This window comes from Hibiscus syriacus, unplaced genomic scaffold (genome assembly GCF_006381635.1).
Source record: "Hibiscus syriacus cultivar Baekdansim isolate YM2019G1 unplaced genomic scaffold, ASM638163v2 tig00003041_pilon, whole genome shotgun sequence".
Classification (NCBI taxonomy): domain Eukaryota; kingdom Viridiplantae; phylum Streptophyta; class Magnoliopsida; order Malvales; family Malvaceae; genus Hibiscus; species Hibiscus syriacus.
Genome location: NW_024061960.1, coordinates 5,216,583 through 5,277,530, shown reverse-complemented (window position 1 = coordinate 5,277,530; position 60,948 = coordinate 5,216,583). Strand labels below are relative to the sequence as shown.

Genomic DNA, 60,948 nt, shown 5'->3' with positions numbered 1-60,948 from the left:
ATAAGGGTATTTTCATAATTTTACCCTATCAGAATATTCTCATAATTTCCCATCCAAATACCTTTGATGAAATAAATTATATGATACAGATCTAAACTGATTCCTTTATCACTAAACTCAAAACTTGTAACTTTAATTCTAACAATCTCTCAATTTCATATAAAAGTCATCTGAACCATAATCATTTACTGAATTTTTATCGTATTCGGATCGAGTGTAGAAATTAATTAACTACACATATGAGACTAATAATATCTTATTCATGCATTTACCAATATTCTCATATTCTATAAAACATAAAGAAGTAGTAAAGTATTATCTCGATTTTCGTACCATACTGATCGACCATATAAATTCCTTTCGAACGCCCTCGATCTTGAAATCATCTTCCAATAATTCCTCAGATGCATATCAACAGAAATTACATAAAAACGGAGCTTAATTCCGAAAAACGGATTGAATCGGGTGATAAATCAAAAACAGCTTACCGAGTTTGAATTTGACAAAACAATCTTCGGATTCAGATTCAAAACGTCGAAAAACATAAAATATGACTTTTCGAAAATTTTAACTTTTTGGTCAAAGTTAAAGTCAACGGGTTTGACTGGCAATTTCGAGGCTTTTGGGTATGAATTTCAAAAAATGGACTGCGGAATCGAACTCAGGACATCGAAAAATGTCAGGATGGGTGTACCCGGAAAAAGTCAACGGTCGTTCAACGCCCGATCAACGTCGGTCAAAGTTCTGGTCAACTATGGTCAACGCAACTTAACGATCAACAGTCAACAGTCAATAATTTTACACAAATACCACCATAACAGAAATTAATTACAAATTTAGCCACCTTCTAAAAATATTTACAAAACTAACACCTGAGTTTTACACAAATATCACCATAACAGAAAATAATTACAAAATTAGCACCCTTACTTGCAGTTGCGACACGTGCGGTGCGTGAACAATGATATGGTGTCGGAAAAATTCCTAAAAATTATTTTAAGGCATTTTGTGACACTTACCAAGCTCGGTTCACAATTTTAAACGGCGGAGAGCTCGATTCTGAAACATCGAAAACTTTGACTTTCTCACCCTTCCACGCGCCGGTGACAACAGAGAAACGGAGGACACCGATGGACGCGGAACGATGCAAGGAACACGATGGTGCGAGAGGTGTCGAAAACAGGTAGCCGGATCGACGTGAATCAACGGAAAACCAACGAAAATTGAGTTAAAACCGACGATATTTCCGAATGAAATTAACAACGAACGACGACGATTCATGTAACATCCGCAATACCGGGTTAGTGACCAAATTGTAAAGTTTCAGAATTTGGTGACTAAAGTAGAAGAATGAAAGAATTCAATGATTATTTGAATATATATTGAAGGTTATTTGGTAATTATTAAAGGAAATTAAGGGTATTATGGTCAATTGATCAGAAAGATTTTTTATAATTTTTTTAGGTAATATAAACGTGGGGAATTTGAGAAATATCCAGAGTTCTCTGCTCCTTTCTTCTTCTTCATACGTGGGAGAGCAAGGCAAAGGTAAGTCTAATTTTAGTTGGTTAATTCTGGAGTTTTAAGCTTAGTTTTGATTCTTTGGGTATTAAATAAGCTTAAGGAAAGCTTATATGGGATTTAAACAATAAGATAAAGGAATTATGAAGGAATTTGCAATATGAGTTTTAAGATGAAATTTTGATATGGTATGGTTGTTGAAGTTTTATGGATGAATTTGACTTGTCATCAATCTAATTAAGAAGTATGAAGTGTTAGAATTGGAATTAGAACACATTGAAAATTGGGTATGATTTTTGAATCTCATATGGAAGATAGGATTTTAAGGTTTAAGATGAAATAAATGAATATAGATTGGTTTAAGTATGTGTACTAGAGTTAAGAATGAAAAGGGGATGATATATGAGGTGTTTGAGTGGAAATGAAGTAATTTTCGGGTTGAAAATATGATTTCTGGGCAAGGGGAATCGGTACCCATTCAAGGGGAACCGATACCCCTTCAAACGAACAACATTTCCAGAATGTCATTAGGGAATTGATACCCCCTTAGTAGGGAACCGATTCCCCCTAAAGGAAAAATGTGCATATTGGTTTAATAAGTTCGTTTAAGTTGCTAGTATCCAATTACAAGGTGTAGGTATCTAATGATTGTCTTAAAATGTATAATTATATAGATTCAGAGCCTAACCAAGTTCCGGAATCATTGACAAGTAAGATCGATCAAGGGGAAAGATAAGAGATTGGAATTGACTAGTGAGGCCAGGTGAGTGCATATTCAATAGTATATGATGTGTGATGGAAATAAGACTTGCGATGAGTCTAATTCCTGAAGTGTTACACATGAATTCATGATTAAAGGCATGAGTTGAATATGCATGTATGTATGCTTGATTATATGAATTGATCTGTCTTTTATGTGCTTGTGGTATGTGACAGAAAAGAAGGAATATGTGATTATGAGATCAATGATTACACGTACATGTGATACGTGACTGAAAAGAAAAGATATGTGTTTATAAGAGAAAGCATATGAATAAGTAATGTGACTGTTATAATGATAATGCCCATGTTATATGATATGAGAGCTAGGGGTATAGTTGGCATGCCAAGGGTCGAGGGTTTACCTATGTTGTTCGGGACATATGGACTGTTTACCTATGTTTTCGGGACATATGGACTGTTTACCTATGTTCTTCGGGACATATGGACTGTTTACCTATGTCCTTCGGGACATGGACTGATTACCTAGGTTCTTCAGAATCTATGGACTGGTCCTTCGGGACATTGATCGAGCTGTGGTGATAGCATATGTGCACAACCTCAATGTACTCACATACCTTAAGTTCTCACTAGTGTACATGGGCTAATAAAGTGATTAAACAAGCATACTGAATGTGATATGTATACGATGGGTTTATAAGTGGTTTGAAATGTGTTACTGAACCATATGATGTTGTGTGTACAGTGTTTGATTGAAAAGGTTAACAATAAAAGTATGTGATTACATGATAAACTGTTAATGATGAATTATGTGTATGTATGTATTTACTGTAATTAATCTGATATGATTTTATATGATACGAAGAATGCATGGAATTGGTATAACATGATAGAACAGAACATGCATGTATTGATATATGTTATGAAGTGCATTATAAGTCGTTATGCCTCACTAAGTCTTCGACTTAGCGTGTGATTGTTTCATACGTAGGTTTCGAGAAGAGTAAAGAGTCATGCGGAGCAAGACATGTCAGTTTTCCTTACCAAATGTCAGATCAGAAAATATATGTACTGTATATAGAGTGTAGTTGGCATGTAGTCTAAAGACATAAATTGTATGAACTCTGATATATATTTTGTAAACGTTTTGAATAAGTTAAATGTTATCAAAGTTTTTAAATTACTCACTATTTTATACGAATAAATGTTTGAAAAGTCAATGTGACACTTCGGACTCGTATCCAGATCGGATACGGGTTGGGGGTGTTATAATTCACAATGAAAGGTTTGTGGAGTTTTGTTCATCGGTTGACAATGTACACGATGGTGGTTTTGGTTCGTCAAACGGACGCCAAACGGTGATTAGATCGGAGTTAAAAGGAGGGTTGAAGGGGAAGAACAATGGGAAACAATCTGGAAACCGCACAAGGGGAATGGGGTTTATATTTTCTCCTATAGAAAATTAGCTAAACTATGAGTTTAGCCACTGAATTTCCTGCACTTCTTAAAATGGTCTGCTAACTTTGAAATTTTACAATTTAATCCACCGTTTCTTTCAAAATACCAATTAAATCCAATACTTTATAATTTCTAAAATTTAGCCCCTAAATTGGGGTATTACAATTCTCCCCTCCTTAAAAGAATTTCGTCCTCGAAATTCATTCATGTCACATAATTACAGAAATGAAACTTCCATTAGTTCTTTCATATCTTTCATGTACATCTTATAGAAATATGAATCCTCCACTAATCCTTAACCAGTTGAGAATACATTCTTATCAGAACTCTCACTTATTTCAATAAAAGAACCCGAACGAAAATTTCCTTGAGTAGTCAGTTCAGTCTTGGTCATGAGAATAGGCTCATAGAGCAGTAGCATATCCCAATTTCATTTCCGGAGTCGAGTCAGAACTCATAGAGCAGTAGCATATCCCAATTTCATTTCCGGAGTCGAGTCAGAATTTCTCAGATGAATAACTCTCACATGGTTCGTGAGGTACTTTATAGTGTTTAGACAGATGTTATTGGTTTTCCTTTTTGTACAAGTATAGCCTTAACGGATATAAACTTTGGTTTACTCGTTACAGATAGGGACTCAGCCTTGGAGTTCCGGCTCAGAGAGGTACGATTGTAGTCTAGGGGCATGTACTGATCAGATATCTTTTGAAATTCGACAGGCTGGTCTATCATGAAAATTTTAACTTGAACCATAGCTCTAATACAACTAAATGTAATCCCCTCACACCGATGCGGATAACCCGATCCGATTTGGAGTGTCACATTAGGGCCAACGGAGCGACCCACTATAAAAATAGCGGAAAATTTAAAACTTTTCTTAAAACATGTAAAATCATAAAATGACTTATCAATGTTTAGAAATAAAACAAGTTTTCAGACTCATGTATAAAACAAAATACAATTACATGCCCCCTAATCACATGTACCATACTCTGATAACAACGTCGGAAGAACTCCCTTACAGAAGTTGATAACTGCACTGGTACAATTCTTTTAACCTGCAATGGTGAGTAACAGAGTGAGCTTTGGAAAGCTCAGTAATACAGAACTACCAAATGATGCTGAAGAAAGTGCAGATACAAATAAACATATATTTTCTTATTGGTTTCGATCATCTATGGATTTTTATGCAGAGCGGAGATCCTACTGATATTTCAGATAGTAATAGACAATAAGCTTTTAGTTCAGATGAAAATATTTCGGATGTCTAGGTTCAGGAGATCAGAATAGGTTATCTAGTGTGTTCTCGTAAAACCCAGTAAAAAGATACAATTTAAAAAAAAAACATATATATATATACACCCCTATCCTTTCACAATTTGTTTGTGTAGGTTCCCTGGAACCATACACCCCGCACAACCAGTGAGGCTCTGAGCACACAGCAGAGAAGCTTGCAGATATACTTCCTCCAACAATAAACCCCCATATAAAACATTTCTTCGTTATTAAACAGAGATATCAGAAATCAAAACATAATTCAGATAAGATATCAGAACAGAATCCAGACCAGAAATCAGAACAAAATTCAGGTAATATATTAGAACAGAATTTAAGTCGGAAATAAGATAAAATATTTATGTGATTAGGGAACACGCTAGAGTTTTCAGATGTTATTCAGAGATACTGGATAATCTTATCAGGAAGAGAAACACGAATCTTCAGTATGCCGATAGAATACCAGAAGGTAGAATCACTATTGGAAGAGATCAATAACTGATGGAATCATCAGTTATTCAGAATGAAACTTAAGCTAATAAGGAATAAATGAAGGTTCAGGACCTTTACAATCTATGTCGATTAATCGAATTATCGAACAACTCCAGATGAATAGCTCCCAGAACTAATACTTATCAATTTGTCAATTCATTAACCTTCCAGGGTATTTACTCTTTAATACCAAATATTCTTATCCATAGATAATCTTCTGAGTCATCACTGAACAGATCATAAGGAGACGAACATATATTTTAATGGTCTTTATTTCATTTCCATGTTTCAACTATACTAGGAAATGTCGACGTACTTGATTTATGGTTCATAATCCGTAGGGATGATACATCACGTAAGTTTATCCGAATATCCAGGCTTATCCCAATCATTTACTTAATCCATTATTCATTGAGGTTACTTAGATCATTTAGCAATCAAATCCATTCCAGTTACTTCGGAGTCTCCCAGAGTAATTCGAACGTTTCCGAATTTCATATACATATTATACTTCTTTTTAGTTCAGTTCGGTCTTCGTGGTTGACTTGTCGAACAAATATCCAATTCTAAGTACTAATTTGATCTAGAATTGAGCTGAGCTGAATAGTTCCAAAATTATCATCGAACCAAACTTGAGAAGACGAACCCATTCATATGACACATATGCCATTCAGGCACTGATATATCATTAGCGTTGGTCAACTCACTTAAACTGAATTCCATAATTTTAATGGTAGTTCAACACCCATGTTTATTTGGATTCCTTAATTAATCCAAAACATTTACTTAGTCTAGGCCATAAGGGTATTTTGGTCATTTTGGTGTTTAATTTTATTCCATTCATTACAAAGCTCAAGGATATCCCATCATTCCTGAGCTTGGTGATATTCTTGGGTCATTTCCATTACAAAGGTATTTTGGTCATTTTACAGATCTGGTGTATTTCAATCCTTTCCTTCCATATGATCTTATTATTTAATTCAAACGTGTCATCTTTTCCAGACCTTTCGAACAATTCTGACAGAATAGCACCCTCGATAATTTATTCTTAACTCATAGATTTTTAGGTCAATTTTTCTTCTCAGAAGTTACCAACAGGTTATCAGGAATTTTCTGTAGAAAGATTGAATATTGATAATTAAATCCGTAATTTATCGAGTTAAGTACGAATCCTCAAAGTACTTTCTCATTCAGGGTCAACTCGGACTATTTTTACCTCTCAAGGGAATTTTCGTAATTTCTTAACCAGATAACTTCGGTATTAACTCTTAACGAAAATAATATAATTTAGAGATCTTATGGTTAATTTCTTTCTCGAACATTCTCTGATCTTGAAATGATTCCCTTAAAAGTCTTCTAGCATATTGCACAAACCCCTTTGGGTTTAAAAACCAGTTATCCAAATTTTCTAAGCAAAACTATCATTTCTTATGCACATATGTAATTATATCGGATTAATATGTCTTTTCAGAGTTATTAACCAACTTCCAGGGATAATTCTTGTCATCCTACAACATAAGGGTATTTTCATAATTTTACCCTATCAGAATATTCTCATAATTTCTTATCCAAATACCTTTGATGAAATAAATTATATGATACAGATCTAAATTGATTCCTTTATCACTAAACACAGAACTTGTAACTTTAATTATAACAATCCCTCAATTTCTTATAAAAGTCATATGAACCATAATCATTTACCAAATTTTTATCATATTCGGATCGAGTATAGAAATTAATTAACTAAACATATGAGACTAATAATATCTTATTCATGCATTTTCCAATATTCACATGTTCCATAAAGCATAAAGGGGTTGTAAAGTATTACCTCGATTTCCATGCCATACTGATCAACCATATAAATTCCTTTCGAATGCCCTCGATCTTGAAAATCATCTTCCAATAATTCCTCAGATGCATATCAACAGATATTACATAAAAAACGGAGTTTAATTCCGAAAAATAGATCGAATCGGGTGATAAATCAGTCAAAAATAGCTTACCAGGTTTGAATTTGACGAAACGGTCTTCAGATTCAGAACGTCGAAAAACATAAAATATGACTTTTCAAAAATTTTGTTTTTTCGGTCAAAGTTAACGAGTTTGACTGGAAATTTCAGGGGTTTCGAGTCTGAATTTCAAAAAACGGACTGCGAAATCGAACTCAGGACGTCGAAAAACGTCAAGATAAATGTACCTGGAAAAAGTCAACGGTCGTTTAACACCCGGTTAACGCCAGTCAAAGTTCTGGTCAACTGTGGTCAACCCAGGTCTACGGTCAACAGTCAACAGTTTTACACAAATATCACCCTAACAGAAATTAATTATAAATTTGGCCATATTCTAAAAATATTTACAAAACCATCACTCGAGTTTTACATAAATATCACTCTAACAGAAATTAATTATAAAATTATCACCCCTACACGCAGTTGTGGTGCGTGAATAGTGATACGGTGTTGGAAAAATTCCCGAAAAATTGCTAAAAATTATTTTAAGGCATTTTGAGACAATTACCAAGCTCAGTTCACAATGTTGAATGGCGTAGGGTTCGATTTTGAAATATCAAAAACTTTAACTTTCTCACCCTTCCACGCGCCGGTGACAACGAAGAAACGGAGGACACCGATAGACGGGGAACGATGCAAGGAACACGATGGTGCGAGAGGTGTCGAAAATGGGTAGCCGGATCGACGTGAATCAATGGAAAACCAATGAAAATTGAGTTAAAACCGACGATACTTCCGAATGAAATTAACAACGAACGACGACGATTCACAATGAAAGGTTTGAGTGGTTTTGTTCATCGGTTGACAACGTACACGATGGTGGTTTCGGTTCGTCAAACGGACACCAGACGGTGAGTAGATCGGAGTTGAAAGGAGGGTTGAAGGGGAGGAAAAATGGGAAACAATCTGGAAACTGCGCAAGGGGAAGGGGGTTTATATTTTCTCCTATATAAAATTGGCTAAACTATGAGTTTAGCCACTGAATTTCTTGTACTTCTTAAAATAGTCTGCCAACTTTGAAATTTTACAATTTAATCCACCGTTTTTTTCAAAATACCAATTAAATCTAATAATTTATAATTTCTAAAATTTAGCCCCTAAATTGGGGTGTTACAATTCCCCCCTCCTTAAAAGAACTTCGTCCTCGAAATTCATTCATGTCACATAATTGCAGAAATGAAACTTCCATCAGTTCTTTCATATCTTTCATGTAACTCTTATAGAAATATGGATCCTCCACTAATCCTTAACCAGTTGAGTATACATTCTTATCAGAACTCTCTCTCATTTCAATAAAAGAATCCGAACGAAAATTTTCTTGAGTAGTCAATTCAGTCTTGGTCATGATAATAGGCTCATAGAGTAGTATCATATCCCAATTTCATTTCCGGAGTCGAGTTAGAATTTCTCAGATGAATAACTCTCACATGGCTCGTGGGGTACTTTACAGTGTTTAGACAAATGTTACTAGTATTCCTTTTTGTACAGGTATTGCCTTAACGAATAGAAACTTTGGTTTACTCGTTACAGATAGGGACTCATCCCTGGAGTTCCGGATCAGAGATGTACGATTGTAGTCTAGGGGCATGTACTGATCAGACATCTTTTGAAATTTGACAGGCCTGTCTATCATGAAAATTTTGACTCAAACCATAGCTCTAATACCACTAAATGTAACCCCCTCAGACCGATACGGATAACCCGATCCGATCTGGAGTGTCACATTAGGGCCAACGGAGCGACCCACTGTAAAAGTAGCGGAAAATTTAAAACTTTTCTTAAAACATGTAAAATCATAAAATGACTTATCAATGTTTAGAAATAAAACAAGTTTTCAGACTCATATATAAATAAAACAAGTTTTCAGACTCATATATAAAATAAAATACAATTACATGCCTCTTAATCACATGTACCATACTCTGATAACAACGCCGGAAGAACTCCCTTACAGAAGTTGATAACTGCACTGGTACAATTCTTTTAACCTGCAATGGTGAGTAACAGAGTGAGCTCTGGAAAGCTCAGTAATACATAACTACCAAATGATGTTAAAGAACGTGCAGATACAGATAAACATATATTTTCTTATTGGTTCCGAACATCTATGGATTTTTATGCAGAGCGGAGATCCTACTGATATTTCAGATAGTAACGAACAATAAGCTTTCAATTCAGATGGAAATATTTCGTATGTCTAGATTCAGGAGATCAGAATAGGTTATCTAGTTTGTTCCCGTAAAACCAGTAAAAAGATACAATATTTTTAAAAAAAACATATATATATATATATATATAATATATATATATATATATATATCTATATCTATATACACCTCTATCCTTTCACAATCTGTTTTTGTAGGTTCTCTGGAACCATACACCCCACACAACCAGTGAGGCACTGAGCATACAGCAGAGAAGCCTGCAGATATACTTCCTCCAGCAATAAACCCCCATATAAAACATTTCTCCGTTATCAAATGGAGATATCAGAAATCAAAACAGAATTCAGATCAGATATCAGAACAGAATACAGATAAGAAATCATAACAAAATTTAGGTAATGTATCAAAACTGAGTTCAATTCGGAATCAGATAAAATATTTATGTGATTAGGGAACACACTAGAGTTTTCAGATGTTATTCATAGATACTAGATAAATTATCAGGCAGAGAAACACGGATCTTCAGTATGCCAATAGAATACCAGATGGTAGAATCACTATTGGAAGAGATCAATAACTGATGGAATCATCAGTTATTCAGAATGAGACTTAAGCTAATAAGGAATAAATGAAGGTTCATGACCTTTACAATCTATGTCGATTAATCGGATTATCGAACAACTCCAGATGAATAGCTCCCATAACTAATACTTATCAGCTTGTCAATTCATTAACCTTCCAGGGTATTTACTCTTTAATACTAAATATTTTTATCTATAGATCATCTTCTTAGTCATCATTGAACAGATCTTAAAGAGACGAACATATATTCTAATGGTCTTTATTTTATTTCCATGTTTCAACTATACTAGGAAATGTCGACGTACTTGATTTATGGTTCATAATCCGTAGGGATGATACATCACGTAAGTTTATCCGAATTTTCAGGCTTATCCCAATCATTTACTTAATCCCTTATTCATTGAGGTTACTTAGTTCATTTAGCAATCAAATCCATTCCAGTTACTTCGGAGTCTCCCAGAGTAATTAACGTTTTCGAATTTCATATACATATTATACTTTTTTTCAGTTCAGTTCCGTATTCGTGGTTGACTTGTCGAACAAATATCCAATTCTTAGTACTGAATGTGGTTTAAAATTGAGATGAGCTGAATACTTCCAAAATTATCATCGAACCAAACTTGAGAAGACGAATATCCATTCAAATGATACATATGTCGTTCAGGTACTGATATATCATTAGCGTTGGTCAACTCACTTAAACTGAATTCCATAACTTTTAAGGGTAGTTCAACACCCATGTTTATTTGGATTCCTTAATTAATCCAAAACATTTACTTAGTCTAGGCCATAGGGGTATTTTGGTCATTTTGGTGTTCAGATTTATTCCATTCATTACAGAGCTCAATGATATCCCATCATTCCTGAGCTTGATGATATTCTTGGGTCATTTCCATTATAGATGTATTTTGGTCATTTTACAGATCTGGTGTATTTCAATCATTTCCTTCTATATGATCTTATTATTTAATTCAAACGTATCATCTTTTCCAGACCTTTCGAACAATTCTGACAGAATAACACCCTCGATAATTTATTCTTAACTCGTAGATTTTTAGGTCAATTGTCTTCTAAGAAGTTACCAACAGGTTATCAGGAATTTTCTGTACAAAGATTGAATCTTGATAATTAAATCCGTAATTTATCGAGTTAAGTACGGATCCTCAAAGTACTTTTTCATTTAGGGTCAACTCGGACTATTTTTACCTCTCAAGGGCCTTTTCGTAATTTCTTAACCAGATAACTTTGATATTAACTCTTAACGAAAATAATATAATTTAGAGATCTTATGGTTAATTTCTTTCCCGAACATTCTCTGATCTTGAAATGATTCCCTTAACAGTCTTCTAGCATCTTGCACAAACCCGTTTGGGTTTAAAAACCAGTTATCCAAATTTTCTATGCAAAACTATTATTTCTTATGCACATCTGTAATTATATCAGGATATTCTCATAATTTTCGTAATTTTACCATATCAGAATATTCTCATAATTTCCCATCCAAATACCTTTGATGAAATAAATTATATGATACAGATCTAAATTGATTCCTTTATCACTAAACACAGAAATTGTAAATTTAATTATAACAATCCCTCAATTTCTTATAAAAAGTCATATGAACCATAATCATTTACCAAATTTTTATCGTATTCGGATCGAGTGTAGAAATTAATTAACTACACATATGAGACTAATAATATCTTATTAATGCATTTTCCAATATTCACATGTTCCATAAAGCATAAATAGGTTGTAAAGTATTACCTCGATTTCCATGCCATACTGATCGACCATATAAATTCCTTTCGAACGCCCTCGATCTTGAAATCATCTTCCAATAATTCCTCAGATGCATATCAACAGAAATTACATAAAAAACAGAGCTTAATTCTGAAAAACGGATCGAATCGGGTGATAAATCAATCAAAAACAGCTTACATGGTTTGAATTTGACGAAACGGTCTTCAAATTCGGATTCAGAACGTCGAAAAACATAAAATATGACTTTTCAAAAATTTTGATTTTTTAGTCAAAGTCAACGGGTTTGACTGGCAATTTCGAGGCTTTCGAGTCTGAATTTTGAAAAACGGACTGCGAAATCAAACTCAGGACATCGAAAAACATCATGATAGATGTACCTGGAAAAAGTCAACGGCCGTTCAACGCCAGTCAAAGTTCTGGTCAACTGTGGTCAACCCAGGTCTACGGTCAACAGTCAATAGTTTTACACAAATATCACCCTAACAGAAATTAATTACAAATTTGGTCATATTTTAAAAATATTTACAAAACCATCACCCGAGTTTTACACAAATATCACTCTAACAAAAATTAATTACAAAATTATCACCCCTACGCGCAGTTGCGACGCGTGAACAGTGATACGGTGTTGGAAAAATTCCTAAAAATTATTTTAAGGCATTTTGAGACACTTACCAAGCTCGGTTCACAATTTTGAATGGTGGATAGCTCGATTCCGAAACATCGAAAACTTTAACTTTCTCACCCCTCCACGAGCTGCCGCCGACGGAGAAACGGAGGGCACTGGTGCGGGAGGTGTCAAAAACGGGTGGCCGGATCGGCGTGAATCGACGGAAAACCAACGAAAATTGAGTTAAAATCGACGATACTTCCGACTGAAATTAAGGACGAACGACGACGATTCACGACGAAAGGTTTGAGGGGTTTTGTTCATCGGTTGACAACGTACACGATGGTGGTTTCGATTCGTCAAACGGACGCCAGACGGTGAATAGATCGGAGTTGAAAGGAGGGTTGAAAGGGAAGAAAAATAGGAAACAATCTAGAAACTACGCACGGGGAAGGGTTTATATTTTCTCCTATAGAAAATTGGCTAAACTATGAGTTTAGCCACTGAATTTCCTGCACTTCTTAAAATGATCTGTCAACTTTGAAATTTTACAATTTAATCCATCGTTTCTTTCAAATTACTAATTAAATCCAATACTTTGTAATTTCTAAAATTTAACACCTAAATTGGGGTGTTACATCTTGACTATTAGAAGTTAAAAAGTGGTCACCCAACTATTCATATGTTCCAAAATCACCATTTCCGTTAAAAACCTGATTCTCTTCTGAGTTGAACGCTAACTTATTGATTGAGATATGATAAAATTATATTTTAATGGTGTATACTGACACCGTCGTTAGTTTCAAACACTGACTCGGTAGCATAATGTTTTAAACACTAGTTTGATGGCATAATATAAACATATATTTGATTCATAAAATACAACTAGATTATAGGATCATATTTTATCATATCTAAATTAACAAGTTAACGTCCATCTCATACGGCCATCAATATTTTAACGGAAAATGATGAATTTGGAATATATGAATAATCGAGTGACAATTTTATAACTTTTAATAGTCGAATGACTGAACAAAACAACTTCCTATAGTTGGATGATTATTTTGTAATTTTTAATAGTTAAGAAATTCAACAAAACAACGTCGTACAATCAGAATCATTTGTAAACTTTATTTAAATATATATATATATATATCATAAAAGATATTTTATTTAAGTGTTTATAATTTTTAAAAATAATTTAAAATTATCCATATTAATAACAGAGATTCAGATTTCCTAATAAAGATTTTGTTGTACCATAATTTCCTCGTAAAGATAAACCCAAATCAGTACAAACGACAAATAAGGAGGATCTATCAAAATAAACAAATTAACCTTCCAACAAAATGTCTAATTACAATATCATCCATCAACATTTTCCACATTTCCATTTCAGGACTGAACAGCGAACGGATGATCCCTCCTATATAAACAAAAATTTAAGCTTAAACTTTTCGTAAAGCAGAATCATTTTCCCAGAATCTAACACCTTGTTTTCTCTTCTTCTCTCTTCAGAAGGAAAATGGCGGCTAATTTTATAACTCAAGCATCTCTGGTTCAACCAAACCCTTCCCTTCATGCTAAAACCCTTCAAAACCCATCTCTGTCTCGCCTCTCCAAGCTCTCTCCTTCATCAAGTTTAATTTTCTCTCTCCATTTTTTGGGGTTTTTTTTTTTTTTTATCACCAAGCTCTCTGCTTTATCTGTTTTATTCTGGTTTGCAGGTTTTTGTTTTTTGCCGAAAAACAGAACTTTGGCTGTTGGAAAACTGTTATTGGCATCGGCTGTATCCGACTCAAAATCTTCAGTTTTGGAAGATAAGAAAAACAACAAGAACCCCATTATCGTCATTGACAATTATGATAGTTTCACCTACAATCTTTGCCAGGTTTGATTGATTGCATATTCGAATTTTTTGTATTTTTTTCTTTTGATTTCTCTTTGTTGTCCTTACTTGGTTCTGAATTGCTGCAGCATAAAAATCTTTAGGAAAATATGTTTGATTGTTAGGGAAGACTTTTTTTTAACCGAAGATTTGATCATTTAAGAAACCAATTAAACGATTGATAGGAAGAAAATTGTACTGTATGTATATGGTATTAAAAGGGTTTTCTTGTACTATTGATAATTTGTTGTTCTTGGTATATATAATTCATGTCGCTTTTCCAAGGATTTTGCATTTGAAATGAGGTGCTTCAATCATAACTATATTAAAATGCTGTAACTTCATTATGGCTAATTGTTAACTTAAAGCTAATATGTTTTGAAAGTGATTCCTGCTAAATGTTCCTATGTTGTGGTGATTTCAATTTGGGATCCTCAATAGCAAGTCGTGTTCATCCCGTTCCTGTCTTTCTAATTTTGTAGTACATGGGAGAGCTTGGATGTCACTTTGAGGTTTATCGAAATGATGAGTTGACTGTAGAAGATTTGAAAAGGTAAGAACTAAGCTTTTCACTTCATGTAACATGACAGTTACTTGGATGGTAAATGTTTGTTGGTTTACTTGTAGTCTTGAAATGTTCGATTTTGATCCGATAAATTTCTTGTTAATTTTGTAGGAAAAACCCTAGGGGTGTGCTAATCTCCCCTGGTCCAGGTAAGAGTTTAGTAATTACTACTATATTTTTAAAACTATAAATAAACAGAACATAAGAATCTGTTACATTTAAGCATGATGTATATATTTTTATTCTATCCTGAATATAGGAACACCCCAAGATTCTGGAATATCCTTGCAAACAGTTTTGGAACTTGGACCTCTTGTACCTTTATTTGGTGTTTGTATGGGTTTGCAGTGCATTGGTGAGGCTTTCGGAGGTGAGTGTTCTAGGTTACCTTTATGCTGAGAAAGCTAAATTTTTTTTATAGGAACTGAGAAAGCTAAATCGAGACTATTTATGTTTATCATGGAAGATTAGGTGATTGCTTGTGGGATTTTGACATGATTTTTTTACTGCATTGTAAAATGCAGGAAAGATAGTCCGTTCTCCCTACGGTGTCATGCATGGCAAAAGTTCTCCCGTGTATTATGATGAGAAGGGCGAAGATGGGTTATTCGCTGGATTATCAAAGTACGCATCGATACTTCTAATGTGATTCCCAGTTTAAAATTCTCGCACTCTGCTTCAATTATGTGTTATCGATAGTCAAGCTATCAACTTATTTATAATTGTTCCTTAAGCCGTGTTTTCACCTTTCAAGTGTAGATTCCTTGACATCATTTCTCTGAACAAGTTTCAATTTTAGGAACATTTATTTACTTTCATTTTCCTTTATGCTACTACCCTCATGCAAATTGCTAGACATGTGTGAAGTATCTGTTATAATGCATGTTCAAGTGAAAGATTCCGATTTATTTGCATTTACGCCTCAAATTATCAGCAATTCTTAGTATTATTGTGCTTTTTCCAGCCCTTTCAATGCCGGAAGATATCATAGTCTTGTGATTGAAAAGGATAGTTTCCCCGACGAAGCACTCGAGGTTACTGCTTGGACAGAGGATGGACTGATTATGGCTGCTCGCCACAAAGTCTATAAGCATGTTCAGGTAAAATGATTAACTCCATGATACATATCCTTCATTACGAATCACAAAAAAGAGTGATGCTTGTTTGTGCCTTGTGTTTCTCGAAACCATGAAAAATCTGCGTTTAGTTCTTCCGTAAATATGTCTTTCATGAGCACATTGATCAAAAACTGTAGGGCGTACAATTCCATCCAGAGAGCATCATAACATCCGAAGGCAAAACAATTGTTCGCAACTTCATCAAACTGGTAGAGCGAAAAGAGGCCGCTGAATCCCTCACTTAGAGGTCATGTACTGGACAGAATTCCTTGAGGCGTATATGTCAAGCATCAGTAAGTTGCTGATTCATCCTTTTCTTTGATGATCATGTATGTGTTCTCGTAGGACGGTAAATTCTTCCTTGGCTCATGTCGGAATATGTATCGGATTATGATACCGGACACATATACCTTAAGAAAAATGAAAAGTTTGATACTTAGATAAAACCCCTTTTGAATTCCTTTTCAGGGTGTTAGCAAATGCAGAAAAGTGAAGCAAGAGCAGTGGAATGTAGCTTTCCATCAACTTTGCACATGATTTTATGTTGGATAACTATGAATTATGTTTTCTATTTTTCTCTTTGACTTTACAATTCCAGTTCATAACTGGAAATATTTATTCAAAAGAAAGACAATGTTGTATTTATCTTTTTCATAAGTAAAAATAAATTGGATAAATTATGGCCATGACCCTTAATTATGAAAAATTCTTATCCAAGTATCCATCTTTTAATTTTTTTAATTCAGTCTATTTAAATGATTTCAATCAAGTTTCTTAGAAATTGATGTGATAGTTAACAAAATTGATATATTTACACATCTGATTCTAATTATTTATATATTATATTTATTTAGTCTTAATTTTAATTTAATTTAATGTTTTTTCTAATCAGATAATAATATGTATTATTACTTGATTGATTTTTTTTTTGAAGAAATACGGTATTAAAGAGAAGAATTATTTCTTTAATATTAAGGGAAATAATTGTTATAATATAATGTATATATTTATAGCTTTTCATCAACTTTGCATATGATTTTATTTGGGGTTGTCTTTGGATAATTATGAATTATATTTTCTATTTTTCTCTTTTTAGTCTACAATTTCATTTATAATTGGACAAATTTAATCAGAAGACAATGTTGTAGATTTTTTTTTCGAAAGTAAAAATAAATTGGATAAACTATATCCATATCTATAACCATTTAATTAAGGAATATTTTAATCTGAACACTAATCTTTTAATTTTGTTAATCAACTACTTAATTATTTTAATGATGTCAATAAAGTCATTTACTGTTAACATTTGACTGAAGAATTAATGTAACAATTAATAAAATTAATATAATTATACATTTAGTTCTTATTATTTATACATTTTATCATTCGGTTTTAATTTTAATTTAGTTCAATAAATTCTCTTCAATCAAATGAAGATACATGTTGTCAATATCTAGTTGAAAGAAAAATAGGTTAAAGACGATTGAAATTAGGGAAAAGAATTAAACATAGAATCTGAAAAAAAGAATTGAGTTAACCACCGAATTAAATTATACCTTTATAATATGAATTATAACATATATATATATATATATATATATATATATATATATATCTTATATTGTAATTATGAAGAAAAAAATAGCGACAAAAATGTGAAGAAATAGAAGTGAAATGTAGCTTCGCATCGACTTATAAAATTAAAGAAGAAGAATATATATCTTATTTAATACCTAATTGATAACTCTCTAAAATGTTATCAATTTAGTATTTGTTACATAGGTTTAGTTTGAAATTGAGTGTGTTTAAAAGCATTTTAGGATTCGTTTAATCTTAATTACATGTATTTTTGCATTATTAGGAGTTTGGTTAACTTGGGTTAATTTTTTATTTTTCCTACTGAAAAAAGTGTAAAATGCTACAGTGCTGGAATGGATGCTACAACAATTGATGACTCAATGTACTGGGCAAAACATTCTGCAACGGGACAACTGTAATCCACTCTTATAAGCTCCTACAACGTGTAAAACTCTTATAGGAGAGGATTTGACCTCCCTTACCTATAAATAGGGTCATCCTTAGCTCATTTATTCTCCATGAGAATTTCATCATTTATTCTCCATACAATCTTTTCGTCCTTTTTTCATGGCTGTTTTGGCCGTTTAGATGGGAAGTGCTGCAGCATTTGAGGAACAACCTTCGCTAAGTAGCATCAGCAGTCAACAAGAGATCTCTTCAGCCTACTTATACTTCACCTGAGATAGAGAAGTTTTAGTTAGTTGAATTTATATTATTGTGGATGTTAATTGTTCTGAACTTAGTCGTTTGGATGGATACTTTGTTATTATGAATGTCTTTGATTTGCTACATTGTCTTGCACTTATGAATTATGAAAGAGATTTCATTGTTTAAGTATGTTGTTTATTTTGTTTAGAGATAAACTTAATGATATGCATACTAATTTTGTGACCTTGGTGCTATGAGAAGCAAATGTATGTTGAGATATATGCTGCCGTGTTTAGCAAAATTACTAAGTTGATTGATTGTGTTAGTTATCGCTAATTCTTTATTATCAGTTACTTGTAATCAATTCTAAATACAATGTAGTAAGTTTAAATACATGAATTTGGCAAAAAGATCTCTTTTATCATCTTACTCCAATCGATAGCTGACTTTGTTCTATATTTTGTGTTGTAGCATGACCCCGCCTTTCTCTCATTTCTTTCTATCAATTAATGTTTGTTTTGATCACATGCTATTTCATCAATAAATTATTTTACTAACTAATTTGTAAACAATTTTGCTCTCTATGGGTTCGACATCCGAAGTCTTAAAAAGACTTTCACTTTATTACTTGTACGAAACATATGCTTGCTGTTATGGTATAACATTATTATCAACATCACTAATCCATTAAGATAATCGGATTATAACTATATAAATTAATTTTAAGTCAATTAGGTTAATAATTATCCTGAATATTTTAGTTTATAACTATCTTGCACACATAAAATTAATTATCCCGTCAAACTTGGACTCACATTATTGTACTATTTTAACTTAGATCATTCATATTTATTGTACTATTTGAATTTGACCCAAATCATTAATATTCATTGTACCAATTGAATTTGACCAAGTCATTACAATTTATTGTACTACTTTTATCGGTGGATATTGAACCATTAACCTCATGATTAAGAGATATGACGAGTCACATTATATTTTTTAATTATATTATATAGCTATTTTATTTAAATTTATAGTACAAAAATATGAAATTAAAATAATAAATGAGCTAATCAATAGGGATTGGTTCAAGTGGTAAGCACTTTAATATCATTTAAATAAGACCTTAAATTTGAGTTCGGATTAGTCAAGGTGAAACTTTAAAATCGAGAGGGCAACAAAAATAAATAAATGAGCTCCAACTATTCTAGCATTCTTACTGAAATATCACCCTCGGAACCATTTATTACCTTTCTAGCACTCTCTCTCCTAATATTACCAATCTAGCACCTTTTGTGACAAAGCGTGAATCACCATCCGCATCATCGCAATGTTCTGTCCGAGCTGGTGTCACGTAAAGGAATGTGCATATCGTCATCTGCGCCTTTGTTGAACCTTGACATATATGGAAAACGCGGATCATGAAGCGCGTCTTCCATGAGAAATGTTGACATGACACCATGTGAGAAGGCACGTTTCAAGAGGCATGCCTTCCAAAGTCCGTATCATCCTTCAAAGTATTTTAAAAAAATATTCTTTTAAAAAAATAAAACTATAGGGACTAACATTATAATTTAATACATATTAGTTTCATGAATTGAAGAGCTTAATGAAGTTATCTTATATAGATATATTGGAGTGTTTAGGTTATGTTTCAAGCTAAGAGGTGCATTCCTTAACTTTTTATCTCTATATCTAATGAATCTACTTATACAATATTTTTAAAAAGTTAAAGTAGATTCATTAGATATAGAGATAAAAAAAATAACAAAATACACTACACTATTGTTAAAAAAGTTAAAATAGATTCATTAGATATAGAGATAAAAAAGTTAAGAAATACACTTTTTAACTTTTATCTCACATTGTGAAGAAACATAACCTAAACACTCCAATATGCCTATATAAGCCAACCTCATTAAGTTCAATTTATGAAACTAATATGTATTAAATTACGATGTTAGTCCCTATAGTTTTATTTTTTTTTAATTTTTTAAAGCATATTTTTTAAAAATACTTTAAGGGATGATATAGACTTTGGAAGGCTTGCACCTTGAAACGTGTCTTCCCTTACGTAGCGCTATATCAACATTTCCCATGGAAGGCGCACGTCATGATCCGCGCCTTCCTTATATGTCAGAGGTTCAGTGAAGGCGTGGATTACAATATGCGTCTTTCCTTACGTGACGCCAGCTCGGACAGAATCCTGCAAAAGCGTGTATCGTCATCCGCGCTATTTTATCAGAAAGGGTGTTAGATCGGTAATATTAGGAGAGAGAGTGTCTAACATGTAATTAATGAGTCCGATGGTGATATTTCGATAAAAATGCCAACTATTCTAGCCTATATGAAGTTAAAGATATGTTCTTCAACTCACCCCTGCAATGGTTGGTTATCACTCACCAATATTCTTTATTTTTTTTCTTTTAAGTTCTAATAATTTTGTTTTTATGGAACATATTTTTTCATGGCATATTTCCTTTTATCTTTTGATACGTTTTCGATCTTTTATATCGGTCGTTTGGTCATTTTTCTGTTTAATTTTCTCATTGTTAGATTTGATATCGCCTCGACTGATCAAGATGACGTTAATATGTTATTTTGTTGACATTCTCTACTTTGGACCCTCAGATTGTATTTAGATACACTAATAGTTTCATCCCTTATTGTGGTTCATTTAATACTTTATTGTTGGTCACCATCTGTCGATATTCCTTGTTTTTCATCTATTTTCTTATATAACATCTTTATTTTTCTTTTGTTTTTAATTTCTAATAACTTTGCTTTCATAATACAATTTATGGCACGTTTTTATGCCTTTTTGACACGTTTTCGATCTTTTCTATCAATCTTTTGGTCATTCCTTTTTGTTTAATTTTTTAGGGTTAGATTTGATATTGCATCGGCTTATCAATATGATGCTTATTTGTTATTATGTTGATATATCCTGCTTTGGACCTTTGGATGAATTTGGATATATGATTTGTGTTTGAATATAGTTTTGTTACGACACTCGACTCTGTCGCGATTGTCAATAGTCTTTCAATAGCTTAATCCTCTATTTTGGTTCATTTGTCGATGCAGTCAGATCTATTCACATCTTTATTTTATTCGAGCTTTTTTAGATGTGTTTTTAACATTTTTCTTGTATGACCTTAAGTGACTAGTTTCGCATCAATAATAATAGGAGATATCTTAATTATGAATTTAATTTACTCTTATAGTTGTAAAGGGTCATTACAATTTTTTATTTTTATTTTTTAAATAATTAGTAATTTGTATTTGTATAAAAAATTACTAAAAACTTTACTGAAATTTATTCTTCATTTAAACTCATCGAATATTTTTAGTAATAAAAGAAATATTTTTAGTAATAAAAGAGAAAATATTCGAGTTGAAACAAGTTTGAACATCCCTTCATTTTGCATTTCTTCACTCAACGCCTTAAAAGTACAAACGTGGGGCCATTTTCAAGACTTGAGGGCTCCCCCAAGCCCACTTGCCCAATCTAAAGTCACCTTGGATTCCAACTACCCTTTTGACAACATGTCTGGATATCCTATTGTCGAATGCATATATTCATACATACTACCAGACATAAGCATAATCCCAAACTTTGTCCATCCAAATACAACAATGTCTGATGTTGGAGATGAAAAGTATACTTCAGAAATGGAACCCATGAGGTGTGTTTGGGAACAAGAACATAAAATCAACATCAATGATAAAAATGGAGCCTATACACAAAACTGGTGGAAAACAATGCCCCAACATGTAACCAAATAAATCTACCAATGGTGTATTTTTATTTTATTTCAGATGGTATCTGCCTCGGGCTTGCTAGCTCGGCTGGGATGGTGTCGTTTCCCATGGTGACGCCTGCCTCTTCCAAACGTGACCGGGTCGAATTTCTTGAGTCTTTCGGCTTCTTTAGGATTGATCACACACTCCATAGGTGGAACTTTGTATCTGGTTTGGTCATAGCAGTAGGAGTATGTCATGTGCTTCCTCCTAAAGCTATCCATTTTGCTTCTCTGTGATGGGGAGATGGTACCAGACAGTTCCAAACTTTGATAGGTCGTGACGCACCTCTTCGACAACAATTCAATGGGATCAACAGCGCAACCATGGAGGATCAGGTCGGAGAATTCGGCAACGTAAGGAGCATATTTGTAATTGACTCTATATTTGCCACCATTAGTAGCCCAATCAGACCCATCCCATATTGTGGTATACAAAGACATTGGCTTAAAAGGAAAGTCTCCACCCATTGAAGCTGTTCTCTTAAACTCTCTTATAGGGATATTGTCTATATAAAATCTGCAAATCAAATAATAACCATAAAAAATAGAAACTTGGGGATAACCTTACTATCTGCAAACTGACAACGTTAAACTTGGTGGAACAAGTTTAGTTCGTCGGCCGTAATCACCGGTTCTCCGTCACAATCAGAAGGGTGCACCAATCACGGCCAACGAGCCAAACTCGTTCCCATCAACAACACTCGTCACCATATTTTTTTATGCTCACATGATTTGAGAATCAGTCCAGAGGATACTGTATTGATGGAAATCATCAGCAGGGTCGAACCAAAGATTGTGTCTTTCCTCTCTGCCAACACTGGTGCTTCCATTTCCATAAACATTGGTCTGAATCCTCCAATCTTTTCCTCTGATGTTACCCAAGAACTCGAAATCTATTTCGTCGTGGTTCTTCTCGAATATATCACCATTTGACATCTGTAAACAAGAAGATTAATGAGGATATTCTTGTATTAAATGGTAAAATCATTTGGTGTTTATGGTAACCATCTGGATTTTGATCAGATTCCTAAACAAAAATATGAAAAAGTAAAAAAAAAAGCTATAAAACACAATCAAAACTCCAGAGACGAACTCACATAGAAAGCAACCACAACTCCAGCAGTATAATCAGCAGGCAACTTTATTGAAGCACTGAAGTAACCATGCAAGTAAAGGTCTTGAGATACAAATCCAGATCCTGTTTTTTACACAATGAACAGAGAAAAAAAGTTTTTTTCTTTTACTAAAACAATGAACAGAGAAACCCCAAAAATATCATAACCAGGGACTAACAAAAAGGAATAATGAAAAAAACAAACAAACAAACAAACCTGTTCTTTCATTCAAAGACAAGTGAACAGCTTTACCATCTCTATGGAGAACTAGATTATCATCTCCAAACAACTGACTATACCCTTCATCAAATGAAAGAATCGGGAGCCTTTTGCCAAACCCAGAAACAAAAGCAGAAATCAGAGTGAAAACCAATGACAAAGAAGAACCCACAGAAGGTAACTTCATCATCATCGTATTATCCCCTTATCTTTTGTTACTTTATGTTGTGTTTTTGTTGCTCTATCACCTTGAGATATTATAAGACACAGGAGATTTGTATTTTTTTTACCTTCAAAAATTTTAAATTTTATTAAATTAAATTAATCATCGTAAAAATAACAAAAGTGTTATATTAATCCTAATTATTTTATTTTTATCAATATCAATGTCAACTGTTTTATATTTTTGAGTAAAAAGTTCAATAAAATATTTAAAATAATATTATATTTAAACATTATAAAAATAAAAAAAATTGATATTGACTTAACAAATATATTAATTTTATCGTAAGATAATTTAATTTAATAAAAAACAAAGTAAATGTTTTTAAAAAAAATTAAATATCAATCCATAAATCATCTTCTAAAAATGTAAATAAAATTCTATTGATTAGGAAAATAAATTAATTTTAACTTTATTTTACTAATAAAATACTAAAAAAACTTTTTTTGAAAAACCAATTACAACTCAGGCGAGATGAGGTTACTACTGAGTCTCAAACCTTATTCTTAACAAAATTCTAATAATTACCCAATCAATATTAACAAGTGTTCAACTTTTTTAACTCCACGAACATAATTAAACAAAATACCATGTGTTTCATTTATTTATTTATTTTAAATATTAAATAAATACACATTAATTTTTATTTCCCTTTATGTAATTAAGAAACTCTACGCGTCAAATAATCATTTTTAATTTATTCAAAAAATAATAATCATTTTTAATATATTTTTTATTTAAAATATTTATCATCAATATGTCAAACAATTATGTTTAATTTGTTGCTTATTAAAGAATATTTTAATTAAAGAAGTGGAAATTGATTCAACATGTTTTTAATTTTTGCTTTAATTAGAATATTAGTAAGTATCAACTTCTTAAACTCCTTTGCTAAGGCTTCTAAATATAGGTTATTCGATAAGTTTGAAAAATAAAAGGAATGAAAGTTTGAAGCCTTCGAGGAGGGATAAAGTGCCATAAATAAAAAATAAAGAAGATAAAAAAAGGTGGACCGGAAAAGACAATAGTGGGAAATGTTAAAGAAAAAGTGTGTAAATCATTAGGGTGTAAATAATGATTATTAAGACTTTCGGGGACCGAAAAGATTTTATCCTTTTAGTATTTAAATACATATATGTAAACGGGGCTCCTTGCCACCCCCATTACACCGCCCCGTTTCAAATGGCCCACATTTTGTCTTGAACAGTTAACAGATGATACAAGTAACGAAGCGAAACGGTGGCGTTGCGCCTCGTGCCAATCAATTGCAGAAACGTGAATCGCGTGGGGCCCATAGAGTTTCGGCTCGGCATTGGATTGAAGGATGCGGCTTAAAATCGGCCCGAGATGCGCATATTCCCGATCAAATCCAACGGTTCACAAATTGTTATCGGCGGTGTTAAAAAGAAAACAAAGATGAAAACATTTATTGTGCAGATGGCACCCCACCATTCCACTAATCAAAGTGCTTAGCTGATTCTTATGTGTGCTAATTAAATCCGTGCCTGCAAATATTAAAGGAAAAATATTATGCTTTATTTAAAACAAATCAATAATTAGAACAAAAATTAAAAAAAAGGGAAAAACTTTGAATTTGAATAAAATTTAAAAGCGTGGGGTTGTTGGGTTTTTTAAAGTCTATAGAAGTAATATTTTTTTAAAAATAATAAATTTAACTATTTATACATTTTATAAGTAAATTTAAGGGTATGGTATAGAAATGACACACTGATTATAGGGAACTACTTTGTTAAGTCTAATGATTATTAAAAGTTATAAAATGATTAATTAAACATTCTTACATTTTAAATTTTTCGTTAAAAAATAGATGACCGATTGAGCTGGACATTATCTTGATTATTAGGATATGATAAATTCTTATCCAAAATCATTTGAACTGTATTTTGTGAATCAAGTCTCCGTTTATATTATGTTGACGAGTCGTACTTGAAGCAATATGTAATCGGACAAGTGCTTGAAAGCAATGAATGTGCTTGTAAACATCATTAAAGTATGATTTTATGATATCTTAGTTATCAGGCTAAAATCCATCTCAGATGACCGTCAATTTTTAATAAAAAATAATGAGTTTAAAACATAACAACAATCAAATGACAATTTTATAAAATTGAAAAATCATTAGTATACAATACTTTACCCTATATTCAACTACATAACCTTTTTTTAGTAGCATCACAACCAACGTATCAAACAAAAGAACTTCACGGTCGATCTAATTGATCGGCCATCGTGAAAGTCACATCAAACAATTACATTTATTATAAAAATTAAAACACCTAAAAGAATTTTAAAATATTAAAAATTTATTTAAAAAAAGTTAAAAACGATACTAAAAATTAGAGGTGTTTAAATTAAACTGTAATGTTACGTTTTTCAGGTTGATTAATCAAACCGTTAAAGTCAAACAGTTAGAATTAATCGAATCATTAAAAGTGTTTGTTAATGGTTATGATTACAATTATAAGTTTTGATAAATGATTAACAAGTTAGTCGGTAATAAATTATAAATAATTATATTATTTTTAGAGAGAATATAATTAGAAATAAAATCAAAATGGTTCATTCTTATTTTTTAATTATCATGTTTATCTTATATTAGAGCACGTTAAATTAAACATAGATGTAACAAATATCTGATTTTAAATTGCAAAATATAAATATGTATGTGAAATTTTAAACTACAAAAAAATATACCTCCTAATATATATATTTCTATAAAAATAAAATACATCTAAAAATAAATAAGATTTGTAACACCTCGACCTGTACCCGACCCGGATACGAATCTGAGATATCACATTGACTTTTTAACACTTCAAAACTTTGAAGATCTGACTAAAATTTGACTTTTTTACTTTTATTTAACAAAGAAAAACGAATACTTAATAACATATCAGAACATATACAATTTAAAACCTTATTAGTACATGCCAACAACATTTCAAATAACAAAAATATATACAATTCAAATCTCTCTCTAATCTAATAATTTTCACTAGTATGATGTCATGCCCTTGCTTACTTGGCTTATTCCTTGAATCTCTTTGAACCTACGCGTGAAAACACTCACACGTTAAGTCATTGACTTAGTGAAGCATAAATGAGTTTAATAAAACATTTAAAAATACTTAATACGAAAATCAATTTACGTTTCATATCATTAACATGTATACTTTTAAACACTATACAATTTAGGGTCTGTTTGTTTGTCGTAAAATGAATTACGGAATAAGTTTTTCCTGAAATCCCGTGTTTGTTTCACGTAATTCGTTTTCCGAATTTTTTTTCTAGTGTTTGGTTAGAGGAAAAATGGTTGGTCAACGTAAAACATTTTCCTGATTAACAAAATTTTCTTTGTGTTTTCTGGAAAATAACTTATAGTTTGATTTTCCGTAAGTCATTTTCTTAACTTTTCATTTCAAAGAATAAATACTCAAAATAATTTTATTTTATGAATTTAATATTAATAAAATATTTTAATATTGTTTTAATCAAAAATATTAATTATTAAAAATATTTAAAATATATTTATTAATATTTCTAATAATATAATATAATATTTTTAATATTATAATAAAATAATCAATTATATTATAATAATATATTATATTATATTTTTATTTTAATAATATATAATAAATTATTAATAAAATTTATATTATTTATTAATTTCATAGAAATAATATGATTATATTATTAATAATGAATAATATTATTTATATATTTAATATTAATATAATAATCTAATAATATTTTAATAAAGATATTTAAAATATAATAATTAATATTTTTAAAATATAATATAACACTATTACTTTAATAAATAATTAATATAATTTATAATATTTTTATTTCAATAAAATATATCAATATTAATATTTTTATTAATAAAATTATAAAAATAATATTTAATAATAAATAAATTATTTTAATATTTTACAAATAATAATATTAAGTTTTATGAAAAATAATATTATTTATTGTATTTAATATTTATAATAAATAATTTTTAAAAAACTCATCAACTAGTGGAAAAAAGGTTTAAACAACATTTTCCATTTTCCAAACATCGTAAAACGTTTTTCCAGATGTTTTTCAGAAAAATGTAATTCATTTTCCAGAAATGTAATTCATTTTCCAGAAATGTAATTCATTTTCCAGAATTCAAATTTCAGTAATTTATTTTCCAGAAAACCAATTACATCCAAATAAACAGACCCTATAATCAATTTACATTTTATATAACTACATATGCACTCATACACTTTTCAATCCATATCAATTAGTTTAATTTATATTCATTTATTTAATTAGCCCAACGTATATCGTTTAGAACTAAAGGTATGTGAGTACATTGAGGTTGTGCACTAATACAGTCACCACTGCTCATATAATTTGCACCGAAGTGCCACGTAGATTTGTCCTGAAGGACCGTGTAGAGCTCTCGACTCTTAACATGCCAACTATACCCCTAATTCTCATAAAATATACTTTGGACTTATTCCATATAATTATTTCACATTTATTATTCAAGAGTCTTTTATTCACATAGACTTCAATCACTTAACACATATTCACATAGATATTTTCACGTATAACACATTTACATATATCATATTCACGTATAAAATATCCACATATTTCATATATTGGATTAATTTAAAATCATTTATTGTTCTCCATAGAAATCATTCATATAATTAATTTAAGTAATAAACCAATATCAGACAGTTCATACTCACAATATTCACATGCGATATAAAGAACTTATCATAATAAATAGTTTGGGTAATTCATACCCAAAATCATTCAAAGAAATCATTTAACAAGACATGATAAAATATATATTATAAAACAATTTGAAAATAATTTCTTTCTAAATCAGTCGAGGTTGACTCATCGCAAGTCTCCCTCATTACATACTTTGAAAGCATAAATATAATGCACTTACCTTTGCCTCACTTAAGCCTTAAACAACTCCTCTATTTCACTCTATGTTTATACGTCACTTCGTTCAACACTTGCTTTCGATCGAATCTACACATTAACAAGATCAACATGAATCTCGGAGCTCAGTTAACATCAAACCAATTAACCTTTACTTAAGCGAAATGAAACACCTAATTAACATTTCCGACTTAATAATATCGGTACTCTACCCACAGTACTGATACTTTTCTTCTATGGTACCAATACCATTTTGGCATTCTAGAAATCAAATTTCAATTACAGTATCGATACCTTACTCTTGGTATCGATACCTCCACATCAGTATCGATACTACTTTAATCAATATCGATATTGTTCCTTCGATTCATACATTTTTCCTTCAATTTATCCTTATAGTATCAATATTGTTCTTCCAGTACCGATACCCTTACCCAGATTTCACTTATTTCATTTCAAATTTTTCCCATAATTCACCTAAATCTCTTACCATTAACTCTATGTATGCCTTTAAACTCCTTATCACTTACCCCAACTAACTTATATCCAATAATATCCTATTATTATCCAATTTTCCCCATATAACTCTTGAGACTAAAAATCATATCAATTTTCAAACATGTTATCAATCATTTCTAAGACTTTAATTTCCTTATTTACACCTTGGACAAGTCAAATATGCTTTTAGGATTCAACTACTAACCAAAATTCCATCCATTCACTTAAAAACTCATTTTACTAATTCATCATGTATTCACCAAACTCTTAGTTCTATTCATCTTTAAGCTTTCCTTAAGCTTCTATACCACTCAAGGCTTCAAAATCAACCAAAAACTAAAAGGAATAACCAACTTTAATTTACTTACCTTAACCATGGTGTATACAGTGGAAGGACAAAGAGAAGAGAAGATGGAGAGTATCCAGAATTCTCCTTTCCTTTTTCCTCATTTCCCACATGCTTAAATACATTTAAAATGATTTTTTTAATTCATTTCATGACAAAAAGACCACTTTGCCCTTCCAACCTTCAATCTTTGATAATAGGTCCTAGACACAAATTTTCCAAATCAGTCCTTGAACTTTTCAATTTATCAACTTAAACCGCTAAATTTTAATTCCTTACACATTAGTCATTGACCCGATGTTTGGGGTATTACAAGATTCCTACAAATATATATATATATATATCGTCATTGATGGTCATCGAGTATTCATATGTTCTAAACTCATCCATTATCGTTAAAAAATTAACGACAGTCTGAATTTGACATTAACATGCTGATTGAGATATGATAAAATTTGATCCCAAAATTTCAAACGACTATAATATATCAGTCAACGTTCAGCTCAGACGATCGCAATATTTTAACCAAAAAATGATGAGTTTGGAATATATTAATAGTCAAGTGACTAATTTGTAACTTTTAATAGTCGAGGGACTCAATAAAATAATACTCTATAGTCGAATGATCATTTTGTAACTTTTCATAGTCAAGGGACTCAACAAAGTAGTACTTTATAGTCAGGGGATCATTTGTGTATTTTACTCAATTTATATTTATATTAAGCTATATAATATTACTAAATTTTATATATATTTAAAAAAAACAAGATAAGAAATCTGGTGAACGAACAAAACAAATTTTGAATCAAATTGAGTACTACTCAACTTGCTCGATCAGCACCCTATTTCCATGCGCATGAGTGAATTCATTTTTTATAGTAAAGTTGGTAAATTTTGTTTTCTTAAATGAAAATAAGGGTATATTATACTCAATATTATTTAATTATGATTTTAGTAATAAATATATTATTTTTATATAGTTATAAATATATCTTTAATTACTGCAAATAAATCATTTATCAATTTAGTCATTAAAATTTATATAATTTGTCAAATTAGTTTTAATCTAAGATAATTCAATACATTTAATATTTTATGTTTACAAATTATATCAATCTAATATATGTTATTCTCTTAAATTATTGTTTCTTCTCCTAGAAATATTATATTACTTTTTTGGTATAAAAACAATCTAATAGTAGCTTGTTGATGCTCTATGGTAGAGTATAGTCATTCAATATTGTTGTTATCTATTAAACTCGCTTGGTTTGCTAGTATCATAAAAAAATAATTGATGAAATGTTTAAATATGAAAAGTTAAATTTATTAAATTATTTTGAATTAAGATAAAATTGATAAAATATTTCAGTTTTAAGGACCAAAATGTTATTATAGCATTCCACATTAGATGTTCATTTCAATTTTAATAACGAAGTGACTTGTTTGTGACAATATTTTAATTGAGCGACTTATTTGTAACTTTTAAAAAATGACATTTTTTTTATCAAACTCATAACAGAGTGACCTTGGGTGTAGTTTACCCTAAAAACAAACATGGAAAAAATATATGGGTAAACTCCACGGGTGGCCACTTAACTATTGTCAGATTTCATTTTGACTATCGATGTTTTGATTTAATCAATAAAACCACCCAACTATTTAAATGTTTCAATCAAGCCATGGTCGTTAATTTTTAACAAAGATGGTGATGTGTCAGTTAATGAAATTGACATAATTATATATTTGGTCCTCCGTACTTACATATTCTATCAATTTAATATTAATTTTAATTTGAAAATTAACCGTCCAATACTGATGTGTCATGTGTCAACAAATTATTGTGAAACATTTCCAAATGACACGTGTCACTACATGATTTGAGATTTATTTTTAATTTATTTTAATATTTTAATTGAATAAAATTATAAAAAAAGAACTACTTTGGGGATTTAAACCATATACCACTAGTGTATTAGGCTACACCTCAAACACTAAGGTAAATGCTCCATTTGTTAATAGATTGCAAACTCTTTTATCTATTTAGTTTCAGATTATTTCACACATACACATATATATTAAATTATTGAAACAAATATAATAAATAAATTAAATTTCAGACACACATATATTAAGTTATAGTCAATGCAATATTAAAAATAAAAAATGAGTTTACTAATTTTATATTTTTAAATTAAATTACTTTTTTCGTAATTTTTCAAATAATTATATATGAATTGTATTAAAAAAATCATTAGAGAATCAAAAGTCACAAAATCAATTTAAATCATAAAATAAATTTATAATCTTAATCTTAATTTTTGTCTTCAATTTTTTAAATTATTTCTCGTTTAATTTATATACATAATCATATAGACATAATTGTGAAAAAGGAAAATATTTTAATTTTAAAAAATAAAATATTAAACTCATTTTTATTCTGAAATTTTATATTAACTATAATTATATATATGTGTGAGAGAGAAATATAATTTATTTATTAGATTTGTTTCAATAATTTAATATATATGTATGTGAAATAATCTAAAACAAAATATATAAAAAAAAAATTCAGCCTAATAACTATTGGAGCATTTATCCAGTAGTTGAGGTGTGCCCAAGGACACCCATGGTCCTTGGTTCGAATCTCTTAGACAATAGTTTCAATCATATGTCATCACTTGATTGATGAGTAATTTTATTCAATTAAAATATTAAAATTAATTAAAAAGAACTCTCCAATCATGTGGTGGCATATGTCACTTGGAAATGTGTCACAATAATTTGTTAATACGTGGCAACTTCGGATTGGAGGGTTAATTTTTTAAATTAAATTAAAATTAAGATTAAATTGATAGAATATATAAATATTGAGGACCAATTGAATAATTATACCAATTTTATGAAACGTCACCATCTATGTTAACGGTCAGTGACTTGATTGAAACATTTAAATAATTAGATGATTTGACTGATTAAATCAAAATTTTGATGGTCAAAATGAAATTGAGTAATAGTTAAGTGGTTACCCTTGTAGTTTACTAAAACTATATTAACATTTCTTCTTCTTTTTTCTCTCTTGGATAACGTGCACCTGCATGAGAATTGGAAAGGACTTAACGGTCATTTGCAACTAAACTTACTGGCGCGTGTTAGATGTTGAGACTGTTGTTTTGCTAATCTCCACCGTCCATGACTCCTTATGAATATTTGCATGGGGACTTTTAGTATTTAACTTTGCGATAGTCTAAATGTACCAAATGTTTTACTAAACATACCAATTCTTTTAATAAAATAATAAAAAAGGAGACGGAGGGCATCATATTCGCTTTTTCTACTCTTAGTTGCCATCCCCATGTGAGCATTCAAGGAATGCTTTGTCAGCATTTGGACAGCAACCCACCTTTTTCTATGTTTCACGTGCGCTGAACTCAACGTACCTAACCGCCTCCCATTTATTCCAACCGGATCTTGCATAATATATATTTTCATAAATTAAATATTATAAAAAATTATTACAGATAATTTTTAGCTCTATTTGTTTATTCATTATATCAGATTTCAATCTTTAATTCCAATTAAAGAAATCAATATTATTTATAACATTGATAATTTAAATTAGGATAAGTCTACAACGTACGTTGTATACCGCTATATATTATTAAAACGACATATTAAAATATATTATTAACTAAAATGTTCTTATTAAGTAAATATTAAATAATAAATTATATGTGTAGTATTTACGCTATTATTTAATTATACAAACATGTATAAAAAAATATTAAAACATTCATTGATAAATAAACTAGAATTACAATAAATTAAACGTTACATAATTACTTCGATAGGTCAAAAGTTTCAGGAATACGAAAATAATATTCACGAAACTCTTCCTAATGACTAACATATGGGTCTTCCCATGCAGATGCAATGGCACTTTTATATGTGATCCAAAGTGGATGAGTCATCGGCTAAGGACAACCTTCGCGTAATGCCGCTTTAATATAAAGGTTATCATTCACATGTGCAATGACGATTGTCCCATGTGGCTCTGATTGTGGTGGACTGGACCAAAGCGGGAAAATCATAGTACAACCTCCGACGTTTCCTCCATTAGCTGGACTTATAACAACTCTATTGTATGCAGAAGCAATAATCAATCCCGTGTTTGGCATTTCCATCCATTTTCCAGCTAATTGTACGATTTTATAGATTTTTTTATAACCTGTCGTTCCAAATATATACTTATATTTTTGCTGGTTAACATCTAACTCCCGCATCAAGTCTGACCGAATTCGAGGCCATTGGTCTTCAAATAGTAAGATAAGGACGAAAAATTTGTGGAAGTTGTTTCAAAAATCTTTTCGAACCAGGTCTGACAAATGATTGGCTTACATATGAACTGTGTCTCACGGGTTCTTCGTTTAAATCCGGGAACAAGTCGCGTGGTTACATATGAATTGTGTCTCGCCGTTTCAATATTTGTCGGTTCCAAATTCAAGTCTATATCAAAAAATCTGGTGGAATAACTAGTTTTACCAGGATCTTGATTTTTCGGATCAACACACTTCTTCTTTTTTTGTTTCTTCAAGCTTGGCCGCCCATGAGTTTTTTCTTAACTGCGGGTTCTCTCATAAGATTTGTGTTTGGATTGAATATATCGCCTAGTTTTCTTAAGAAACTCTTCTTTCCAGCGTTAGATTACCTTTTGAATTCTTATTTGAAAATGTGCAGTTCATCGTCACATTGAATATCTTCATTTTCCAAGGGTGTTGACCATGAAACATCTAGTGTCCTCCAAAAAATATCAATTGAATCCAAAGGAATATCCTCGCCTGAAAAAACAAGTTTTAGTTTCTAAAAAACAAAGACCTCCAAATAATAAAATAATTTTAGTTAAATAAACTGACCGGAATTTAAGTACGCTGAAAGTACGCAAGCACAAGGTAGCCCACAACTCTTACGAAGTTGACAACCACATGTTGAGTAGTTAAACTCAAGATCACTCAATCGATGTAGTTCTCCTAAAATCATATCAAGAGCCTCATTTGAAACAAAACCCTGTAATAAGTTGAAACATGGCTGGTTATGTCGATGATAACGATAAATTCTACTTCTTTCAAAGCTTTCATTCATTGTTGTAACTTGGGACTGCACGATTTGATTGATATAGCCCACAAATTGATCTAGTGAATATTTTTTGGATTTCAAGTACTTTTTTAACTTGGCGTGTTAACTTTCAACTCTGTTGGTTGTGCGATTGCCAAAGTTGAGAGGCTGATCACTCCATGCAGACACAAACATTTCTTTATAATTATTAAACCACTGTTCATCCAAATAACTTAAAACACCTGAAAAATTAAATAAAATTAAAATATAATTATTTGATATGAAATAATAAAAAATAATATTTAAAAAAATAAAAATATGTCAAATATAAAAAATTACGTGGATATTTCCTCAATACTAATTGAAGTTGCTTGTAGTTCTCCATGTACGATATCCACGTCGGAGAATCTTCTAGTAACTTCTACGTCGAAAGAAAAGAGTCCCAATCACGTTGCGTCTTGATTGTTGGTCTGCAATTCTTCAAAATATTTTGGCTAATGTGCCATCTACAAAGTAATCGAGTAGCATTCGGAAAAACTTTTTCGCATGCTTTTATGAGAGCCAACTCTCTGTCAGTAATTATAACACGTGGTAGCATGCACTCATCTAGTGTCAACTTTAAACACTCTAACACCTACTTATAGTTGTCTATCTTTTCTTCACTTATAAAGGCAAAAGCTATGCAAAATGTCTTTCTTGTAGGAGTTACGCCAACAATCTCAACAAAAGACATATTATACTTGTTCGTCTTGTACGTAGCATCTATAATCAACACATGTGGGAATACACGCCATATCTTAAAAGATGTCGGATGAACAAAAAATAAAGCTTCCAGCTCGTTCGTAACATCATTTGTAGAAAAGTCGTGAACATAACCATTGGAGTGTAAAAGAGACATAAGAACCTGCATTCAAATTCTCATAATTAAATTACACTTTGATTATTTGAAAATAAAAAAGTCAAAATATAAAAGAAACAAAAAAAGATGTGTAATGTTTTAACTACATCTTACTTTTCCCAACTTGTAAGGACTTGCGAATTTTATATTGTGCATTATATATGTCTTTAAGTGTTGACACGCTATTTTCATTTTACGACTTTAATATCGATCGAATGTCACGTGGTGGCACATTCTTTTTTTTCATATCTTCAACCAATCGATATTCATCTTTAGACAATCGTCTCACATATGGATGCCCCTCCATATGTTGTGTAGGAAGATGATTATGTTCATCACATATTACACTTATCAACAAACCATTATATATACTTGAATACTTTCCTACCAATTGGAATGGACAATTAATTTTTCGGGTAGCAGAATTTTTACTTGTTTCATTCGGTTTATATTCACCACCAAGATCGCACCTAAGCACGACTTCATACAAAAAACCACTTGTATCCGTGTATGATCTTTGAGTTATTATGACGTAACCAAGAGAGCACTCCTTGCTTTGCGCCCAATTTTTTAAATCTTCGTGAGTGCAAAACACCTAAAATTCAATTTATTTTCATTTATGACGATATATTCTTGCAGAATATTTATCGTAGTAAATAAAATAAAATAAAATAAAATTATAATATGTGATTGTTTTACCTGATTAGAGAAAAAAGGCGACGTCGATGTAGAAAATTTAGCACCATTTGAGTTGTTTTCAGAAGAAAAAAATGACATTTTTATGCGTCAAATGAGAACAAGATTCCTGCAACAAAATAAAAAAGTTAAAATCAAATACAATTATATAAAATAAAATAAAAAAATTAGCTATAATATTTACCTCTATTTATTACACTCAAATTTCCAGTCCAGAAATCATCTGCTTGTTGATGAAACTCTCTCTGTTGTTGATCTTAGTTGCTGCCTCCTGTTGGTGTTCTCTTTTCTGATCATCGACCCTCCCTTGGTTCCTTCAATATATGCTCCTCTATTGATGGTGAATAATTGGGAGTATAGGTGGAGTAAGTGAGAGTATAGGTGGAGTTTGTTTGATCGTGGAGTTTATTTGATTGTGGAGTGGTTGTTTATGTCGGAGCATTCGATTTGATTAATTATTGTTTTATTGCAAATCACTCAAACAATTCACTGAATATACCCTAACCCATACACACGAAACATTAAAGTAAACTAATTGATTATCAAAATATGTTTGATTGTGGTCTAGAGTGGGAGATAGGTGGTGCTCATACTTTTTGAAAAAGAACTCTATAAATAATGATTTTATTGGTAAATTTAGTAAATGGTGTCAAAAGTTGGTTTAATATGGTACATTTAGTAGTACCCTTTAACTTTTACTGCATGACGAACAATTGGATCTAATGTTAGATTCCAAGGTACATCGAGTATGATGTGGATGCTGCGTACGGTGGATACCATGCACGTGAATGCTTAGATGAAGATCCCAAGGGTCAGATCCTCTACTCAATCACATCCGTTGATCTTTCTTCTTTGGGACTGTTAATCATATGTTTTCCAATGTGGCTAAAGATTTCAATCCAAGGGCTGGCATACAGTTTCTAAATAGGTGTAGTTTTTGCGTGTTAACTAGACAGGACCGTAGCTAATCTAATTCTGAATCTGTTACTGTAGTGGTCGTAGTACTGTACTCGTACCGCAGTTATTCGCATTGGCCCAGATTTATGTATACTTTTAATATTTCTTTGACTGTTCGGCCAATCCAACTTTAATGTCGAATCTCTTGATTTTTAGTTCTATATGAACAAATATATACATATATATATATATATATATATATATATAGTATATGGTTAAATTATTAAAGGAAAATATATTTTTGAAACCTTCCAAGCTGTTTAATAGGCAAAGCATTCAACTCCGTGGTTTTGACAGGGTATCTTCTGCTGCCATTCTTTGCACTTTTTTGTTTTACAAAGCTAATGAATCGTTTATAAAAGTAAGAAGATAATCCTTTCCAGACAGCCAAAGAAGCTATAGTAATAATATCCATCAATGTCACTGAGTAAATCAAATAATTGTGTCTTCTAGGCCGGCTCATACATGCCTTTGTCTAAGGTGTGAGACTCACCATATGATCTGTCATAAGGGTTTGAAACTTTAAAAAAACAAACACAAGGATTAGTCTATGGTCATAATGGTTTACCTTCTAGAACATCATATTAATCCAAGGTTCAAGTTTTGATATAGATATCGGATCATGATATTATTTTTATATGCGGAGTAAACAAGATCGAATTACGTTAAGTCTTATTTTTTGTGTGTGATTTTTATAAAAATCTGATTCTCAACCCTTCATACAGCTTACTTTGCTGGTTTTCTGCAACTTAGTGCTAAAAACTAAAGTGCTTCAGACTTTCGGTTGCACTGTCTTATTCCTTGGGTAAGTCTTTGCATTCCTTTTTGTAGTTTCCACATTTTTATTTTGTCCCAAACATTTTCTTTCCCTTTCGGCGTCGATTCTCGAGAAAAAATGCATTTGTTCCAGTTTTTCTCCCCGCTGTTTGCTAAAGCACTACTCTCATAACCTTTCTTTTTCCCACTTCCTTCTCATTTTGCTTCAACTTGGACCTTAATGCTAAAATGTTTGATTATTTCACTCCATTCTTATTTTAGAAACCTATATCGTATTTTAAGTCGAATTGAATTTATATAATTACAAATTATATCAACTTAAATTAAAATTTTTAACACTAAATCAAATAAAAAATTAATTTTTTCGAATAGAATTTTAGTCCTCCATCCTTACATTGACGACGCCTTTTGTGATGGGTTGGGGTTTGGTCACAGTTTTTGATTTTCTGCTTCCAAAATCCGCACCCTTTTACCATTTCAACATTTGCGAATTGCATTTATCATTTTTTTTTTTTACTTTTTAGTACCCATTCAACGGTAAAAAATTCAAACCTCTCTCTTCGTACATTCTAATTTTCATGTTTCTTTTTCCTAATTTAATAATTTTCTTTTCAGCTCCTAAATGTTGAACAAATCCCAGTAATATCACAACATATATGTTTGTTGCCTCCATCACTTCACCAAATCCAAAAAAACCAATGATGATATCTTCTTGGAGGAGAAGAAGAGCTGCAAAACGTGAAGGGAAACCGCAAAGGAACGAAAATGCTGAGATTGAGTTGAGTGTTCCGAGAGAATTCCGCTGTCCCATCTCGCTAGACTTGATGAATGATCCCGTCACTTTGTCGATAGGGATAACCTTGTTGGAAATAAAACACACACAAAAAACTTTTATTAAAACTCAAACAAATATTACAAGAGCACTCTCTCTCAAAAACAAGAACTACAACTCACTCTTATAAGACTTTGCTTCTTCACTCACTTAGAAGCTCTTAATATTTCTTGATACTTAAAACTAAAATGGGGAGGGGTATTTATACTACTCAAGAATAATCCTACACCACACAAATAAACTAATTTAAACCATTACAAATTCAACAAATACCTAACTCTTACCTAACTAAATTGATGTAAGCAATGACATCATTACTTAAATGATGTAAGCAATGACATCTTTACTTAAATGATGTAAGCAATGACATCAATTTAGTTTGGGTTTGGGTTTAGGCTCCCATAATGGATCAAGTTTATGATCCAACACCCCCCTTAAACTTGATCTCGTGACCCCTAGTAGGTTCCTTAATCTTAAGAAGTCTTCGCTGGTCAGTGGCTTGGTAAAAATATCAGCAATTTGATCTTGTGACTTCACGTATTCAACTTCCACATCTTTTCTTGCAACACACTCCCTTATATAATGGTAGCGAATATACTGGATTCTTCACTAAGGCAATGGCTGACTTGTTGTCGAAATAAACCTTGGTAGGCTCTTCTTGTATCAAGCCTATCTCCTTCAATAGATTTCTAACCCAAATTGTATGACAAACGCATGAGGTAGCAGCAACATATTCCGCTTCACAAGTGGACAATGTGACAATCGGTTGTTTCTTTGACATCCATGTGAAATCAGTATCTCCCATGAAAAATACGAATCCAGTAGTGCTCCTTCGATTATCTATGTCTCCACCCCAATCACTGTCGCTATATCCAATAAGCTTGTAATCATTAGAAACTGAATAGAACAAGCCAAAGTCAATTGTACCTTTCAGATAGCGAATAATTCTCTTTGTGACTTTAAAATGGGTGGTTGTTGGAGATTCCATGTAGCGACTAACCAATCCAACTGCGTGAAGAATATCGGGTCTCGTGCAAGTTAGATAGCGTAGACTTCCTACCAAACTTTTGAAGAATGTTGGATCTACACTTTCGCCTTCTTCATGTTTGGTCATCTTGATCCCGTATTCTGTCGGTGTGCTCATTGGCTTACAGTTCTCCATCTTGAGCTTCTTCAGTATCTCATTTGCATAGCTTTCATGTGAAATAAAAATTCCATCATTTTGTTGCTTAACTTCAATGCCAAGGTAGTACGCCATGAGCCCCATGTCTGTCATCTCGAATTCTTTCATCATCACATCCTTGAATTCATTAAACATGCTTGGGTTACTTCCGGTGAAGATCAAATCGTCCACATAGAGATACACTATCAAAATATCTTCATCTTTGATCTTGATATATAGAGCATGCTCGTAGGGACATTTGTTGAAGCCATTCTCTTGGAAGTACTTGTCGATTCGGCTATTCCATGCCCTTGGTGCTTGTTTTAGCCCGTAAAGAGCTTTCTTCAACTTCAACACCTTGTCTTCGTGCCCTTTGACTTCATAGCCTGATGGTTGCTGAATGTAAACTTCCTCTTCAAGAACTCCATTTAAGAAGGCGGACTTTACATCCATCTGTTGTATCTTCCACTTGTTTTGAGCTGCCAAAGAAATGATTAGTCTGATAGTCTCCAATTGAGTAACCGGAGAAAATACCTCATCATAGTCAATTCCAGCCTTTTGACTATAGCCTTTACCAACTAGCCTCGCCTTGTGCCTTTCAATCTCTCATTTGGCGTTTTGCTTTGTTTTGTACACCCATTTGACACCTATCGCCTTATGTCTCTTGGGAAGTGAGGTAAGTTCCCATGTGTCATTCTTCTCGATGGCCTTGATTTCTTCATCCATCGCATCTCTCTATTTCTTTTCTTGTACCACTTTTTGAAAGCTCACTGGTTCACAATCGGTAAACAAACAAAATAATGTAAGATTATCTTGTCATTCAGTTACCTCATAGAGATCTCTATGGCTTCTTGTGCATTGCACAACTCTTTCACTTTGACTCCCACTTGACGATGAGGAAGGTGATGAGTCTCCTTGAGTGGTTGATGTTAGTGAAGTGGGTGGAGTTACAAGCTCTTGTTGAGATTCATCTAGTTGTTCCCTCATTGTTTGCTCATCTTCTTCAAACTGAGGAAAGAAATTGAAGTCATCTGTATGAGAGTTAAAATCCCATTCTCCTTCTTCGTTGAAGACCACATCTCGACTAATCACAAACTTCTTATTGTTTGGATTGTATAACTTGTAGCCCTTCGAATTAGCATCATAGCCGATGAAGATAAAACTCTCACTTTTATCATCAAGCTTTGTTCTTCTCTGGTCTGGTACGTGAACATGGGTTATACTTCCAAAGGTTCTCAAGTGGGAAATGCCAGGCTTTCTTCCACTCCATGCTTCTTGCGGTGTCTTTCCCCATACACTTCTTGTTGGAGATTGGTTTGTCAAGTAGACTGCACACGCTACTGTCTCCGCCCAAAATTCCTTGAATAGTTTCTTGCTTTTCAGCATGGTTCGTGCCATGTCGAGGATTGTTCTATTCTTTCTTTCTGCCACACCATTTTCCTGGGGGGATCTAGGAATTGTCATTGGTCGACGAATTCCATTTGCTTCACAGAACTCTTGAAACTCACTGGAAGTAAATTCTCCACCTCGATCGGATCTCATGGCTTTGATCTTTTTACCGCTTTCTCTCTCCACTGCTGTCGTAACCGGTTTTCGTCCGGGTACGAAATATTTATTTGGCGGGAAAATTGATGTGAATAAATGGTTTTTGAAAATAATTTGAGAGTCGCCATCGGCCTTTAGGGTCAGGTAGGTCGAATACCTAAAAATTATTTTTTTAAAAGAGTTTTAAGAAAACATCAATTAAAAAATGAACTGATCTACGTTTATAACCAAAAATTCGTTCTTTTTAATAATAAAAAGGGATTCGTGGTCGGTTACGTTTAGGGAAGGATTAGCACCCCTACAACGCCCAAAATTAGTACTTTTTAATTATAAATTGTCTCTATTATTAAAAATTTAAAAATTCAAAATATATTTAATTTATAATCCTATTATTTCAAAATTATATAAAAAATATTTAAAAATATCAGAAAAGGACTTCTAGGTTCCTTAAGACAGCTCTTTTCTTTGATATTAATAAATATTAATTTGAATAAAATTAAATAATAATTTTTTATAATATTTAATTTTAAAATACCAGAATAGGACATCCAGTTGTATTAAGACTGCCCTTTTATTCGATATTGAAAAATAAATGTTAAAAATAATTTATTAAAATAAATATTTATTTATTATATATATATTTATGACTACATAATAATAATAAAAATATTTAAATATATAAACAAGTAAAATTAAAATAATAAAAATACAATTAGAACTATATATTTAAAATCAATAAAATAAATAAAAATATTTAAAATTATTGACTAAATTATAGTAAATTAAAATTAAAAACCTAATTCAATATTAATCAAAATTATAGGGATTAAACATGCTATTTTCTTATTTATTAATTTAGTGACTAAAATAAAACTATATAAAATTCGGATATTAGAATAAAATAAATTAAAACATACTATTCAGATTAAAATATTAATTATTAAAATTATAGGACTAAATCTGTTATTTACCCTATATATATTATTTTAATATAAAGGACTAAAATAAATAAAATTGAAATTAAAGAACCAAATTAAAAGGATTATAAACTCGATTTAGTGACTAAAATGGAAAGTTTATAAACTAGGATGACTGTAGAAAGGATTTAACTATTAATAATTACACAAATAGCCCTCCCCGAAACGACGTCGTTCGGGAAGGGCTATTTAAAGCCAGAAACGGATGGCCCTTCGGGCCAGCTCTCTCATTCTCCATTTTTCATTCTCTCTCTAACTGAGAGAGAATGAAAAAGCTCTCCCTTCTCTCTAGCTTCCCTCATCGGAGGGAAGCCGGTCACCGGACGGCAACCGTCTGCCGCCGTGACCCTCACCGTCGGCCACCGCATCCGGTGGCTAGAAAATTTTATTTTTACATCATTAGGTAGATCGGACCGTCCTAAGGACGGTTCCGGTGCTCTTTTCTCCTAAATAGCTCCCGATCGGAGCAAATCTAAAGAAATACCTTCAGTTTTCGAAGGTTTTGGTGAAGTTTGAAGAGGTCCGGTGGCTTCCTCGGTAAGCTTCTTTCCTTTCTTTTTGTTTCTGTTTTGGTTTACTGCGGATTGTGGGTTATTGTTCTTTGTTTTTGTTCTCTGTTTTTGCTGGTCTCTCTCTGTTCCTCCCTCCCTTTTTTTCGCAGATGGGGTGATGGCTTTATAGCCATCACCGGTGTGGCCATCGGACCGGGTAAAGAATACCCTTCGGTAAGTCACCGGACTCCCAGTGGTGACTCACCCCATAGCCATAACGTGGACGGCTGGCGTTGGAGCTTCTGGAGCCTTCGGTTGGGGCGTGACAGCGGCTGGAGCGAAGTGGAGCGGCGGCAGCTGGTGTAGTCCCTAGGGTATCATAACCCTAGGGTTTCGTCTGGCGCCATCTGGACCGTTGGATCAATGCTAGATCCAACGGTGGAGAAGCAAAGCAGCGGCAGCTGGATAGAAAACCCTAATTGGGTTTTAGGGTTTCTAATTTGGGCCAGTTGGGTCCTTTGTAATTGGGCCGGTCCAATCTGGGCCTGTTTGTAATTATTTTTTAATAATAATAATAATAATAATAATAATAATAATAATAATAATAAAATGAGTAAAAAAAATTTAGTATCTTCAGCTGCCCCTCTTTGCTCATTCTTGTGTTAACAAGAATAGGGCAAAGATGAAAAGATAAATTTTTTTATCCATTTGGCTTCACTTGATTAGTATGGAGATATTGAATAAATTCTTCTTTTTCTTTCAGATGAGTTCTTCTCATTATGAACTTTCCGCTGGGGATGATGTTGACCTCTTTCCTTCTGTGATAGAGTCATTCAAAAGGTTGAATAAGCTCTTCTTATTATGAACTTCTTCTTCAGATGAGTTCTTCTCATTGTGAACTCTTTCTGGAAATGCTGATGATGATATATCTCCTTTTATGATAGGGTTATGCAAAAGGTCGAACAAGCTCTTCTCATTATGAACTTCTTCTTCTTTCTTCAGATGAGTTCTTCTCATTATGAACTCTCTTCTGAAAAGTTGATCTATCGAGTGATGAATTCGAGCGAAAAATTGAACAAGTTCTTCTTATTATGAACTTCTTCTTCCTTCTTCAGATGAGTTCTTCTCATTATGAATTTTTTCTGGAGAAGCTGATCCATCAAATGATGGATTTGAGCAAAAGATTGAACAAATTCTTCTCATTATGAATTTCTTCTTCTTTCTTCAGATGAGTTCTTCTCATTATGAACTTTCTCTGGCAAAGCTAATCCATCAAGTGATGGATTTGAGCAAAAGGTTGAACAAATTCTTCTCATTATGAATTTCTTCTTCCTTCTTCAGATGAGTTCTTCTCATTATGAACTTTTTCTGGCAAAGCTAATCCATCAAGTGATGGATTTGAGCAAAAGGTTGAACAAATTCTTCTCATTATGAATTTCTTCTTCCTTCTTCAGATGAGTTCTTCTCATTATGAACTTTTTCTGGCAAAGCTAATCCATCAAGTGATGGATTTGAGCAAAAGGTTGAACAAATTCTTCTCATTATGAATTTCTTCTTCCTTCTTCAGATGAGTTCTTCTCATTATGAACTTTTTCTGGCAAAGCTAATCCATCAAGTGATGGATTTGAGCAAAAGGTTGAACAAATTCTTTTCATTATGAATTTCTTCTTCCTTCTTCAGATGAGTTCTTCTCATTATGAACTTTCTCTGGCAAAGCTAATCCATCAAGTGATGGATTTGAGCAAAAGGTTGAACAAATTCTTCTCATTATGAATTTCTTCTTCCTTCTTCAGATGAGTTCTTCTCATTATGAACTTTTTCTGGCACTGTTGATCCATTGAATGATGGATTTAAATCTTTGCTAAAATCTTTGAAATTCCTGTTAAAAATTAAACATGGATGAAAATGAATGAAAATGCACCTATTTTTGCAAACACCTAAAATATGATGCATGAATGTTAAGTTATTTGATTTCAGATTGGTGAATTGAGTATTTCTTCAATTATAAAAACCCAATAGATCTTTCTTCTTCAAATCAGAGAATCTATCATCTTTGACAAATGTAGATGTAGATATAATGTCACAAAACCTCTTGAGAATAAAACTCAATAGTATAGGCTCTTGAAAAGCTTGCATTCATGCAACATGTTGATTCTGATAATAACTCATCTGATTATGAAGTGACCTTTTCAGATGATTTCACAGATATCGATAGTTCTTTTAATATCTAGAAATCTTGAATTCTGATTCTGATGAGGAGAATAAACTGTTATACTTGACAAAAATGGAATTCTCAGAGGTTGAAGCTTCAATAGCCCTGGAGAAATGTGGTCCAGATTCATCAATTGCAGAATTGACAAATTTTATATGTACTGCTCAAATGGCTAAGGTTACTGACACATTTCTTCCGGTAAAAGATGAGAAGCCATTATGCGATGATCCCCATTACAAGAAAAGGCGAAATTTGGGCTATGATTTTTGGGAAAGGAATAAACAGAAGAAGCTTGAAAAAAAGCTTCTTAATGAAGACGATCATGCAGTTCATCTTTTAATTCCAATGATTGGTTCTATAGTTCCTACCAAACCAGATCAGATAACTCAAAGAACACTTCCAGAAGATGCTATTGAGTCTCCTTATTTCTACTATGAGCAAATTCATCTTTCAAATCCAATGATTGGTTCTGTGGTTTCATACCAAACCAGATCAGATAACTCAAAGAACACTTCCAAAAGATGCTATTGAGTCTCCTTATTTCTACTATAAGCAAATTCATCTTTCAAATCCAATGATTGGTTCTGTGGTTTCATACCAAACCAGATCAGATAACTCAAAGAACACTTCCAGAAGATGCTATGAGCACATTCATCTTCCAAATAATGTTTGGACTGGGATATCACAGTACTTATTCGATGTAAAGCCAGAATTTGTAGATTCGAAGCATTTTCACGCTACTACACTGAAAAGGGCTATATTCATAATTCTGCCAATTAAGAACATATTTTCTCTTTATTCTGCTTCCTCCATGTGCTGATGCTTTTCCATTGACAAAGAAATGATGGCCTTCCTGGGATCCAAGAACAAAGTTGAACTGTTTATAAACATGCACAGGAAGTGCCAAATTGATAGAAAGGATCTGTAAGGCTCTTGAAGCTTATGACAATGAATCACATTCGAATGTCCAAAAGTATGTTCTTGATGAGTGCTGAAAATGGAATCTAGTATGGGTTGGAAGGAATAAAGTTGCTCCACTTGGATCTGATGAGGTGGAAATGCTTCTAGGTTTCTCTAAAAACCATACACAATAATCTGTATAGAGACATGTTCCATGGTGGTATCAATGTCCTGTCTCTTTTCTATGGGATCAATGATGCAGAAGTTGCCTTTTACTGTCTTGGCATACTTTTGAAAGCAGATGTGCAAGAACTGAATGATGATCGATTGGAGCAATTGATGAGTAGATTTGTCGAATTCGACCTTGTTGTCGGTTGTATCTAGCATAACAACCTTATTGTTCATGGCTTTCAGATGGTGATGATTTGCTTACTTTGTATTCCATGTATTTAAAAGTATTAACATAAAGTGATATTCAGAAATCTTTAACTTATTTCAAAATTATGTTAATTCATAGAAGAATAAATTAAATTTTCGAAAATAAATTGAATCTCAAATAAATTGAACTTGAAATAGATAGAATTGTATTCAAAGTTATGGAAAACATAAGAATGATAAAAATTCAAATGTCTCAACAAATTATTAGTATAAGTATTTCTAAATTAATCAAGTTGACACAATTTAGAGAAATGATGTAAGCTTTTGTCTGGAAGATCTCAAACGTTGTCAAAATGCTTGTAGATGTGAAGTTTCTCCCAAACTGTCAAAATCTTAAGAGGGTTCAATTGCCAGATGCCTAATATCAACATGCATTTGAGCCGCCCATTCAGGTTTTCAACTCAAATCCTTCCTTTGGTTACAAGATGCCCTTTGCGGGTTTTCACCTTGACCCCCCTTTTTTCTTCTTTTTTTTTTCTCTTTTTTTCTTTTTTCTTTTTCTCTTTTTTTTCTTTTCTTTTTCTCTTCAAGCATAATATTTCTTGATAGAATCTGAGTTTATTGGATTTCTCAGAATTTTTCCATCCATTTCTGCCAAGATCAACGCTCCTCCGGAAAAGGCCTTTTTCACAACGTATGGCCCTTCCCAATTAGGCATCCATTTCCCACGGAAATCTTTATGTATAGGCAAAATCTTTTTTAGTACTAGATCATCCTTTTGGAATTCTCTTGGATGTACTTTTTTGTCATGAGACTTCATCATCCGTTTCTGATACATCTGTCCATGGCAAATAGCTTTCAATCTTTTCTCCTCAACAAGGTTCAATTGATCAACTCTAGCTTGGATCCATTCAGATTCATCCAATTTTGTTTCTCTCAATATTCGAAGCGATGGAATCTCAACATCAATTGGTAAGACTGCTTCCATCCCGTAGACTAAAGAAAACGGTGTTGCCCCAGTAGATGTTCTAACAGTAGTTCGGTATGCATATAAAGCAAAAGGTAACTTCTCGTGCCAATCTTTGTAAGTTTCAGTGGTCTTTGTAATGATTCTCTTGATGTTCTTATTTGCTGCTTCAACTGCCCCATTCATTTTTGGACGATACGCCACTGAGTTTGCATGTTTGATCTTAAACTGTGCACAAAGTTCGGTCATCATTTTGTTGTTCAGGTTCAGAGCATTATCTGTAATGATCCTTTCTGGTAGGCCATACCGGCAAACTATCTCTTTCTTTATGAATTTACAGACTGTGGACCTCTTAATATTGGCATATGAAGCAGCTTCAACCCATTTGGTAAAATAATCAATTGCCACAAGGATGAAACAATGTCCATTCGATGCTTTTGGTGTGATTACACCAATGACATCTATTCCCCACATAGAAAATGGCCAAGGTGCTGTCATTACATGTAAAGGAGATGGGGGTACATGAATCTTGTCTACATATATCTGGCATTTATGACATTTCCTTGCATAATCAATGCAATCTGTGTGCATGGTAGCCCAATAGTATCCATATCTCATTATTTTTCTGGCCATGGAAAGACCATTTGCATGTGTTCCACATATTCCACTGTGTACTTCTTCAATGATGCTTCTAGCTTCGCTGGTATTTAAACATCTCAATAGCATTTGATCATTGCTTCTTCTATACATAATCTCTCCATCAAGAAAATATCCAGCAGCCATTCTTCTCAAGGTTCTTTTATCAATTTCCGATGCATTTGGTGGATAACTTTGATTTTTGATATATTGCAGAATATTATGATACCATGGTTTACCATCTACCTCTTCTTCCACACTATAACAATGTGCAGGAATTTCATATACTTGCATTTTGATTGGCATCATATCAACTTTCTTAGTTGCCTGAAACATAGCAGCTAATGTAGCCAAAGCATCTGCCATTTGATTTTCTTCTCGAGGGAGATAATTGAAGGTAACTCTCTCAAATTCTTTCACTAATTCGAGGGTAAAATTTCGATATTCCAACAATTTGGGATCTTTTGTTTCCCATTCTCCTCGCAATTGATACACCACTAACGATGAATCTCCATATATTTTGAGACATTTGATTTTTCTTTCTATAGTTGCTTTCAATCCCATGACACAAGCTTCATATTCCGCCATGTTATTGGTGCAAAAGAACTCCAGTCTACTTGTAAAGGGATAATAAATATTTTCTGGAGAAATTAACACTGCCCCGATTCCTCGTCCCAAAGCATTAGATGCTCCGTCAAAGTAAAGCTTCCAAAATGCAGATGCACCATTTGTTCTGACTTCTTCATTCATGGATATGCATAACAAATCTTCATCGGGAAAATTGAAGCTCAAAGGCTGATAATCATTTGATACACGACTGGCCAGAAAATCAGCTATTACACTTCCTTTTATTGCTTTTTGGTTGACATATACAATATCAAACTCAGATAATAACATCTGCCATCTAGCCATTCTGCCTGTCAAAGCTGGTGATTCCATTAAGAATTTCAAAGGATCAAGTTTTGATATCAACCAAGTAGTATGGTATAACATATATTGTCTAAGTGTTCGAGTAGTCCACACCAAGGCACAACATAATTTTTGTATTGGTGGATATCGAATTTCACAATCAGTAAATTTCTTACTCAGATAATAAATAGCTTTTTCTTTCCTTCCAGATTCATCATGCTGTCCCAGTACACATCCCATTGAATTTTCAAAGACCGTCAAGTAGAGAATTAACGGTCTATCAAGCGTTGGTGATACTAAAATTGGGGCATTGGATAAATATTTCTTAATAATATCCAAAGTTTCCTGACATTCTTCATTCCAGACTTCAGGATTATTCTTTCGAAGTAATTTGAACACTGGATCACATTTGTCAGTTAATTGAGAAATGAACCGAGATATATAATTTAATCTTCCCAAAAAGCCTCGAACTTATTTTTTTGTATTGGGTGGTGGAAGATCTTGAATTGCTTTTACTTTATCTGGATCAATCTCGATTCCTTTTTTGCTAACCACAAATCCCAAAAGTTTCCCGGAAGTTACCCCAAAAGTGCATTTAGCGGGGTTGAGCTTTAATTGATACTTCCTCAATCTCTGGAAAAGCTTTCTTAGATTTTTAATATGTTCTTCTTCAGTTCGGGATTTGACAATCATGTCATCTACATATACTTCAATCTCTTTGTGCATCATGTCATGAAACAAAGTTACCATGGCTCTTTGATACGTTGCCCCTGCATTTTTCAATCCAAATGGCATTACTTTATAACAGAATGTGCCCCACATGGTTACAAATGTTGTTTTTTCCATGTCTTCAGGATTCATTTTTATCTGATTATATCCTGAAAAGCCATCCATAAATGAAAACCATGCGTGTCCTGCAGTATTGTCTACCAATGTGTCTATGTGGGGTAATGGAAAGCTATCTTTCGGACTAGCTTTGTTGAGATCTCTGTAATCCACACACATTCGAACTTTCCCATTTTTCTTTGGTACGGGAACAATGTTGGCTACCCATTCTGGGTATTTAGATGCCTGTAGGAAACCTGCATTGATCTGTTTCATCACTTCTTCTTTGATTTGCAACAACATTTCTGGCCTCATTCGTCTGAGCTTTTGTTGGACCGGTTTATATTCTGGATTAATTGGAAGCTTGTGTATCACTATATCTGTGCTTAAACCAGGCATATCTTGATAAGACCAGGCAAAGATATCTTTGAACTCTTGAAGGAGATTTATCAATTCTTGTTTTATATGGATTGTCAGAGTAGTACCAATTTTCACCTCTTTCATTTCTTCATCTGTTCCCAAATTCACAGTCTCAATCTCTTCTTTGTGGGGTAGAATTTGTTTGTCTTCTTTTTCTACCAATCTTAATAGTTCAGTAGGAACATCACATTCCAGTTCATCCTCACACCCATTGATTTCTTCCAGACATATGGGTTGCTCTAAATTTATCTCTTGATTAAATTTAGGAATAAACATGCTATTAACATGGTGACACCTGCAAATTTAAGTCGGACATATTTCTGAAAGAATATAGTAAATTTATGAAATAAATAAATGTAAAAATGTAAGAAAATGTAAAGAATGATTGCCATCTGAAAATTTTAAAGAAAATTTCTTATATTTAACATAATTTCCTTTACAAGATAACAAAAAGTTTTCATATTTTTGAGCTAAACATAAAGATTAGTTCTGAATATTACTCTGCGTTAATATTAAAAACTATAGGAAGATCTTCAGTGGTCCAATTGTTGAGTGTTTCTCCAGGAAAACATGGGCGAATCCTATCCAAGTATTTGCCAGTCTTGTTGTCATTCATGATCATGTTGATAAATAATCCATTCATAGCTTCTTCAAATATGCTTTGATCTTTCATCAACTTTTCTTCTTTAAAGGCCTCAACAAGCTGTTGTTCTACATTAATTGTTCCCCCTGATCTGAATGTGGTCTTCAACTGTGGGAAAAACATGTGTTCCCAAAGGATTTCTTTCCCTTTCAACCTTGCCTTTCTGTCTTCACATCTTCTTTTCATCTCTTTGTTCTTTTGCTGAAAATTGGGGTTAAACCCAAACCCAAAACGATCTTTCTTCGTCTTTATACTTACAGGAACTGAAATCCCTTGAAGATTCTTTCCTAAACCTTTCCCAGCTTTAGCTCCGATGCCTAAAGTTTGTCGTACCGTCATCTTGGTGCAATCAGATAATCTGGGATATGGAATTTTGCTTCCTTCTGCAATAAAGGTTGCATTGACACATTCAAGAGCTCGGAAAGAGCATTCAAGTGCATCATCATTGGTTTCAATATATAGAACATCACTTGTTATAGACGCAATGATTTCTTCTTCAGCTCCTACGCATATTAGTTGTCCATCAACAACAAATTTCAATTTCTGATGTAATGAAGAAGGAACGGCTCCTGCTGAATGAATCCATGGCCTCCCTAATAAACAATTATATGTAGGGTGGATGTCCATCACCACAAAGTCAATATTGTACACGACTGGTCCAATTAACAACGGTATTTCCATTTTCCCGAGCACCTATTTTTGAGTACCATCAAAGGCTCGCACTACATTCTGATAACTCTTCATGTGTGATCGATCCACAGGCATTCTTTGAAGTGTGACTAGAGGCATCAAGTTGAGAGCAGATCCATTGTCAATCAATACTCCTGGCAACACATGACCATGACAATGTGTCGTGATGTTCAAAGCTTTTACTGACCCCATTCTGCCTTCCGGTATTTCATCATCTGTGAACGTTGTGTAATTGTCAGCGGCTATATGTCCCACAATTCTGTCAAGTTTATTGAGGGATATATCCTCAGGGATAAATGTTTGATTGAGCATTTTCATCAAAGCATTTCTATGTGCTTCTGAATTCATCAATAGATCAAGAATAGAAATTCTCGCTTGTTGTTTGTGTAGTTGTTCAACCACACTATACTCACTATGTTTCAGGAATTTCAAAAATTCTTGGGCTTGTTTTTCTGTCACAGGCTCATTGAATGCTGGAGGGGATTCATCATCAAATACCTTCTGAGGTATTGCCATGGCTTTTCCTTTTGCTTTCACTTGTTCTGAAGCATTGGATGTTTCGGGAGAGTAACATCTCCCACTTCTTGTAAAGAACCCGACTTTGCTTACTGCTTCAGACGTCGATGTTGTACCCAAACTCTGTATTTTCTCTTCTGTTTTTTCTAGAGAAACAGATCCTCCTACCATTGAAACATTGGTAGTATAATTCCAAGGTACCCTGCGGGTATCTTTGTATGGAAATGGTAGAGGAGTGGTGATAACTACTTTCGACTTTATTGGTGTAGGAATCACCGTAGATGATTTCACATTAATGATCACAGGATCATTTATTCTTTGACTAGGTTTAGAATCCTCTGATGAGCAAACATCATCTTCTTTTTTTCCTGGTTCTTCTTCAAAGAGTTCTATTTCTCTGTTGTTCATCAATTTTTGCACCAAATCCCTAAACTCAGGACATAGTTGAATTTTATGCCCCTTCTCTTGATGATATTCACAATAATTCTTGCCTTCATTCTGCTTTGGCCTGAATTGTTGTGGAATTATACCGGCTAAAGAGAGTTGTTGGAATACCCAAACAAAAGGAGATTTAATTTCAGAAATGTCAGTTTTTGCTTTCTTTCTGTTCTCTTCCTGAATTGCATTCACGTTTTTATCTCCATGATTTGGCAATGGATGATTTGATGCAGATGGTGTATTGAATTCCAACTTTCCAGTGTTGATCAAATTTTGAACCACCCTTTTGAATGCCAAACAGTTTTCAATAGAATGACCCGTAATTCCTTCATGGTAAACACAGTGTGCCTTTGTATCATACCAAGGAGGGAATGGTGGTTGCATGGGAACCAAAGGATAGGGCCGTATGACATCTGCTTTTAACAACGAATCATAGATCTCCGCATATGGTACTGGTAAAGGTGTAAAAGACAACCTTTCATTTTCCTTTCGAGATCCTCTGGACTCTGCTCGATTAGTGTTTGTTTCCTCTCTCTTAACCCTTGGCTGGGTTATTGTAACACTTTTTGATGAATCCTTGTTGTAAGAATTTGCATTGTTGACTTCATTCTCTTTTTTCCGGTACATAGGTCTTTTGGAACTAGACCCCTCATTTGATTCAATTTTGCCACTTTTCAAGACATTTTCAATGAGTTCTCCAGAAATGACCAAATCTGAAAAAGTTCTGGTTGCATTCCCCATTAGATGATTTAAATAAGGAGCTTTCAATGTATGGACAAATATTACTGTGGCCTCTTTTTCTGACAAAGGTGGTTGAACTTGGGCTGCTGTGTCACGCCATCTCTGAGCATACTGTCTGAACGTTTCGTTATTCTTTTTCTCCAAATTTTGGAGAGTCCATCTATCAGGGACCATGTCTGTTACGTGGCGGTACTGCTCTAAGAATGCTTTAGCCAGATCTTTCCAGGATCTAATGTTGGCTTTGGTCAATTGAGTATACCATTTTAAAGCTGGTCCTGTCAAACTATCTTGAAAGCAGTGAATTAACAATTTCTTGTCTTTCACATATCCTGCCATTCTGCGATAAAACATAGTAATGTGGGATGAAGGGCATGTGGTACCGTCATATTTATCAAATTCGGGAGCTTTGAACTTGATGGGGAGGATTAGGTCTGGAACCAAACTCAATTCACTAGCGTCAAACCCATAGAATGATTCAGTTATTTCCACGGATTTCATTCGTTCCTCTAAGCTCTTGATCTGTCTGGTTAATTCTTCATTTACTTTTTCTTTCTCATTCAGCTCATTCAAATCTGGGATTAAATGCTCAGTATTAAGATCCTCTATTTTCACATCTGATATAAGCGGATTTTTGCTTGAAGATACGGGATCCACTTGTCGATTTTCATGTGGTTTGGCTTCTTGAAATGCTGATGTGCGAGCATTAATTTGTATAGGTGTAGTACCAGAGTGATAAATTGGTTCTGGTGGAAAACCTAGAGGATACATAGGTTCTTGGTCGAAAGATACAGGATTTTCATGCATTTTTCCAATGATAGCCTGCCTTTTAAACATGTCCTCTATTTTCTGCATCACACTGTCTTGTGAATTTGCAATACTGGCTTCAATTTTCTCCAGCTTCATTCTCATTTCTGCTTGTTCTTTATTATGTTGTTCCTCAATACGTTGTATTTTATCATCCATAATTCTCTTAGTAGCTTGTCTAGTACCGTAGTGATGTTGTATTTCTCTTTTGGCCAGAATAACTGCGATTGAAAAATCTTTTGATATTATTTTTTCCAAATTTTAATTAATGAATTTTATCTTAATAATAAAAATTATACATAAAGAAAATCATGAAATGAATAATGAATGTATGCAAAATGCATGTATGCAAAAAGGTATTGATCCCAAAAAGTTAACTGTCATAGAACAACTTTCATCGGCATACAAAAGTTTCTTTATAATAGTTCATAACTACAGATAAGGCGTAGCTTTCCTATTAAGCTCTATAATTTCTTTCATTAACCATGACACCTTCTTTCCGCACTTAGAAACTGGATCAACGTGATGCTCAATTATTTTGGCTTCAACAGCTAGTTCCCCAACATATCTAGCAACTTCGCTCATTTGTACCATGGCCTCGAACACCATATTACTTCTTTCTTCACTTCTTTCAACATAGAAATCAGTTGACTTTTGCCATTGTTCATTCGTTCCTTCAAGAGTTTGCTCTAACTCAGTGATTCTGACTTGACAATTGTACAGAATTTTTTCAAGATCTCTAATGCGTCTTCGTAGTGAAGCACTTTCCTCATTACTTTCTTTGAGATCATTAGGTCCTAGACGAACCTTTTCTTGAAATAATGATTCTTCAAGTTGCAAAATGTAAGCGTTAAACTCTGAGTTTTTGTTTCTAGACTGATCCATATCTTATTCAAGTTTTGTTCGTGCTTCTTGCGTTCTTTGATTAATCTTCTGGATTTGAACATTCTTGTTTCTGCATCTTTGCATCCAATTGCTAGCCACTTCTTGCTCTACCTCAATTTTGGTGTTGAAATTCTTTCTTTCCAACTCCCATTTTTCTTTTTCAATATTGAACTCTTCAATCTTTTGGCCCCTGACTTCAAGTTCAACAATCAGCTGGTTCATTTCAGATTCAAATCCCTTGAACATGATATTTTTCTCACCTTCAAATTTATCAAAGATGTCATTCTTCATTTCTTCTAAATCTTTGGATTGATCCCTTTCTCTTTGTATTTCATTCATGATCTCGCGGTGTTCAGCCTTGTGTTTTATAATTCGCTCTCTTCTGTCAACCTCAAAATCTTCCATTTTTTGCTTTCCTTTCTCAAGGCTTTTGAGTAGACGGCTATTCTTTCCTTTCAGATCTTCAACTCGACTTTTCTCGATGTTCAATTCTCTGCTTATCTGTACTGTTGATTGGCTTGGTCCTGATGCTTTCCGGGATTTATATAACTCTTGGTAATTTTTCTTTAATGCTCTAAATTCACCATCAACTTTTTCTTTGTTTTCTCTCAACATTGCACATTGTGATGAATGAAAGTCAATATCAACACCCAACATAGCTTTATCTCGTCTCATTTGCTCTAATTCTCTTGACCAGCCTTCTCTTTCTGCTTCAAACTCAGCTCTCAGGATTTCAATCTCTGATGGAACCACCTTAATGCGATCTTCCATAGAGATATCCTCATTTTGATCTGGTAGAGGAATATTTTCATTTTTCCTGACATATCTCCATTCCTCATAATCAGGAGTTAGCATTTCTTTTGCTGCTTTAGCTCGGATACAAAAAGTTGTTTTCCAAGCTGTAACGGCTTCCATGATATTTCTTTTATAATTTTTGCTGTGAAATGCGAACTCAGATGAATGTAATCCAGCGGTGACAGGTACAAATTGACGACCTTCATACTTTCTTATGACCAGAAGTGGTGCATATCCAATTCCTCCCCATAATCCGAGCAGCATTATCCAATTGTAATCACCACATTTGTAAAAGAATTCCCTTTGGATTTGCCACGGGGCTCGCCAAACAACGTCATTACTTTGCAGATTTCGAAAAGCATTAATCCACGTATCTTTCTTAATTTCTTTCGGCCATTCTTGCTCCAGAAATTCTTTTAATGGTGAGTAATCCGTATTAAAACGTCGGTATGAAACCTTTTCTGTCTTCCAGAAATGGCTACGGACCCAAAAATATAACAACTGGGTACACCCTGAGAATCGTCCACCTCCTAGCTTTCTACAAGCATTTAACGATCTGAAGGTCTCTGCTAGAATTGCAGAAGCAGGATTAATCTTTTTCGGTAGCTGTTCAAACAAATCTACCACTGCAGCTTCAACATATCCCAATACTTTTGGGAAGATGACCATACCATACATACCCAGAGCAAATAGATCGAATCGTACTTTAGTGTCTGGATGACTCTGAATAAGTTCTTTAATGTTGGTCCAAGCAATGCCTTCGCTTTCGCCTTTTTGTTTTGTACGGGATGCCACCCATTCTTCTCGTACCCCGGCAATCTTTGCTAATTTAACTCGAAAGGGTTGAGTTTTAATTGACTTTGAATAGATTCGATTCTCCAAAGCCCCTTCGATATGTAGCAAAGTTGTGTACTCTTCAATAGTAGGGACCAAGTCCTCCTTATTGAGAGTGAAGCAATTGTACCCTGGATTCCAGAATTGAATTAAGGCTCTGAGTAATTCATCATCAACATCGACATAGAGCAAATATGGGATGTCTCCGTAAGTATGATAAAACTGCAATTTTTTGTTTGAATCCCAACTTTCCCAAATGCTTCGCAAATCTTGCATATCATTTCTTTTTAGCGAAACTGGAGCATAACTGGCCAAGTCAGATACATAATCATCCTGCAAACTGTCTCCTTCTTGTCTTTGTAAGTCCTCAGCCCACTGTCTTACTTCTGAGTTTAGAATTATTTGATTTGAACACTTTTTATCCATGGATGAAGGCTTTCCAATGAGACAATTAACACGAGGATCAATTCCTTTTATCCTGTATGATGCTATGCAAACAAAAAAGATAAAGAACACACAAAAAGAAATGAATTAGTTTACATAATAAAGAAATTTAATAATAACGTTTACCTAAATATTTTTATTTAAACATGCTTTTTCATAATTTAAATAATTTAAATATACATGTAATTTAATCAGAAAAAAGAAAAAAAAATTAACAGGAAAATTAGAATTCATTTCTCCTGTGTGTACACCTATTTTGGACAAAATTTCGGCATGACTTCGGATCGGAAGAGTTTCTAGGGTTTATTATATGCAGGGTTTCAGATCTAAGAATAAAGGTACCCGAATTGTCCTTGTTAGTGCCCCCTTGGGTTGCTAACCCTCAATCCTAGTCCATCACAGACTAAAATGGATCGAGTTTAATTCGAGGGGATACATTTCTCTATGCCTGACAAGGAGAATAAATTCTCACGAAGACATAGAGCATATGAACCCCGAAAGTTACTTGCTAGGTCTGATACGGAGAATAAATTCTCACGAAGACGTCGCTTTCACTCCCACTTAAAAGGGACAAACTCAATTATAGAGCTTATGTTATGCAATGCAAGTATTGTGTGTGAGGAGAAATGTTCAAACCTTTGACAGAAAAATAAATAATGAAATAAAATACTTGTAAATAAAATGAAATATTAATAATATATATAAATACTATAAAAATAATATGTATATAAAAAAAGAATTATAAATTAAATATATGAAATTTTAATTTATAATTAATAGAGACAATTTATAATTGATTTTTAAAAGTTTGACCAGATCCCCAGCAGAGTCGCCAAGCTGTCGTAACCGGTTTTCGTCCGGGTACGAAATATTTATTTGGCGGGAAAATTGATGTGAATAAATGGTTTTTGAAAATAATTTGAGAGTCGCCATCGGCCTTTAGGGTCAGGTAGGTCGAATACCTAAAAATTATTTTTTTAAAAGAGTTTTAAGAAAACATCAATTAAAAAATGAACTGATCTACGTTTATAACCAAAAATTCATTCTTTTTAATAATAAAAAGGGATTCGTGGTCGGTTACGTTTAGGGAAGGATTAGCACCCCTACAACGCCCAAAATTGGTACTTTTTAATTATAAATTGTCTCTATTATTAAAAATTTAAAAATTCAAAATATATTTAATTTATAATCCTATTATTTCAAAATTATATAAAAAATATTTAAAAATATCGGAAAAGGACTTCTAGGTGCCTTAAGACATCTCTTTTCTTTGATATTAATAAATATTAATTTGAATAAAATTAAATAATAATTTTTTATAATATTTAATTTTAAAATACCAGAATAGAACATCCAGTTGTATTAAGACTGCCCTTTTCTTCGATATTGAAAAATAAATGTTAAAAATAATTTATTAAAAAAATATATATTTATTTATTATATATATATTTATGACTACATAATAATAATAAAAATATTTAAATATATAAACAAGTAAAATTAAAATAATAAAAATACAATTAGAACTATATATTTAAAATCAATAAAATAAATAAAAATATTTAAAATTATTGACTAAATTATAGTAAATTAAAATTAAAAACCTAATTCAATATTAATCAAAATTATAGGGATTAAACATGCTATTTTCTTATTTATTAATTTAGTGACTAAAATAAAACTATATAAAATTCGGATATTAGAATAAAATAAATTAAAACATACTATTCAGATTAAAATATTAATTATTAAAATTATAGGACTAAATCTGTTATTTACCCTATATATATTTTAATATAAAGGACTAAAATAAATAAAATTGAAATTAAAGAACCGAATTAAAAGGATTATAAACTCGATTTAGTGACGAAAATGGAAAGTTTATAAACTAGGATGACTGCGGAAAGGATTTAACTATTAATAATTACACAAATAGCCCTCCCCGAAACGACATTGTTCGGGAAGGGCTATTTAAAGCCAGAAACGGCTGGCCCTTCGGGCCAGCTCTCTCATTCTCCATTTTTCATTCTCTCTCTAACTGAGAGAGAATGAAAAAGCTCTCCCTTCTCTCTAGCTTCCCTCATCGGAGGGAAGCCGGTCACCGGACGGCAACCGTCTGCCGCCGTGACCCTCACCGCCTGCCACCGCATCCGGTGGCCGGAAAATTTTATTTTTACATCATTAGGTAGATCGGACCGTCCTAAAGACGGTTCCGGTGCTCTTTTCTCCTAAATAGCTCCCGATCGGAGCAAATCTAAAGAAATACCTTCGGTTTTTGAAGGTTTTGGTGAAGTTTGAAGAGGTCCGGTGGCTTCCTCGGTAAGCTTCTTTCCTTTCTTTTTGTTTCTGTTTTGGTTTACTGCGAATTGTGGGTTATTGTTCTTTGTTTTTGTTCTCTGTTTTTGCTGGTCTCTCTTTGTTCCTCCCTCCTTTTTTTTCGTAGATGGGGTGATGGCTTTATAGCCATCACTGGTGTGGCCATCGGACCGGGTAAAAGAATACCCTTCGGTGAGTCACCGGACTCCCAGTGGTGACTCACCCCATAGCCATAACGTGGACGGCTGGCGTTGGAGCTTCTGGAGCCTTCGGTTGGGGCGTGGCAGCGGCTGGAGCGAAGTGGAGCGGCGGCAGCTGGTGTAGTCCCTAGGGTATCATAACCCTAGGGTTTCGTCTGGCGCCATCTGGACCGTTGGATCAATGCTAGATCCAACGGTGGAGAAGCAAAGCGGCGGCAGCTGGATAGAAAACCCTAATTGGGTTTTAGAGTTTCTGATTTAGGCCAGTTGGGTCCTTTGTAATTGGGCCGGTCCAATCTGGGCCTGTTTGTAATTATTTTTTAATAATAATAATAATAATAATTATAATAATAATAATAATAATAATAAAATGAGTAAAAAAAAATTTAGTATCTTCAACTGCTGCTTTGAACTTCTTGAAGACTTCAAAAACTTCTGACTTCTGTTTCAAGAAATATACCCAGGTTTTTCTTGAAAAATCATCAATGAAGAGAAGAAAATAGTTACTGTTACCGAGAGAGCTTGGCTTGATCGGTCCACACACATCGGTATGGATGAGCTCAAGTGGCTTCTTGGCTCTTGTCTCTGACTCCTTTGGAAAGCTTTTCCTGAATTATTTCTCGACTAGACACCCTTCACAGAGCTGGTCAGGATGGTTGATGCGAGGTAGTCCTTTCACCATCTCCTTCTTAGATAACAGCTCTAGACCTCCAAAATTGAGATGCCCAAATCAAAGATGCCAAAGCCATAATGCATCTTTGTAGCAAGATTTCAGGCATTTTGCAACATCATTTTGTATGTTGATCAAGAACATTCTATTCTTTGACATCGACACTTTAGCAATGAAGTTATTCTTATCATCTTTTATAGAAAGATTATAATTATTCATATGAATATCATAACCTTTCTCTGCCAGTTGCCCTAAACTTAAGATGTTACTTTTCATATTGGGCACATAGTAGACATTTGAAATAAATTGACGTCTCCCATCTTTCAAACGGATAAGAATGTTACCTCTCCCTTTCACTGCTATTGTGGAATCATCTCCAAACGAAACATTTCCGCTTACTGACTCGTCTAGCTCCACGAGCATGTCTTTCCTTCCACACATGTGATTACTTGCACCACTGTCAAGATACCAGGAATTTGCTTGGCCACCATCAGTTTCCTTTCGTGCTGGAAGAAGAGTTTCTTTGCCATCTTCCTTTTCCTCCACGTAATTGGCCTTGTCCTCAATTTTGTTATTGGGAGCTCTACATTCTGAAGCATAATGCCCAAACTTCTGACAATTATAACATCGAACTTGAGATTTGTCATGCCTTGAGTTTGGATTGATTCTTCCACGGCCTCGTGTTGAGCTTTCTCCTTTCT

At 32.9% G+C, this 60,948-nt stretch overlaps 2 protein-coding genes and 1 long non-coding RNA gene across 4 annotated transcripts; 1 reads left to right on the top strand and 2 right to left on the bottom strand.

The window, feature by feature from the left end:
- The first annotated feature begins 14,061 nt into the window (after nucleotides 1-14,061).
- Nucleotides 14,062-16,731, top strand: LOC120169782 (anthranilate synthase beta subunit 2, chloroplastic-like). Of its 2 annotated transcripts, XM_039177905.1 has the most exons (9): nucleotides 14,062-14,248; nucleotides 14,336-14,499; nucleotides 14,979-15,049; nucleotides 15,173-15,210; nucleotides 15,321-15,431; nucleotides 15,586-15,685; nucleotides 16,026-16,161; nucleotides 16,317-16,472; nucleotides 16,648-16,731. In XM_039177905.1, exons 1-8 carry the CDS (start codon nucleotides 14,134-14,136, stop codon nucleotides 16,422-16,424), a joined length of 843 nt encoding a protein of 280 aa, XP_039033836.1. In that variant the 5' UTR covers nucleotides 14,062-14,133; the 3' UTR covers nucleotides 16,425-16,472; nucleotides 16,648-16,731. The 2 variants fall into 2 exon arrangements, with proteins under 2 accessions (XP_039033836.1, XP_039033830.1); XM_039177899.1 differs by lacking the exon at nucleotides 16,648-16,731 and having other exon boundaries at nucleotides 16,317-16,615.
- A 5,480-nt stretch (nucleotides 16,732-22,211) lies between these two features.
- On the bottom strand, nucleotides 22,212-23,813 carry LOC120169771 (probable xyloglucan endotransglucosylase/hydrolase protein 28). Its single transcript, XM_039177891.1, has 4 exons — nucleotides 23,543-23,813; nucleotides 23,309-23,409; nucleotides 22,939-23,147; nucleotides 22,212-22,728 (listed from the first exon to the last, which is right to left on the bottom strand). The coding sequence occupies exons 1-4, from the start codon at nucleotides 23,736-23,738 to the stop codon at nucleotides 22,224-22,226; spliced, it is 1,011 nt and encodes a 336-aa protein (XP_039033822.1). The 5' UTR covers nucleotides 23,739-23,813; the 3' UTR covers nucleotides 22,212-22,223.
- A 14,549-nt stretch (nucleotides 23,814-38,362) lies between these two features.
- LOC120169764 lies at nucleotides 38,363-39,013 on the bottom strand. Its single transcript, XR_005520692.1, has 2 exons — nucleotides 38,972-39,013; nucleotides 38,363-38,876 (listed from the first exon to the last, which is right to left on the bottom strand). It is a non-coding gene; the product is annotated as an uncharacterized LOC120169764 (long non-coding RNA).
- Nucleotides 39,014-60,948: the final 21,935 nt, after the last annotated feature.

Excerpts from the sequence above, each read along its gene's own strand:
- LOC120169782 (XM_039177905.1), top strand. The coding sequence starts at position 14,134 with ATGGCGGCTAATTTTATAACTCAAGCATCTCTGGTTCAACCAAACCCT. Across the intron at positions 15,432-15,585 it reads CATTGGTGAGGCTTTCGGAG|GAAAGATAGTCCGTTCTCCC; the intron begins GTGAGTGTTCTA and ends TGTAAAATGCAG. Across the intron at positions 15,686-16,025 it reads TTATTCGCTGGATTATCAAA|CCCTTTCAATGCCGGAAGAT; the intron begins GTACGCATCGAT and ends TGCTTTTTCCAG.
- LOC120169771 (XM_039177891.1), bottom strand. The coding sequence starts at position 23,738 with ATGATGATGAAGTTACCTTCTGTGGGTTCTTCTTTGTCATTGGTTTTC. Across the intron at positions 23,410-23,542 it reads GTCTTTGAATGAAAGAACAG|GATCTGGATTTGTATCTCAA; the intron begins GTTTGTTTGTTT and ends TGTAAAAAACAG. Across the intron at positions 23,148-23,308 it reads GAGTTGTGGTTGCTTTCTAT|ATGTCAAATGGTGATATATT; the intron begins GTGAGTTCGTCT and ends TCTTGTTTACAG.